Below are 71,667 nucleotides of genomic sequence, written 5' to 3'. Positions count from 1 at the left end.
AGGCCTGCCTGGTCTACAGAGTAAATTCCAGGATGGCCAGGGCTACCCAGAGTAACAGTCTCGAAAAACCAGAAAACAAATTCCCTTTCGATTCTTCTTTTGGCTAGACTAGCAGTTTTAAAATAATTGGCTTAGGAAGGACAATTGCTCAGACTCTAAAATTTATTTTTTTTTACATTTACCTTGATTATGTGATAAAGTTTTATCTATTGCTTTTTTCTTTGACTTGTAATAGTGAATTATTGTGGTCCTAAGCCTTCTTAAAACATGCCTAAAGGTTTAGAAGCCTTAATTTTTGAGATAATGTGAGATTTTGTTGCAGGAAGGAGATACGGGGTTTTGGCAAAGCCCAGTGTAAATTTTATGTACATGGAATATGAATGGAAGGTGGTATTGTATTTAATTTTTATCACAGCTTTCTTTTTAGTAATGGTTTTCCAGTCAAACATTTAATGAATTCTGAATTAATATTAAGCAGTTTACATATTTTCATACCATCTCATCCTGAAAATGTTAGTAATTTTTCCTTTTGCTGTGACATTTGGGAATAGTTCCAACTTGTTTTAAAAATACTCACTGCTCATGAGTGCTGGCTGACTGTAAGGGGCTGGAACTCAGTCCTGGTGTAGTGCAGTTTTCAGGTGAGCCCCATCTGAAAGCTTATATTGAGTTATGTACTCCTGATACTGAGATGAGGTCAGAGAGGGTTTTGGTTTTGGGGACAGGGTTTTGTTAATGTAATCTAGGTTGGCCTTTAACTTACTTTGTAGTTTAGATTGCTTTGAATTTGAGGTTCTGCTGCCTTAGACTCCCCAAGTGCTGAGCTTGTAGGTGTGTTTGTAGGTGTGTGTCCCCCTGCTGGCCTCTGGGTCTACTTCTTAATGGAGAGGAAGATGATTGGGGGGGGGGGGTGTTGCCATTGCTTTAGTTACATCTGTGTGTGTGTTTAAAGTGAGCGTTCCATTAGCTAACTTACTCTGCTCCTGGGGTATATAAAATTTTCTTTGAGGGTTATTAGGAGTTCTCCATGGCCTGTTTTCTAACTTTAGTTTTTTGGATTTGGCTTTTTCGAGATAGGGTTTTTCTGTATATCCCTGGCTGTCCTAGAACTCACTCTGTAGACCAGGCTGGCCTTGAACTCAGAAATCCTCCTGCCTGTGCCTCCCAGAGTGCTGGGATTACAGGTGTGCATCACCACGCCTGGCCTGTTTTCTAACTTTAAATTGTTGATTTTCTATCATAATTTTCAACACAGAATGCCTTTTTATGATTGGCTGGAAATAGTTCTGAGGAGGTTCATAATTGGCTGAAAGAGTCTGTTAACACCTCCAGCCTTTTCTTGTGGCTCAGGGACATGGTAAAGGAGTCAGATCAGTATTTCTATAGGTATTCTGTCAGGCAGTATTGCTTTGTGCACTCCTGACACCAAGTGTAGCATATTTATATGATCATAATGGAGATTTCAGAACATTAAAAATAACTCACTTTAGGAAAAGTTAGTTGTTGCCAAGATGTCTTTGTTTTGTTTGGGGTGCTGGGGCTACACTCACAGTGCTGTCTATGCCAGGCGTTTGCTTTATCCACGAGGTTTAACATTTGAGTGGGCCTCTTATTATCAAATGGATAAAATCACAACTTTAACTGATTCGTTCATTGAGAAGTCTCTCATGATTTATTACTTGCTGATAAATTTTGAGCATCCCTTTTGAAGAATACCAAAAAATCTGTCTCATAGATGCTTGTGACTTATTTCTGTCCTTCTTTCCTCCCTCTACCCCTTCTCCTTTTCTTTTTCTGTGCAGCTCCAGCCAGAGGTTTAAGTTTGACATCAGCTATATACTGGGGCAGGACTCTGAATATTTATACTTGATTCACTTCTTACTCATTAAGACAGACAAGCACTATATTTTCCTTGTAGTTTCTTTAGTAGGTCACACAGAGTGGTTGGTACCTGGGATATATAAATGAGACAAAAATTCAGTGGATTATATAAGCTCAGGCAAAAGGAAAAAAGATCCTCCCCCTGAAAAGTGTCATGGAAGTATCAAAAAGACCTGTTTTGTTTGTGTAGGTTTTTTGGAATGTAATTAAGTATGATTTGATTTTTTTCATCAGGTAGCCAACATCTCTATATTTTGCTACCTAGCAAGTGAAGCCAGTATGTTTTTTGTCAGGAATGAGACCATAGCAAGCCTCATTTAGCAAAGTGCAAAGTAGTCTTGCCTCATGTGGCCTGTTGTAGTGGCTACAGTTGTTTTTTCCAGGAGTTGTATTGTAGCTCCATCTTCGACACTGGTTCTCATCTGCCTTTTCATGCTTTAGACTAATTTGTAGGGTGTATTAAAAGAAAACGAGACTCTGCTTTGTAGCTAGGGATTGCTACAAAGGTTTTGTGCTGTGGCCCTGGATCATCATTATAAACATCAACAGGTGGTGGGTGGGTGGGGTGGGGATGAATGCTGGAGAATGAACTGATCACTAAACGGGAGTGCCTGGACAGGAAGTGCTCTTCATCATTTCTAGCAGCTTTCCCTGAGCTCTGCCATCAGCTCTGCTCCCCCCAGAGTTTGCTATGTTTAGACCCATCAGGGTATCCTAATTCAGACGATTGTCCAAGCTTTTAAAAGCTGTCATGGTGCCTTCTCTTAATGCCTGCCCTTGCACACTTAACAGGTAATTGGATTTTTTTTTTTTTTTTAATTTTTGATAGTGCCCTCACTCTGAAAAAGCCCCATTGGGCACTGTGACTTGAATTTCTACATCTTTTGTTGTTTTGTTTTAAGAAAGGATCTCAGTATGTAACCTTGTCTATTCTGGAACTCACTATATATATAGACCAGGCTGGCCTTAAGCTCACAGAGATCAACTTGTCTCTGAATCCTGAAATCTTTTACACACAGAAAACCCTAACATATTAATACCTAATGAACAAAAAGGATGGGATCATAACTATGAAAGTCATCACCTATGTACTCCATAACAGGAAGCAGAAAGCTTTCTTAAGGGAAAGAATTTCATGTGCCAGAACTGAAGTGTAATGTTCTGACAAAGGGAAGGTCACATTGGTGCCCAAACCAATGTGTTCAAAGTTCAGGTGATCAAATTGTTATGAATGTAAGCCTTACAAGAGTTAAATCTTAAACATATACAGTTTTCAATTTTATTTTAAAAATGATTTGTTATACTTTTTGCTAGGTCATTCATTGCCTTTGAATGGCTTTAAAACTATAATTTTCTTTAAAGCACAATGGGAATCAATGATGCTGTTCCTGTTTCACTTTCGGGTTGTACATTTTAATGGATTAAAGATCACACCACCATATCACCTGTGTTTGCTGTTATTGTTCTTTCTTGTGGAAGGACCTATAGAACAGAGCGTATTGGCCAGGGGAGTTGGTGTCCTGATCAGAGGTGGAACAGTGGCAAGGCAGCTCACTTTGCCCTCCACGTGACACTGAGCCTGGTTAGCAGTGAGCTGGTAAGGCTGTTCTCCAACTGCTTGAAAGCAGTGAGTAGTCAGGAGAGTTGTATCTTCCAGCTGTAGTCTCTCACAGTGGGGAGGATAGGGAGAACTCTACTGAAATATTTCCTTTCCACGGGTGACCCGGGAGGCAGTGGAGAAGTGGTACTGACTTTCTCCAGTCCTGGGAAAGGTTTGCGGGTTTTATTTTATTTTGTTAAGAGTCTCACTATGCAGCCTTGTCATTCACTATTGGCTGGTCTCAGAATGGAGTTCAGCCTGGCTTTGAACTCATAGCAATCACCAGCCTCTGCCTTAAGAGAACTGGGGTTGGAGGAGTTTGCTACTATACTGGAGGTCTCTCTCTCTCTCTCTCTCTCTCTCTCTCTCTCTGTCTCTCTCTCTCTGTCTCTCTTTCTCTCTCCCCCCTTTTTACCTTGTTAGAACATGGTCATGGTGCATGGGGAACTGTGAAAGAGTCTCCAGTAAAACAGGCAGAACAACAGGTCAATTTTGTTCCCCTTGATTGTTTACAAATATGATTTCGTGCCTTTGTGACAAAAATTTGCAATCAACTTTTAAGTCATGTTTCTTTTTTGGATGTTGGAAGATAGCTGTAGAGCCCAATTTGGTGAAAGGACATGCTGAGTGCTCTCCTCAGTGTGCCCTGAATCTGGATATGGTCTTCTGTCTTGCTTTTGTGCTTTCCCAGATATAATCTATAGTATTCTCCAGGCAATGTGTTATAACTGTTTTGTCCTGAGAAAAGTTTTTAAATTGATCTGTTCTGGGAAAGGGCTGCTCTGTTAATATTTAGTATGTGCTTACTGGCATTTTATTACATTTTTTTCTGAACTCAACCTTTGGATCATTGCTTTCATTGTTACATTTGTGTATAAAATGCACTGAAACTAAAGTAAAGTTGTCTGCAGCATTAGATTGTAGTCCTCATTCTTTAAAGTCCTCAAATCCCAGGTCTCAGACATCTACATGGATTGACGAAGGTCAACAATTGCTCAGATTGTCCTCACACTAACTTTATCTGATGATACACTTGATTCTGCTTCCACCTGTCTTTTCTGGGATTATAGGACTAAGTTGTGCTATATCCAGTTTGTGTGGTATTGGAAATGTGAACAAATAGAAGAGTACTTGTAACAGGGTAAAACAGGTAGAGGTTCCTCCATCTTATATTATTGCTGAGACTATTTTGTAGGTTTAGCTAGATTTTGATCTTGGTGGAGAATCGGTGGGAAATAACTCAACTCTGTTCTAGGAACCAGAGGTCAAGATACCCTAACTAACTTAGCTTCTGTTAAACTGACTGCTTCTGTACTGTCCACCAGCTAACTTCTTATCTTAGCCTCTGTTATAGTGTCTGCTTGTGCAAAACATCCCTGTGTAGCTGTTGAGGGACACACCTGGATGTGCGTTTTGCCTTTAAAAACCCCTTGCTCTAAATGGTTGGGGCTACACTTGGGTCCCAAATATGTGAGTAGTCCCTACTGTCTGGAATAACAATTTCCAATTGTATAAGTGTTACAATTTAGATGGGAAAGGTCTCCTGGCAGTTTGGAGCTGAGGATTACAGCAAAGTCACTATATAACAAACCTCACAGAGATTTACTGGGAGAAGGGGGGGTGCAGGCAAGAGGGTGGCTGCCTCTGCTCTGGAGAAGCAGCAGACAACTGGGTAGAACACAGGGTTTATTTAGGGTTCTTGTGTGCCGGATGCAGAGCTTCCCAGGGTGGAGTGGAGGAGTCAGGTGGCCTGATCTTGGGGCAAACTCTGATAGGATTTTTTATTTCCTAGGCTGTGCCATTCTGCCTTGGGGCTAGGAACTGCATTTAGGGCCATCTGAGGATGGGGCCTGGCCACTTACACCTCAAGGGGCTGGGAACAGATGTAGGGCCTTTAGAGAAGTCTGGGAGGGTAGGCCTTAGTCTTTGGAGTTCTCAGCCAACCAGATGGGGGCTTGTGGGGGTTGTGGGGGAGGGTGTATGCTGAAGTTCGAAGGCCTGAAGGGGTTAGGCCCAGCCATCTGAGTAATCTAGGAACCTGGTGGCCAGAGGTCTCCAGGCATTCAGGCCTTGCTTACAAAGAGTCTGTGAGCATGGCAGGAACAGTCCTCCTGCTACCTGACTTGGCTTGAGTAGCCAACAAATGGCTATAAACTTTGTATGAGTGGTTTTCTGTGGTGGGCTTCTCATACATTTTGGAGAGCCCCAGCAAGATCTCCAGAGACTGAATCCTGGCTTTGGGACCTCAGGATCCCAAGAGCAGTGAAGAATGTGGCAGCTGCAGAGGACTCCAGCAGGAGTACAACCTATGCTGAGTGCTCTGGAGGCATCCTGACGTTGCTACCCAAGAGAAAATAAGGTAGCTAGAGCATCATCTGGTCTGACCATCTCCGGGGTGAGTGTGGTTTGTAGATGTCATTTGGTTAGTACACAAGAGGGGAGATCAGAGGCCATCATAGATGCTGTCTGGTACCCAAGTGAGATGTAAGGTATCACCTAGGAATGTGTAGTGGCCCCTCCTGTTTGTGTTTACTATTTGCCTCTGTGTTACCTGTGTCTCCTCGTGTTTGTCAGTTCTTATGGGTAGAGAAACATCTAAAATTGAAGCTCAAGAAGGAGGACTTAAGTGAGGGTGCTTTGGTTCCTCTAAGAAAGGGAACAAAATACTCACAGGAGCAATAATGGAGACAAAGTGTAGAGCAGAGACTGAAGTAAAGGCCACCCAGAGACTGCCCTACCTGGGGATTCATCCTATAAACAGTCACCAAACCCCGACACTATTATGGATGGCAAGAAGTGTATATACCAAAAGGAGCATGCCATGGTTGTCTCCGGAGGGGCCCTACCAGAGCCTTATAAATACAGAGGCAGATGCTAGCAACCAACTATTGGACTGGGCATGGGGTCCCCAATGGGAGAGCTGGAGGGTGGTTCAGAGGAGCTGAAGGGGTTTACAGCCCCATGGGAAGAACAATGATTTTGGCCACCCACATGCCCCAAGACTCCCAGGGACTGAACCATCAACCAAGGGGCACACATGGTTCCAGCCAAAAATGTGGCAGAAGGCCTTGTTGGGCATCAGTGGGAGGAATGGTCCTTGGTCAGGTAGAGGGGCCAACAAAGGCCCCAACAAAGGCCCCAACAACGGGAAATGGGGTGGGGTTTGGGGGGCATATACATGGAGGCAGGGGGAGGGAGGAGGGATTGGGGGTCTTAGGGGAGGGGGAAATCTGGAAACAAGGTAAATGATGATATTCAATAAAATAAGTAAAATTGAAGTGGGAATGAGCTATGGGAATGAGCTATCCTGAGACTGCAGCTACTGCTATTCTCAAGGTAGTACACAATTTTCTGCAGATGCATGGTGGGGGGGCAGTGCACACCCACCTGCACTGTGTTGCCCCCATCCTTGGGGGGACTGTGGTGACTGTTGGCTGCTGCTTATTACTATGGCAACGCTTGCAGCTCCTGAGTAGTAGTGACAACTGCCGGTTTCCCTGTAATAACAAATGACTTTCTCTGGTACAATACCCCACTCCTGCCAGGCAGTGGGGCGAATGCCTTTAATCCCAGCACTTGGGAGGCAGAGGCAGGCGGATTTCTGAGTTCGAGGCCAGCCTGGTCTACAGAGTGAGTTTCAGGACAGCCAGGACTACACAGAGAAACACTGTCTCAAAAAAACAAACAAACAAAAAAACCCAACAACAACAACAAAACAAAAAACAAAAACAAAAACAAAAAAAAACCCTAAAAAAACCCAACAAAAACCAAAAAAATCCCCTGCTTTGCTGGGCAGTGGTGGCGCACTGCCACGGACTGACCCAGCCGGGGGAGTCACGACCGAGGGAGAATCAGGGCTTTGGTACTCAGGAAAGCCACAGGTTCGGCGAATGACAAACAGAAACTAACACAGAGGCAGTTTGAATCTGAATGTATTTTGCTGTTCTCAAGCAAGGATTTTTATACATAAAATATTGGCATTACAATTCTAAAAAAATGTATCCAGTGAAGCAATTACAAAGAACAATTATAAGCATCTGGCACAAGAAGATACAAAATCAATCAGGTATGAATCTAGAAGATCACGTATGAAGCATCACATTTTTTGATCAGAATAAATTTATATAAAAATCACCTGTAGTTAATGACAAACTTTCAAGAGTTCAAAAGTTCTCAAGAACACTTAGCTATGGCCCCAAGGTCCTGATCACTTTAAGGAATTTTCATGAGTAATCCTATGTAACATCTAGTTTCTATCTCTTTAACACTCCTCAGAATTCACTTTAAAACTATACTTAAACAATGCTTTCCATACCGCAATGTCAGAGCCAACCTCATCTACACACATAGCCATACAAATTCATATGTTGTTGGGAGGTTATTTTAACAACGCATTATGATATAGTTATGTGACTGATAATGAAGCAAAGCATTGAATATCTAAGGAAGTCATAGCCAGTGACTATATTTCAAAGAGTGGACTTTCATTCAACTTTCTCGCTTGGATACTCTCCGCCCAGGCTATCAGGAACATGTCGTGAATATAGAGATAGAATAGGGGGAAACCAAAGCAGGCAAGCTGCTATGAGAACTTCGGCTCAAGATTATCCTCTGGCTAGAGAGTTCTACAACCGGTTCTAGGAGACCTCCTCCCGTAGGAGTCAACGCCTCAGCCTGTGGAACTTGTCACACAGAATCTACTGGAGTTGGTGTGGCAGTGCATGCCTTTAATCCCAGCACTTGGGAGGCAGAGGCAGGCAGATTTCTGAGTTCGAGGCCAGCCTGGTCTACAAAGTGAGTTCCAGGACAGCCAGGGCTACACAGAGAAACCCTGTCTTGAGAAAGCTAAAACAAAACAAAACAAAACAAAAACAAGACCCCACTCCTTGGCTTAAGAGCTATGCCATCTTATTGGCCCCCTATCCTTTTGGCTCAGCAGGTTGTCAAGAGAAACCCAAAACTGCTTGGTTCTCTCAGCTCTGCCCAAGGAAATTGGCCTTCCCCCATCTCTCACTCCAGAGCTCTTCCTTCTGGCTTGTTTAGTTGATGAACTGCTTGCAGTCCAGGGAACCTGGCCTTACTGTGTGGAAGTGGGGAGAAGCCTGGCCTCTCATTGTGGCAGGGGTTGTGGGGAGCCTTGCCATCTAAGCAGAGTGCACACAGAGAGGAGGAAATAGTTTCCTTCCTACTCCAAGCAGCTGGTTGTGCCAGAGGAAAGGGGAAGCAGTCCCCCCAGTTGCAGGTATTTGTGGGGGGGGGGTCATGAAAGTCCAACTTCCCCCTTGGTCATGCTTTATGTCCCCTTCTTTATTTTTTGTATAATTGGAAGATTGCAAACTCCCCCTTTCCTTCAGAGAAGCCTTTATCAATCTTTTCTAAGGTAAGAAGGCATTGGATACTTTTTCTCCAAATAATACAGGGAAGATTAAAATCAGCAGCTAATACCAACACTCCTCAAACTATTGCAAAAAATAGAATCATAAGGAACACTACCTAATTCATTGTATGAAGTCACAGCTACTCTATACATAAACCACACAAAGACCCAACAAAAAAAGAGAACTTCAGACCAATTTTGTTTATGAATATTGATGCAAAAATAATAAAATTCTAGCAAACCAAATCCAAGAGCACATCAAAACCATCATTCACTATGATGGGCTTCATCCCAGGGATGCAAGGTTGGTTCAATATACGAAAATCTATTAACATAATCCACTATATAAACTCAAAGGGAAAAATCACATGATCATCTCATTAGATGCTGAAACCGCATTTGGCAAAATACAAATCCCTTCATGTTGAAAGTATTAGAGAGATCAGGAATTTAAGGCCATACCTAAATATAATAAAAGCAATATACAACAAATCAGCAGCCAATATAAAGTTAAATGGAGAGATACTTGAAGCAATCCCACTAAAATGAGGGACAAGACAAGGATGCCCACTCTCCCTGTATCTATTCAATACAGTACTTGAAGTTCTAGCAAGGGCAACAAGACAACAAAAGGAGATCAGGGGAATACAAATTGGCAAAGAAGTCAAGGTATCACTATTTGCAGATGATATGATAGTTTACATAAGCAACCCCAGAAAGTTTACCAGAGAACAGCTGATAAACAATTTCAGCATAGTGGCTGGATATAAAATTAACTCAAACAAATCAGTAGCCTTTCTTTATACAAATGATAAACGGGCTGAGAAAGAAAACAGGGAAATAACACCCTTCACAATAGTCACAAATAATATAAAATATCTTGGGTTAACTAACCAAACAAGTGAAAGATCTGTATGACAAGAACTTCATGTCTCTCAAGAGAGAAATAGAAGACCTCAGAAAATGGAGAGATCTCTCACGCTCATGGATTGGTAGGATTAACCTAGTAAAAATGACCATCCTACCAAAAGTAATCTACAGATTCAATATAATCCCCATCAAAATTCCAATACAATTCTTCAAAGATATGGAAAGAGCAATTCTCAATTTCATATGACAAAACACCTCAGGATAGCATAAAAAATTCTTAACAATCAAAGAACTTTTGGGTGAATCACCATCCCCGACCTTAAGCTCTACTACAGAGCAATAGTGATAAACCCTGCATGGTATTGATACAGAGACAAACACATTGATCAATGGAATGGAATTAAAGACCCAGAAATAAACACTTATGGACACTTGATCTTTGATAAAGAAGCCAAAAATATTCAATGGAATTAAGAAAGCATCTTCAATAAATGGTGCTGGTCTAACTGGCAGTATGTAGAAAAATGAAAATAGGTTCATATTGTCACCTTGCACAAAGCTCAAATCCAAGTGGATCAAGGACCTCAACATAAAATCAGAAACACTGAATCTAATAGAAGAGAAAGTGGGAAAGAGCCTTGAATTTATTGGTATGGGAGCTGAGGGATTTCCTAAACAACTCCAGTGGCTTAGGCTCTAAGATCAAGAATTGATTATTAGGACCTCATGAAATTGAAAAACTTCTATAAGGTAAAGGACATAATCAATAGGACAAATTGGCAACCTATAGATTGGGAAAAAAAACTTCACTAACCCCACATCTGATAGAGGGCTAATATCCAAAATATCTAAAGAACTCAAGAAGCTAACCTCCAAAAAATGAAACAACCCAATAAAAAAATGGGGGTATAGAACCAAGCAGAGAATTTACAACAGAGGAATCTTGAATGGCTGAGAAGCACATAAAGAAATGTTCAAAATCCTTAGTGATCAGGGAAATGCAAATCAAAACAACCCTGAGATTCCATCTTACACCAATCAGAATGTCTAAGATCAAAAACTCAGGTGACAGCACATTGATGAGAATGTGAAGAGGAACACTCCTCCACTGCTGGTGGGATTGCAAGCTGTACAACCACTCTGGAAATCAATCTGGAGGTTCCTCAGAAAATTGAAAATAGATCTACCAGAAGACCCAACTATACCATTCTTGGGCATATTCCCCAAAGATGTCCCAGCATGACATACAACATGCTCCACTATGTTCATAGTGACATTATTTGTGATAGCCAGAAGCTGGAAACAACCCAAATGTCCCACAATGGAAGAATGGATATAGAAAATGTGGCTCATTTACACAATGGAATACGATTCAGCTATTAAGAATGAGGACATCATGAATTTTTCAGGCAAATGGGTGGGACTAGAAAATATCCTGAGTGAGGTAACTCTGACCTAAAAGGACATGCCTGGCCTGTACTCACTAATAAATGGATATTAGCCAAAATTTACAAAACACTCAGGATAACAGTCCACAGAACTCAAGATTAACCAGCTAAAGGGCCCAAGTGAAGATGCTTCAATCCTACTTAGGAGGGAGAAGAAGGTAATCATGGGGCGGGGAAGAGGGAGGGAGGAACCTGGGTGGGAGACAGGATGGGCAGGGGAAAGGGAGAACATGATCAGGTATTGGGGGAGGGGCAGGATTGAAGCCCTGAGGATCAGTAGAACAAATAGAAACAGGCAACCTTTGGAGGTGGGAGGTGGAGGAACCCTCCAGAATATTCCAGTGACCTGGGAGGTGAGGGACTCTCAGGACTCTCAGTTGGGTATCTAAGAGGGACCTTAGATACCCAACAGTGGAGAGAGGGAACTTGTAGAGCCCACCACCAGAAGAAAGACAGGGCATCAAGTGGGGGAATGGGTTGCCCTCCCACAGTTAAAAACTCTGACCCAGACTTGTTCCTGCCTAAAAGAACTGCAGAGCCAAAAATGGAGAAGAGACTGAAGGAAAGGAGGTCCAGTGACTTGTCCAACTTGGGATCCATCTCAAAGAGAGGCTCCAAGGCCTGACACTATTGCTGATACTGTGATGTGCTTACAGACAGGAGCCTAACATGGCTGCCCTCTGAGAGGCTCAACAAGCAGCTGACTGAGACAAAGATACTTACACTCAACTAATGGACTGAATTTGGTGATTTCTGTGGTTGAATTAGGGAAAGGCTGGAAGAAGTTGAAGAGGGTGACCCCATAGGAAGACCAGCAGTCTCAACTAACCTAGACCCCTGAGATCTCTCAGTCACTGAGCCAACAACCAGTCAGCACACATGAGCTGGTCTGAGCCCCCATCCCACCCCACCCCCACCTCTGACATATACAGCAGAGGACTGCCTGGTTTGCTCTCAATGAGAGAAGATGTACCTAACCCTCAAGAGACTTGAGACCTCAGAGTGGGGAGGCCTGATGGGATAGGTGTGGGTGGTGCGGACATCCTTTTGAAGATAGGAGAGGAGAAATGAGATGAGGAAATATCTGAGGGTGGACTAGGAGAGTGATAACTAGTGGATGTAAGAAAAGCTTAAAAATAATTTAAACCCCCCCCCAAACAACAAAAACCTCACTAACACTGATGAAGTGTTGACATATTTGTTTAGCTATTTTATTGGGTTCTTTTATCTATCTTATATTAGTCTTCCATCCCTTATTCCACTCTAATCCCTTCCGACCTCCCAACAATAGGTAGAAGAGAAAGAAGTTTGGAAGTTCTGTTGATAGGGCCGTTGGGTTTTGTCTTAGGGTTTCCATTGCTGTGAAGAGACATTATGACCAAGGCAACTCTTATAAAGGACATTTAATTGGGGCTGGCTCACAGGTTCTGAGGTTTAGTCCACTATTATCAAGGTGGGAAGTATGGCAACATCCCGGCAGATGTGGGGTTGGAGGAGCCAAAAGTTCTATATCTTGATTCCAGGCAGCTAGGAGGAGAGTCTCAAAGCTCACTCCCACAGTGGCACACTTCCTCCAACACACCTACTCCAACAAAGCCATACCTAATAGTGGCACTCCCTGGGCCAAGCATATTCAAACCACTACAGTTTCCTACAGGCAAGTCTATTCTTGGTCATCAGAATATCAAGAAATTCAGCAGTCCAGCAAATGTAATGGCTGCAGCCAGCAGCAGTGGGGCAGGGCAGGGGCAACAGCAACTGCCATAGAGCCTCTTGGGGCTTTCCCGTTTATATTCTCTCCAGAGTGACCAGAATTAAACTATCTGCATCTGGAAAAATCATACTCCTAGAGCACAAGACAATCATAGTTTATAGCTGTGGACAAACTGAAGCAGCCCCATACCCCACACCTGGTATTAAAACAACATATTCACCTAACAGCTGTGTTTTTAAAAAAAAAAACAAAAACTCTCACTAAAATGAAACTCTGAATGCAGATGTTGGAATTAAGATAAAAATATTCACAAAGCACTCTGCTCCAGCGAATAGATCATGTCATAACTTTGACCTCTTCAGAAGAATGTGGGCTGGCAACAGAAGGCCTTTTGGAAACCCACCAAACCCTGGGGTACAGAGTCGGAGCTAAAAAAGTTTAGGTGCACATCTTGCAGGTCGTATACCTAGGGTATATGGTATAACTTAGAGGATGGTAATCAAACACTTTCCCATGATTGTATATCAGCCATCCTGCCAATCACCACTCTCACATAAAAAAAAAAAAAACCAAGCAGGAATTTCTGGGGTCGGGGGCAGTTGGATACTGCTAGCTGTGGATAGAGATAGCTACACCCCCCTTTTTTAGCTACACCCTTCTTATTTATTTATTTTTTATTTTTTTACTGTTTATTCGGTTACAACAAATGATCAGAAATAGGAATCATCCACTATCTATATCACACATAAGATCCCATACAGGTCTGCCAGGCCTGCCAAGCCCTCTGGCATAAGGTAATAGTGAAATTGACCAGCTATTGATAGGAAGTGTACTAGAGGCTTCAGAATTCCATTAAAACCACCATGCTAACGCAAAGGTTTAAAGAAAGAATTGTCCATCACTTGGCAACAATCCAAGGAAATTGAGAGGCAAGGTCCTACTTGCTCATTATATAACCAAACTCCATTACCTACAGGAAGTAACCCTACAGGGGTCCTTCTAAGACAGCACTGGGAGGACACAGACTTTGCAATGGATTAAGGCTGAGTAGAGGGCCTTTGAGGCCTTGAAAAAGGCTCTGGCCCTGGTTCTCCAAGACATTACTAAGTAATTCCATGTGTACATAGGTGAGGCCAGAGGCATTGCCTAGGATGTCCTCATACAAACCCTGGGACCCTGGAAAAGACTGGTGTCATATCTGTCCAAGAGACTTGACCTGGTCATAGTTGGATGGCCAGCATGTATAAAGGCCATAGCTGCCACTGCTCTGCTGGTAAAGGAAGCTGACAAGTTAACCTTAGGGCTCAAACTGTTTCTGATAGCCACACACTCTGTTGAGGCCCTCTTGAGGGGCGCACCTGATACAATCAATTAGGCCTAATTTAATTGACGGATGGTGACACCAGGTGAGGTATTGTTCATGAAATGCTAGTGGTTTTATCCAAGATGGAATCAGGTGTACAGGGGCCATCGGTTTTTGACCAAAGTTAAGATCATCTGGGCAGCCTGTAAGAAGGGGGAGCTCAAGGAGCTGAGCTTTTATCTTTGAATTGAGCACCACTCTGGGGGAAGGACAAGGCTATCACCATGTATGCTGATAGCCAATACGCTTTTGTCACTGCTCATGTTCATGGGGCTCTAGATAGGGAAAGAGGGTTGCTAACTGTCTTAGATTTTTATTGCTGTGAAGAGACCAAGACCAAGGCAACTCTTACAAATGCAAACATTTTTTAGTGCCACGGAAGTGTTAGTGTTCAGAAAACAGACAGGAACTGATCTGATGTAACTCACAGCAGGGTCTTTATTCTATTCAAGCTAGTTCACTGCCCCCATGCACTACTGTCACACAGGATGGCTTTGGTGGTGGTGGAGCCCCAAATGTCTATTGGGACAAGACTTTCTAGTAAGCAGCAAGTGGTGGGGTGAGTGTGCAAACATCTAACTGGAAAGCTGCTGTAGCCTTTAACATAATTGGCTGGTGCTGGGAGTCATATACATTTAATTTCTGCTCCCCTCTGCATTGGTGGTCAATAGGCAGGGGGTGGGTTTGTAACCTGGGGGTGCAGGTTTGTTGTGGGAATAACCTGGAGATGCTAGTCTTATTGAGGTTGTAACCTGGAGGTGCTGGTCTTGTTGGGGATTAGCTTAGAGACTGGAGCTAGGCTCTGGTTTTGTTGGGAGGCAACTTGGAAACTAATGCTAGGTACCAGCCTGTTAGTTTACCTGAGTTCAAACTTAGGTCAGGTAGGTTTCTCTAAAATGGAGTCTGAATGTACAAAATTTGACTTCACAATTTAATTGGGGTTGGCTTGAAATTTCAGAAGTTTAGTCCATTATCATCATGGAGGGAAGCATGGCAGACATGGTGCTGGGGGAACCAAGAGTTCAGTATCTTAATCTGAAGCAGTCAAAAGGAGACAGTCTTCCACACTGGGCAGAGCTTGAGCATAGGAAACTTCAAAACCTGCCTCCACAGTGACATTCTTCCTCCAATAAGGCCACACTCACTCCAATGAGATCATGCATCCTAATAGTGCCCCAAGGACCAAGCATTCAAACACAGGGGCCTATGGGGGCTGTTTCTGTTCAAACCACCACACCACACTAACCTCAGCAGGAAGATAAATCAAAAATAGAGAAGTAATCTATTCCAAGAGATAGCCCTCTTGGAACCTATCTGATTACCTAAGAGAATGGCCATTGTCTATTGCAAAGGACACAAAAATGGAGACTAAATAGTTTCTGTTAAACTGCTGTCTTTGCATCCTGCTTATCTGCTAACTGCTTATCTTGGCTTCTGTTAAGCTTCCCCTGAAGCTACTGAATGATATAACAGAATATGGGTTTTACCTTTAAAACCAACAAAGGGGAGGTAGAACCTGTAGAGACCATATCCAATGGATAGGCGTGGTCCACAGTTGAAGAATGGGGCCACCCACCCACCTCATAAATATTAATTCAGAATCCCTCCTGTCAAAAAGGAAATGCAGGGACAAAGAGTAGAGCAGAAACTGAAGGGAAGGCCATCCAGAGACTACCCCACCTAGGGATCCATCCCATCTGCTGACACCAAACCCAGACACTATTGCTGATGCCAAGAAGTGCTTACTGACAGGAGCCTGGTATAGCTGTACCCTGAGGGGCTCTGCCAGATCCAGACCAATACAGGTGCAGATGTACACAGCCAAACATTGGACTGAGCATGGGGACCCCAATAGGGAAGTTAGGGCAAGGACTGTAGTAGCTGAAGGGGCTTGCAGTCTCATAGGAAGAACAACAATATCAACCAACCAGAGCCCCCAGAGCTCCTAGGGACTAAACCACCAACCAGAAAGTACATGGGGGCTACTCGTGGCTCCAGCTGGATGTGTAGCAGAGGTGTGCCTTATCTGGCATCACTGGGAGGGGAGCCCCTTGGTACTGTGGAGGCTTGATGACCCAGGATAGGGGAATGCTAGGCTGCTGGGGCAGGAGTGGGTGGGTAGGTGGGGGAGCACAGTCATAGAGACGGGGAGGGAGGAGGGGATGGGGGCTTGTGGAAGGAAAGCTGGAAAGGGGGATACAATTTGGAATGTAAATAAATAAAATAACCAATAAAAACAAAACCAAAAAAACCCCAACAACTACTTACCTTAAACATGAAGTGCTACACTTGAGTCCTAAATAACTGACTATAGTCCCAGCCGTTTGCAATAAAGACGTTCACTTCGCTGTATACTCTTTCTGAATGATCATCTCTGGTGGGTTCTCTTATAACACTCTACCAACAGAGCTAGGATTCTTTTGTATTTTTAAATGTATATGGGTGCTTGGTCTGCATGTCCATCTGCACACCAGAAGAGGACATTGGATCCAATTATAGACAGTTGTGAGCTGCCACATGGGTACATGGGTACTGGGAATTGAACTCAGAACCCCTGGAAGAACAGCCAATGCTCTTAACCTCTGAACCATGGCTTCTAGCCCAGAAAGACTTGTTTTATATTTTGAAGTCCTCAGGGTGGGGACTTCATTCTTCCTGCCTTTCATCCTTGATCAAGGATTGTGTCAGGCGAGTAAAAGGGCCTCACAGGTTAGCAAAGAAGGGGCAAACTCGGGTTGAAATTGGAATGTCCATGCAATTCTAAAAGTGATAATCTTTTCTCTATCCCAGCTAACTCCCAGATAAATGAGACAGGGACTATAACATTTATTCAATAGGCTTCCTGGCACAGGAGCTGAGCAATTATTAATCCATCCTATTCTTCTAAACTAATCTGGCTACCTCCTAGGATACTTGCATTTTAGTTTTGTTCTGGCTCCCTCTGCTCCAAGTGGGTTCCCATGGTGTCTGCTGGACCCTTTCCTTGTGGCAAACTCTCTCTCTCTCTCTCTCTCTCTCTCTCTCTCTCTCTCTCTCTCGATCAGAAACCCAGTCCTTTTCTCTCTTCTGCTCAGCTATTGGTTGATCAGCTTTTATTGACAAGTCAAAGAATAAATGGGAAACAATGTTTACACAGCATTCAGGCTCTGGAGATACTTAGAATAAGCATTACAATGCCATATCTGGATTGCAACCTGATAAGGGGCAGAGAAATCAGCATTTGAATAGTACAAGGAAAATCTTTACACAGTGCACAGTAATGTTATTCCCTTAATTCCCCATTTTAGTCAAATAAAAGACTTTCTTTTACAATATTGAGCTCAAACATTTTCCAAAATTATAGAAATGATGGAGACAGTTGGCTGTCCACACAGTCCCTCCAAATTGTCTCTATAACGTTGGAGCATCCATCTTCAGCTTCTGGCCCACTATATCTGACAGCTGTTTTTGTGAAGCAGGAATGTTTATGAAGGACTGTTTACCTTGACTTGACAAAGCTCAGCAGTTGATTTCCCTTCATCCATGTTTGTCTGTTTTGGATAACATTCTGTCTGCAGATGAAGCAAGGGCAGTCTTTTGCCCAGTGGTAGCTGGCCACATTTGAAGCAAACTCCATAAGGAGTTTCTTTGATGCTCATCTTTGACGAAGAATGGGCATGCTGCCAAGAGCAGACTTGTCTCATGATCAAAAGCCTTAAAGTAATAAAATATCTTTAAATGCCTTATTCTGTAAATCTCTGAGGTTTTCGAAGCACATCTATGTACAGTGTATCTGAATTGTTAATTACTAGCTATTTACTATCTGTTCAACTTTGAAAACATCTACAAAAGACCATATAAAGCTTATTTTTGTAAATAACTAGTACCTAGAAGATCACATGTTAGACTGACTGTAAATTTGTATTTTAAATTATTTTAAATAGCTTATAATAGCAGTTTTCAAGGACTAGAACTTTATATTACATTTTAAAATGAATTCCATGGGTACAATACCTTAATATGTTGGAGGAAAATATAATCTTAAATTTGTAATCAATATACAAGGATCTATATCAATGTAATCAAATATAACCTTAATTTGTATTAATATATAAAGATCTTTATATTAATATATAAAGATTTCATTCCTTTGGGTACCTTCTGGGTTATTCCCTGCAGGTAATGAAGTTTGGTTATAATAAACAAGTAGAACATTTTTAAATAATTTCCTTGTGCCGGGCAGTGGTGGCCAGTGGTAGTGCATGTCTTTAATCCTAGCACTTGGGAGGCAGAGGAGGCAGATTTCTGAGTTTGAGGCCAGCCTGGTCTACAGAGTGAGTTCTAGGACAGCCAGGGCTATGCAGAGAAACCATGTCTCGGAAAAAAAAAATCCTTGCTTGTTATCAAGTGATAGAAAAATTCCTTTTTGAATCTTTTGAACCTTTGAACCTTTTGAACATGATAACCATTATGTTATCATGATGTTTCTTATGAATTTCTGAGGCTTCTATAACATTTCCTATTAGTAGTTGATCAATTTTATCATTACTTTTTGCTAGATCTCCTTGTACAAAGCTAAAGTCCAAGTGGATCAAGGACCTCCACATAAAACCAGATACTCTTAATCTAATAATAGAAGAGAAAGTGGGGAAAAGCCTCGAACACATGGGTACAGAGGAAAAGTTCATGAACAGAACACTAATGGCTTATGCTATAAGATCAAGAATTGACAAATGGGACCTAATAAAATTGCAAAGCTTCTGTAAGGCAAAGGACACTGGCAATAGGACAAAATGGCAACTGACAGATTTGGAAAAGATCTTTCAATACTACATCCAATAGAGGGTTAATATCTAATATACACAAACAATTCAAGAAGTTAGACTTCAGAGAACCAAATAACCCTATTAAAAATGGGAAACAAAGCTAAACAGATAATTCTCAACTGAGGAAACTTGAATGGCTGAGAAACACCTAAAAAAAATGTTCAACTTCCTTAGTCATCAGGGAAATGCAAGTCAAAACAACCCTGTGATTCTACCTCACTCCAGTCATAATGGTTAAGATAAAAACCTCAGGTGACAGCAGATGCTGGTGAATATGTGAAAAAAGAGGAACACTTCTCTCTTGCTGGTGAGATTGCAAGCTGGTACAACCACTCTGGAAATTAGTCTGGCGCCTCTTCAGAAAATTGGACATAGCTGAGGACTCAGCTGTACCACTTCTGAGCATTTGCCCTGACAATGCTCCAACATGTAATAAGGACACATGCTCTACTATGTTTAAAGCAGCCAAATTTATAATAGCCAGAAGCTGGAAACAACCCAGATGTCCTTCAACAGAGGAATGGATACAGAAAATGTGGTACATTTACACAGTGGAATACTACTCAGCTATTTAAAACAATGAATTCATGAAATTCTTAGGTAAATGGATGGAACTTGAAAATATTCTGAGTGAGGTAACTCAGTCACAAAAAAACACACACAGTATGCACTCACTGATAAATGGATATTAGCCATCCCATATACAGTCACTAAACCTGGCTGCTATTGTGGATGCTGGGAAGTGCTTGCTGAAGGGAGCCTGATACAGTTGTTTCCTGCGAGGCTCTGCCAGAGCCAGACAAATGCAGAGGCAGATGCTTGCAGCTAACCATTGGACTGAGCTCCAGGTCCCCGATGGAGGAATTGCAGAAGGGACTGAAGGAGGTGAGGGGATTTGCAGCCCAATGGAGCAGCAGTGTCAACTGGCCAGACCTCCTGGAGCTCCTGGGGACTGGACCATCAACCAAGGAGTACACATGAAGGGAACCATGGCTTCGGCCACATATGTGGCAGAGGATGGCCTTGTTGGCATCAGGGAGACAACCCTGGAGATAGAAAACTTAGGGAAGAGAACAGGAGTCATAGAAGCAAGCATCACTAACAGAATACAAGAGATAGAAGAGAGAATCTCAGGTGCTGAAGATACCATAGAAAACATTGACACAATAGTAAAAGCAAAGCAAAACAAAACAAAACAAAATGCAGAAAATTCCTAAACCAAAATATCCAGAAAATACAGGACACAATGAGAAGATCAAAACTAAGGATAATAGGTATAGAAGAGAGCAAAGATTCCCAAATAAAAGGGCCAGTAAATATCTTCAACAAAATTATAGAAGAAAATTTCCCTAACCTAAAGAAAGTAATGCCCATGAACATATAAGAAGCCTACAGAACTCCAAACAGATTGGACCAGAAAAGAAATTTCTCCCACCATATAATAGTCAAAACACCAAATGCACTAAACAAAGAATATTATTAAAAGCACTAAGGGAAAAAGGGCAAGAAACATATAAAGGCAGACATATCAGAATTACACCAGACTTCTCACCAGAGACTATGAAAGTTAGAAGATCCTGAGCAGATGTCATGCAGACCCTAACAGAACACAAATGCCAGCCCAGGCTACTATACCTAGCAAAATTCTCAATTACCATACATGGAGAAACCAAGATATTCCATGAGAAACCCAAATTTACACAATATCTTTACACAAATCCAGCCCTACAAAGGATAATAGATGGAAAACTCCAACACAAGGAGGGAAACGACACCCTAGAAAAAGCAAGAAAGTAATCTTCTTCCAACAAACCCAAAAGAAGATGGCCACAAAAACATAATTCCACCTCTAACAACAAAAATAACAGGAAGTAACAATCACTTTTCCTTAATATCTCTTAATGTCAATGGACTCAATTCCCCAATAAAAAGACATAGACTAACAGACTGACTATGTCAACAGGACCCAGCATTTTTCTGCATACAGGAAATGCACCTCAGTGACAAAGACTGACGCTACCTCAGAGTAAAAGACTGGGAAAAAAATCTTCCAAGCAAGTGGTTCCAAGAAACAAGCTTGAGTAGCCATTCTAACATCGAATAAGATCGACATTTAACCAAAAGTTATTTAAAAAAAAAGACAAGGAAGGACACTTTATACTTGTCAAAGAAAAATCTACCAAGATAAACTCAATTCTGAATATCTATGCTCCAAATGCAAGAGCACCCACATTCATAAAAGAAACTTTAATAAAGCTCAAAGCACACATTGTACCCAACACAATAATAGTGGGAGACTTCAACACCCTACTCTCACCAATGGACAGATCAGGGAAACAGAAACTAAACAGAGATGCAGTGAAACTAACAGAAGTTATAATTAAATGGATTTAACAGATATGCATAGAACATTTAATACTAACATAAAAAATTATCAGATCATTCTACAAAAGCCTATACTCAACAAAACTGGAAAATCTGGATGAAATGGACAATTTTCTAGACAGATACCAGGTACCAAAGTTAAATCAGGATCAGATAAACCATCTAAACAGTCCCATAACTCCTAAAAAATTAGCAGCAGTCATCAAAAGTCTCCCAATCCAAAAAAGCCCACGACCAGATGGGTTTAGTGTTCTATCAGACCTTCAAAGAAGACCTAACACCAATACTCTTCAAATTATTCCACAAAGTGAAAACAGAAGGAACACTATCCAATTCTTTCTATGAAGCCACAATTGTGCTTATATCTAATCCACCAGGATGCAACAAAGAAAAAGAACTTGAGACCAATTTTCCTTATGTATATCAATGCAAAAATACTCAATAAAATTCTCACAAACGGAATCCAAGAACAGATCAAAATAATCATCCACCACGGTCAAGTAGGCTTCATCCCAGAGATGCAGGGATGGTTCAATATAAGGAAATCCATCAATGTAATCCACTATATAAACAAACTCAAAGAAAAAAACCCCACATGATCATTTCATTAGATGCCGAGAAAGCATTTGACAAAATTCAGCATCCTTTCATGCTAAAAGTCTTGGAAAGATCAGGAATTCAAGGCCCATACCTAAACATAGGAAAAGCAATGTACAGCAAACAAGTAGCCAACATTAAACTAAATGCAAAGAAACTTGAAGCAATCCCACTAAAATCAGGGACTAGAGAAGGCTGCCCACTCTCTTCCTACCTATTAAAAAAAGCACTTGATATCCTAGCCAGAGCAATTAGACAACAAAAGGAGGTCAAAGGGATACAAATAGGAAAGGATGAAGTAAAAATATCACTATTTGCAGATGATATGATAGTATACTTAAGTGACTCCAAAGATTCTACCAGAGAACTCCTAAACATGATAAACAACTTCAGCAGAATGGCTGATATAAAATTAACTCAAACAAATCAGTAGCCTTCCTATACTCAAAGGTTAAACAGGCTGAGAAAGAAATTAGAGAATTGACACCCTTCACTATAGTCATAAATAATATAAAATGCCTTGGTGTGACTCTAACTAAGCAAATGAAAGATCTGTATGACAAGGACTTCAAGTCTCTGAAGAAAGAAATTGAAGATCTCAGAAGAAGGAAAGATCTCCCATGCTCATGGATTGGTATGGTTAATATAATAAAAATGGCCATCTCACCAAAAGCAATCTACAGATTCAATGCAATCTCCATCAAAGTTCCAACTCAATTCTTTGTAGAGTTAGAAAAGGCAATCTGCAAATTCATTTGGAATAACCAAAATCTAGGATATCAAAAACTATTCTTAACAATAAAAGACCTTCTGAGGGAATCACCATCCCGGATCTCAAGCTGTATTACAGAGAAATTGTGATAAAAACTGAATGATATTGATACAGAATCAGGCAGGTAGATCAATGGAATAGAATTGAAGACCCAGAAATGAACTCACACACCTATGGCCACTTAATATTTGACAAAGGAACTAAAACCATCCAGTGGAAAAAAAAGAGCATTTTCAACAAATGGTACTGATTCAACTCAAGGTCATCATGTAGAAGAATGCACATCAATCCATTCCAAGTGGATCAAGGACCTTCACATAAAACCAGATACCTTTAAACTAATAAGAGAGAAAGTGGAGAAGAGCCTGGAGCACCTGGGCACAGGGGAAATTTTTCTGAACAGAACACCAAAGGCTTATGCTCTAAGATCAACAGTAGACAAATGGGACCTCATAAAATTGCGACGTTTCTGTAAGGCAAAGGCCACTGTCAATAGGACAAAATGGCAACCAACAGATTGGGAAAAGAGGAACACTCCTCCATTGTTGGTGGCATTACAAACTGGTACAACCACTCTGGAAATCAATCTGGAGGTTCCTCAGAAAACTGAAAATAAATTTACCCAAAAACCCAGCTATACCACTCTTCAGCATATACTAAAAGATGCCCCACCATGCCACAGGAGCACTTGCTCCACTATGTTCATAGTGGCCTTGTATGTGATAAGCAGAAGCTGGAAACAATCCAGATGTCCCACAATGGAAGAATGGATACCAAAAATGTGGCTCATTTACACAATGCAATACTATTCAGCTATTAAAAATAAGAACATCATGAGTTTTGAAGGCAAATGGATGGAACTAGAAATTATCATCCTGAGTGAGGTAACCCAGTCACAAAAGAACACACATGGTATGCACTCAGTGATATGTAGGTATTAGCCCAAAAATCCAGAATACAATTCACACACCATATGAAGCTCAAGAAGAAGGAAGACCAAAGTGTGGATGCTTCAGTCCTTCTTAGAAGTGGGAACAAAATACTCAAAGAGGTAGATGATGGGAGAAACTGGGGAGGAATGGAGGAAGGGGTGCTGGGGGGGGGAGAGGATCAGGATCAGGTATGGGAGGAAATGGTGATGATATACAGAGGGCCAGGAACTTGAACAGAGGTGTGTAGTGATGGGGCATGCAGAACTGGAGGTAATCACCAGCAAGTCCCAGATGCCAGGAAAACAAGAGGCTCCCAGGACCCAGTGGGGATGGGATTAGCTGAAATGCCAAGCAAAGGGCAGGGAGAACTTATAGAGACCATATCCAGAGCTTAGGCAAGGCCCCACCCATCTCCAAATTTTAACCCAGAATTGCTCCTGTCTAAAGGAACCCAATCGATGCTCTCAGCCAACCATTGAACTGAGCACAGGGTCCCCAATGGAGGAGCTAGAGAAAGGGCTCAATGAGCTGAAGGGGTTTGCAGCCCCGTAGGAGGAGCAACGATATGAACCAACCAGTACCCCTCCCCACCCCCCAGAGCTCCCAGGAACTAAACCACCAATCAAAGAGTACACATGGAGGGACCCATGGCTCCAACTGCATATGTAGCAGAGGATGGCCTTGTTGGACATCATAGGAAAGAGAGGCCCTTGGTTCTGAGAAGGCTTGATTTTCCAGTATAGGGGAATGCCAGGACAGGGAAGCAGGCATGGGTGGGTTAGTGAGTAGAGGGAGAGGGGATAGGTTAGGGGGTTTTCAGCAGGGAAACCAGGAAAGGGGATAACATTTGAAATGCAAATAAAGAAAATACCAAATAAAAAAAAATAAAGGAACCTAATCACAAAAGAATACCCATACTTACTGATAAGCGGATATTAGCCCATAAGCTCAAAAATACCCAAGATACAATTCACAGACCACATGAAGCTCAAGAAGAAGGAAGACCAAAGTGTGGCTGCTTCAGTCCTTCTTAGAAAGGGGAAACAAAACACTCACAGGAGTATGGAGACAAAGTGTGGAGTAGAGACTCAAGGAAAGGCCATCCAGAGACTGCCCCACCTGGGGATCCATCCCATATACAGACACCAAACCCAGACACTATTGTGGATGCCAAGAAGTGCTTGCTAACAGGAGCCTGATATAGCTGTCTTCTGAAAGGCTCTGCCAGAGCCTGACAAATATAGAGGCAGATGCTCGCAGCCAACCATTGGACTGAGCATAGCGTCTCCAGTGGAGGAAAGGACTGAAGGAGCTGAAGGGGTTTGCAGTTCCATAGGAAGAACAACAATATCAGCCAACCAGACTCCCCCGAAAGCTCCCAGGGACTAAACCACCAACCAAAGAGTACACATGGTAGGGCCCATAGCTCCAGCTAGATATGTATCAGAGGATGGCCTTATTGGACATCATAGGGAAGAGAGGCCCTTGGTCCTGTGGAGGATTAATGACCCAGGGTAGGGGAATGCTGGGGCGCTGGGGCAGGAGTGGGTTGGCGGGTGGAAGTACCCTCATAGAGGCAGGGGGGAGTGGAGAGAGGATGGGGGTTTGTGGGAGGGAAACTGGGAAGGAGGATAACATTTGAAATGTAAATAAGTAAACCAATAAAAATGAAAAAAAGCCATTATGATTATTAAGACTAGGATAATATATTACAGCATAATAATAATCACAATTGGTAATGTGTCAATTTTACTTTTTTTTATTGATAAAGGAAGTAAAAACATTTTATGATAAAATTGAAGATTTCCATGGAAAATATTTCTGATAAAATAGAAGAGATATATAGAAAAACACATTAAAATAGACAATTTTCATGGAAAATTTAAGAGTAAAGTGGTAGTCATAAGAACATTGCTAAATTAATTGAAAAAGGAAGTAGAAACATTTTATGATAGAATTGAAGATTTATGTGGAAATATTTTTGATAAAAATTATAGAAAATGTAGAAAAACATGTTAAAATTGAAGATTATCATGGAAAGTTTTATATAGCTATAATAATGGTAGGCATAAAGGTATTCCTAAGTTGATTGAAAGTGGAATTATAAACATTTTCTGATAAAGTTGAAGATTTACATGGAAAATATTTCTGATAAAATTGAAGAAATATATAGAAAAACATGTTAAAATTGAAGATTATTATGGAAAATTATGCAGAAAAAGTGGTAGGCATAAAAATAATTCTAAGTTGATTGAAAGTGAAATTATAAACATTTTCAGGTAAAACTGAAGATTTACATGAAAAATATTTCTGATTCAAGAAATATAAAAAAATATATAAAATTCAAGAAATATAAAGAAAAACATTAAAATTGACTATTTCATGGAAAATTATACAGATAAAATGGTAGATATAAAAAACCTTTCTAAATTAATTGAAGGTAGAATTAAAACCATTTTGATAAAATCAGAGATTTACATGGAAAACATTTCTGATAAAATAGAATATATAGAAAAACATGTTAAAATTGAAGATATCATGAAAAATAATGCAGATGAAATGGTAGACATAAAAAATTTACTAAATTAATTGAAAGAGGAATTACAAACATTTTCTGATAAAATTGAAGCTTTACATGATAAATATTTCTGTTAGTCTATGTCTTTTTATTGGGGAATTGAGTTCATTGATGTTAAGAGATATTAAGGAAGAGTGATTGTTACTTCCTGTTATTTTTGATGTTATTTTTATGTTTGTGTGGCTATCTTCTTTGGGGTTTGTTGGAAGATTACTTTCTTGCTTTTTCTAGGGTGTAGTTTCCCTCCTTATGTTGGCAGTTTCCATCTATTATGCTTTGTAGGGCTGGATTTGTGGACAGATACTGTGTAAATTTGGGTTTCTCATGGAAAAGCTTGGTTTCTCCATCTATGGTGATTGAGAGTTTTGCTGGGTATACTACTCTGGGCTGGCATCTGTGTTCTCTAAGAGTCTGTATGAGATCTGCCCAGGATCTTCTAGCTTTCATGGTCTCTGGTGAGAAGTCTGGTGTAATTTTGATAGGTCTGCCTTTATAAGTTACTTGCCCTTTTCCCCTTATTGCTTTTAGTATTCTTTGTTTAGTGCATTTGGTGTTTTGATTATTATGTGACAGGAGGACTTTCTGGTCTGGTCCAGTCTGTTTGGAGTTCTATAGGCTTCTTGTATGTTCATGGGTATTTCTTTCTTTAGGTTAGGGAAGTTTTCTTCTATAATTTTGTTGAAGGTATTTACTGGCCCTTTAATTTGGAAATCTTTGCTCTCTTCTTCTATACCTATTATCCTTAGGTTTGGTCTTCTCATTGTGTCCTGGATTTCCTGGATGTTTTGGGTTACAAGCTTTATGCATTTTGCGTTTTCTTTCTTTCTTTCTTTCTTTCTTTCTTTCTTTCTTTCTTTCTTTCTTTCTTTCTTTCTTTCTTTCTTTCTTTCTTTAATTGAATATCTTCAATTGTATCTTCATTACATTGCCAATGGTAAAACCTTTCCCTATTTACCCTCTCCCCAAAGACCCCCAACTCCTCCTCCCACCCCCTCTTCCACATATATGCCCCTCCACCCAATACACTCCCACCTCCCCCCCTCAGTTTCCCTTTGTTGGGGCCTCTATTGAGCCTTTACCTGACCAGGGACCATTGCTCCCACTGATGCCCAACGAGGCCTTCCTCTGCCTCATTTTTTGCTGGAACCATGTGTACCCCTTGGTTGATGGTTCAGTCCCTGGAGTCTTGGGCGTTTGGGTGGCCGAAATCATTGTTCTTCCCATGGGGCTGTAAACCCCTTCAGCTCCTCTAGACCACCCTCCAGCTCTTCCATTGGGGACTCCATGCCCAGTCCAATAGTTGGTTGCTAGCTTCTGCCTCTATATTTGTAAGGCTCTGGCAGGGCCCCTCTGGAGACAACGATGGCATGCTCCTTTTGGTATATGCTTCTTGTCGTAGATCTTTACTAACCCTATATCCGATGGATCCTATTAGAGGGCTAATATCCAATGTATATAAAGAATTCAAGAAGTTGGTCTCCAGAGAGTCAAATAACCCTATTAAAAATGGGGTACAAAGCTAAACAGGGAATTCTCAACTGAGGAAACTCAAATGGCTTTAAAGCACCTAAAGAAATGTTCAGCATCCTTAGTTATCAGGGAAATGCAAATCAAAACAACACTGAGATTCCACCTTACACCAGTCAGAATGGCTAAGATGAAAAACTCAGGCTGGGCGGTTGTGGTGCACGCCTGTAATCCCAGCACTCTGGGAGGCAGAGGCAGGTGGATTTCTGAGTTTGAGGCCAGCCTGGTCTACAGAGTGAGTTCCAGGACAGCCAGGGCTACACAGAGAAACCCTGTCTCCAAAACAACCAAATCCACCCCCCCCCAAAAAAAGAAAAACTCAGGACAGCAGATGCTGGAGAGAATGTGGGGAAAAAGGAACACTTCTCCATTGATGGTGGGATTGCAAGCTGGTAAAACCACTCTGGAAATCAGTTTGGTGGCTCCTCAGAAAATTAGACATGGTACTACCTGAGGACCCAGCTATACCACTCCTGGGCATATACCCAGAGGATTCCCCCCGGCATGAAATAAGGACATATGCTCCACTATGTTCATAGCAGCCTTATTTATAATAGCCAGAAGCTGGAAAGAACCCAGATGTCCCTCAATGGAAGAATGGATACAGAAAATGTGGAGTATTACACAATGGAGTATTACTCAGCTATTAAAAACAATGAATTCATGAAATTCCTAGGCAAATGGATGGAACTAGAAAGTGTCATCCTGAGCAAGGTAACCCAATCACAAAAGAACACACATGGTATGCACTCGCTAATAAGCAGATGTTAGCCCAAAAGCTCAAAATAAACAAGTTACAATTCACCCAGTACAGGAAGCTCAAGAAGAAGGAGGACTTAAGTGAAGGTGCTTTGGTTCCTCTGAGAAAGGGAGCAAAATATTCACTGGAGCAATAAAGGAGACAAAGTGTGGAGCAGAGACTGAAGTAAAGGCCACCCAGAGACTGCCCTACCTGGGCATTCATCCTATAAACAGTCATTTTGCATTGTCTTTGACTGTTGAGTCAATGTTTTCTATGGTGTCTTCAGCACCTGAAAGTGTTGATACTTCTATCTCTTGTATTCTGTTGTTGGTGCTTGCATCTATGACTCCTGAATTCTTTCCAAGGTTTTCTGTCCCCCGAGATGTTTCACTTTGTGATTTCTTTATTGTTTCTACTTCCACTTTTAGATTCTGGATGGTTTTATTCAGTTCCTTTACATGATTGTTTGTGTTTTCCTGTAATTCAGGGATTTTTGTGTTTCCTCTTTAAGGGCTTCTGCCTGTTGACTCATGTTCTCCTGTATTTCTTTAAGGGATTTTTGTGTTTCCTCTTTAAGGCCTTTTACCTGTTGACCGATGTCTTGAAGTCCCCTATCAGCATCATAAGATATGATTTTAAATCTGACTCTTGCTTTTCCAGTGTGTTGGGGTATCCTGGATTTTGCTGTAGTGGGAGAACTGGGTTCTGATGTTCCAAGTAGCTTTGGTTTCTGTTGGTAGGATTTTTGTGCTTGCCTTTCGCCATCTGGTTATCTCTGGTGTTAGTTGGTCTTGCTGTCTCTGGCTGGAGCTTGCCCCTCCTGTGGGCCTGTAAACCTGTGTCTGTACTCCTGGGAGACCAACTCTCTTCTGGCAGGGTCTGTGCACACAAGGCTGTGGAGCTGCCTGGCTCCCTTGTGCAAATGGTGGTGGGAAGACTTCTGTCCCTGCTGCTCCACTGATCTTATGCCTGTGAACTCCTAGCTGTTCCCCTCCAGAGAGAAGTTAGAGATCTTACTTCTGCATTCAGAAGTAAAAGCGCTGCTGGGAGATCACTCTCTCCTGGTGGGCTGTGCACAGAAAGCTGTGGAGCTGCCTGGCTTCCTGGTACAAATGGTGGTGGGCATGTGTCAGTTTTAATTAGGTCAATTACCTTATTCTCTTTTGTTCTATCTTTACACTATTTAAAATGGCATTATATAAAGTCTAAAAGTTCTGTGTTATTGTACCTTTCATCTTTATATGCCTAACTTCTTTAAATTCATCTCTTTCAAATTATTTATGTATATCTATGAAATTTTACATCCAGATCCCTTTCCTCTTAAACATTAAGGCATAATTTCAAATCCTTTTTACCAGGTCAGAATTTTTGGTGTGTTTGAGTTTGTGTGTGTGTTCTTTGTCTTTTTCTGCTGTTCATCTTGGGACTTTGCAGTGGTCAATCCTGCCCCAGCTGGTCAGCTATCTCCTCATATTGGCTACTGGCTCTGCCTGCCTCTGGCCAGTCCAGCAGCTAACTTGAAAAGCCCTGGCTTCTGTGCTTTAAGATCTGTCCTTAGGTGGGTGTGGGTTTTGCCAACTGCTCTGGGTCCACGTGTCACCCTGGGCTGGACCTTTGTTTTTAGCCTGTGGGCCAGGCCTCTTCACATGCCAAACCTCTGCACAGTTGCAGGCTTTTCCTGCTGGGCTGAGTGACCTATGTGGGAAGTACTTCAGGCTTTGGTTGGTGGCTGCCAACTCTTAACTGAATCATGCTCTGAGACTTGGGCACTACAAGCCTCCTGATGAATAGTGTAAGCTGGACCTGGCCAGCACAGCTGCTCAGGGGAACCTAGGCTGAGCCTCTGGCACTCACAGGAGTGCAGGGCTGACCCGATATAGTAGTTTGGTTGATTAAGTAGACTGTGAAATACCTTTAGCTTTGGTTCCCAGTATCTATCTAGGAACCTGTCCTATTTCCAGGAAGGGGCTCGTTCATGCATTTTTCACTCTGAACTTTTCTAAACTTGGGTTCTTCACGTGCCAAATGTTAGTACAATTTTAAAAGTGATAACCTTTTCTCTATCTTGCCTAGCTCTCAAAATAAATGATAGTATAAAATTTGCTTAATAGGCTTCCTGGTACAGTAGCTGAGCAGTTATTAATCTATTCCTCTAATCTAGTCTGGCTTTCTCCCAGCCCAAATCCCTGAGATACTTGCATTTTAGTATTGTTCTGGCTTCCTCTGCTCCAAGTGTGTCTCCATGGTGTCTCTTGGAACCTTTCTCCATGGCAAAGCCTCTCCCTGTCCCTGTTCCTGTCCCTGTCCCTGTCCCTATTCCTCTCCCTGTCCCTATCCCTGTCCCTCTCCCTCTCCCTTTTTCTCTCCGCCTCCTTCTTCTTCCCCCTTGCCCTTTCTTCCCCTGGCAGGGATCAGAAGTTCAGCCCTATTCTCTCTTCTGTTCAGCCATTGGCTGATCAGCTTTTACTGACAAGTCAGAGACTAAATGGGGAGCAATGCTGATACAACATTCAGGAGATACTTAGAATGCCATGTCTAGATTGCAACCAGATGTGGGCACAGAGAAATCGGCATTTGAATAATACAAGGATAATCTTTACACAGTACACAATAACGTTATGCTTCTGCAGGAGTGGGGAGTAAACAAAGGTTTGCTAGTGTCAGGTTCAGAGTAAGGAGTGGGCCAGTTGTGGCTTCCCCTTAGTGCTGACGCTTGCTTCAGTTTACCAGGTAGCTGACAATAAGACAAGTCCACTTGAATGGGTGTCTAAGTGCAAAACTGATACCAGGCACTGGAGAAAAACCTCAGGGCTTTTATCATCGTGCAACACATTATCTTCTGTGGCAGACAGCTTCCCATATCCCTTCAGGGAGGCTGTCACAAATGTCTCTAGCCTTATGTCATCATACTAAATATCACCAGAGGACATTAAAAAAAATTAACCCCCCCACCCGGCTATTAAATACATGTTCATCTTTATCCCAGAGAAGGCTTTCAGTTGGTATGGCTTGAGTCATGCTCTTCACAGTCAACACTAGCCCCTAGGCTTAGGCTTAGGAGATCAGACCCAGGTCACAGACCCTAGCGTGCAGGTTGCTCCTACTGGGGTCATCAGAGGAAAGACTGGTGGCCAGCCCAGTATAAGACCCCATTTTACTCCCTAACTCCCTAGAATAGCCACTTAGCAAACATGAGTCTGAGGCACTTCAGCCTGGTACGAATAGATGGGGCTGCGCTTCAGGGCATCTCATTAGGGATTTGTTCTTTGGTCTCCTCAGCAATACTTTGGGGGGTCTCAGAAGGAGGGCATCTGGAAGAAACACTTCACTGTTGTCTTTCATAAAAGCCTAGCAAACTTAGAATTGGCATATTTACTGAGCATTACCACACAAATAAAACCTCTGTATTCAGTTGGCTAAAGGATCCTCCCCTTGGGAGACTGTTTGCGAAGCAATCCAGTCCCTCATGCCATGCAGGAGTCTCTGCTCTCTGGTCCTTGTCTCCCTAGGAGACATCATAAATGGCACCTGCTATCTCTACCCCGTCTCTTATTCTACAGAGGCTCCTTCTCTATCTGGTCTGACCCCTCATGGGCTCTGTGAATCCTGCTCAAAGCTGGTACCATTTCCTCAGAAGGCAGAATGAAAAGACAGCAAATCCTTAAAAAGTCCTATTGCTCTCCACCTAGTCAGAAGCTGAATGGGTTTGCAGAAGGCCTGGAAACTTCAGTCAAGGTACAGGTTGGAACTTGTCTACCTTGCCAGGTGCTTACGGTTTAAATGTTCCCTAGAGTTCATGTGCTGGAAACTGAATCCCTAGTGCTAGATGCTGAGAGCATTTAAAAGGTAGGGCTGTTGGGGGGTGACTGAGTAGAGCCCACACTAATGGATCAATCCCTTTATGATTAGTAGGTAGCGGAAGGAGAGGCTCTATCAGGAAAGCTCTGTCTACTGGGGTCAGAGGGGTGTTCAAGAAGCAATGGGGGTGACATTAGATGTGACCCACAACATTGGGCATATGGAACCTGAAGAGATCACCTCCTGTAGCCAGGCAGGAACCCCAGTGGAGTGATAGAGACACCAACCCACCCACAAAACATTCAACCCAAAATTTATGCTGCCTCCAAGAAATGCAGGCATGGGGGATGGAGCAGAGACTGAGGGGATAGCCAAGCAATAACAGGCTTAACTTGAGACCCATCCCATGGGCAAGCACCAATTCTTAACACTATTAATGACACTCTGTTATGCCTGCAGACAAGAGCAAGCTGTCCTCTGTGAGGCTCCACCCAGCAGCTGACTCAGACAGATACAGACACCTACGGTCACACAGTGGATGGAGCTTGGGGACTCATAGGAGGAAGGATTGTAGGCTCTCTGGATCCCTGGGGCTCTCAGAGTCTGAACCACCAACTGAAGAACATCTGCGGGCTGGACCTAGTACCCCTACCCTTATGTAGCAGATGTGCATCTCGATCTTCATGTGGGTCCTGAACAACTGGAGAGGGGGCTGTCCCAAAAGCTGTTGCTTGTCTGTTGGATATGTTCTTCTATCTGGGCTGCCTTGTCTGGTGGGAGAGGAGGCATATAGCCTCGCAGAGACTTGAAGTGTTGGGGTGACAGGATATCCAGGGGGACCCATACCCTCTCAGAAGAGGGGAGGAGGGGATGAAGGAAGGATTGTGGGAGGGGGTGAATGAGAAGGGAGCCCAGTGAGCGGGATGTAAAGTGAATAGGTAAAAATAAATAAAATTAAATTAAAAAAAAGGAAAGCTCTGTCTAGCATCCTGGATCCGTGTTGCTATGCAACACTACTGCCATGTTATGGTGCAGCTCAAGCACCTTACCAGATGTTGGACAGTTTCCAGAGCTATGAACCAAATACAGCTTTCCTGTGTTAGCTGCCCAATCTTTAGCATGTTAAGGGCAGTCTAGTGATAATTCTGGCATTAAATAGGAGGTCCGTACTGAATACCACAGAATGGCATGGAAGGTAAAAATTTGAAGCTCTCTGACTAGGCTAGACTGTTCCCACACAATTTGCTTTGTTTGTGTCTGGCACAGTATTAGGAATGATGGGTAAGGGGTGGGGGTAACATCTGGGTCCATCTTAAAGCAGAGGATGAGGAGAAGCAGAAGCCAATATGGGCTCCCTAGAATATTCTTGGGATGGGGATACAGGGAACTCGGTGTTAGAGCACTTGCCTAACCCTGGATTCTACCTCCAGGATCACTACTACACAAAATATCCTCTATCTTTGGTTTGTTTTATTTATCTTATTGAGAGAGAGAGAGAGAGAGAGGAGGAGGAGATGGAGAGAGAGAGAGAGAGAGCACATGCATTTATGCAGGTGTGCAGGTCAGAGGGCAGCTTGCAGGAGGCAGTTCTCCCTCACCATGTGGGGAGCTAACTCAGTGAGGCTGGTGGCACATGTTTTTACCCGCTGACATTCATTTCATCCTGGGTTTAGGTGGCCTGTCAGTCACTGGCCCAGCGTGCTCAGCAGTGGATTGGTTGAGCGACTGAGCACGTGAGGTAATGGCATTTATTAATGCTGACTCTCCTCATCGAGCAGCAGGTGAGTGCCCTGTGATGTGGGTGGTCATGAGCCTCTCGTGTTAATAACACCTAACACATCCTGACCAGGGCTTTACCGTGTGGCAGACAGTGCTCAACAGGCGAATGAGCTCTTCCTTTGGGAAGTGTATTCTTGTACATTGTCTAAGAGAATGAGCAACCCATTTTATAGATGCGTAGAATGAGGCTCAGAGACACTGACAGAATTTCTGTTCCCTGGCTGTCCTGGAACTCACTCTGTTGACCAGACTGGCCTCAAACTCACAGAGATCCACCCACTTCTGCCACCCGAGTGCATCTGGCCTGCACTGTAGACTTTTAAACTGGCAAGGGCAAGATATGAACAGTAGCCACGTAGATTTAATATGCTTCTTTTCCTTTTTTCCTTTGCTCTGTGGTAATATTCTGTTTTAAACACCTACGCTTTTATGCTCATGCATTTGATTACAGAAACTAATAAAGTGTTCTCTGAATATCAAAAAGGAAATCAAAAGCGGTTACATATTTCATGTTCCTCAATCAAAATGCCAGGGAGGGTATTTTTTAACATTTAACATTTTTCAATTACAAAATGCTTTGAGATTTATTTTGAGTGTAACAGGACCCCAGACTTAGTAGGTAGGTCCCAAGACTTTAGCACAACTGACTCCATGATGGAAGTATCATTCGGGCTGTAAAACTAAGCACACAGACAGCACCACCTGGCAAAGCAGAAACAGAGGCCAGGTGTACTAATGTTACTTTTGCTTCTGTGAGCCTGCTTTTGGCTAACCGTTCTTGTTAACTGAAGTATGTCAACACGGAACATTTTTTTTTTGTTTGTGTGTGTGTGTGTGTGTTTAAAAGCTCACCCTGAGAAAAGCTAAGTGCTACACTGGCACCCTGAACACCCGCTGTAGTTGACAGCCAGCCCAATAAGACTTCCTATTGGCTTAAATCTCTGTACGAACTGTCTTCTCCATGAATATCCCACAACGACAAATACGTGTGTTTCGTCAGCATGTATGCATATGTACCAGGTGTGTGCCTCATTCCCAACGATGTCAAAAGAAGGTATCAGATCCCCTGGAACTGAGTTACTGATGGTTGTGAGCCACCATGTGGATACTGGGAACCACCCCAGCCCTGTGCAAGAGTAACAAGTGCTCTTAACCCCTGAGCCATCTCCTCACCCCCATATTACTATTGTTGTTCTTATTTATTATTATATTCTGGATTTTTGAGGCGAGGTCTCTCTACATAGTTCTGGCACCTTTGGAATCCACTATGCAGAACTGGCCTCACAGAGCTGGGCCTGCCTCTGCCTCCTGAGTGCAGGAAACAAGGCATAAACAACTACACCTGGCTATTATTACTATTACTATTATTATTATTATTATTGAGAGAAGATTTCAAATGATAGCTCAGGCTAACTTTTAACTTTAAACTCATGGCAATCCTCCTGCTTCAGTTTCTCAAATGCTAGGATTTCAGGCATGTGCCACTCTGGAAGAATAGCCTTTTAGTATCATTCATGTACAAAGATTAAATGTAATGCGACAGGACATGTTCTTACACGTTACAGACTGACAGAGGGGTGTGTATAGGCTGTCAAGGGCCGGAATCTGGGGCAGAGAGGAGCCGAGAGGCCAGGAATGCAGCGGGAGGGAGACATCTAAGTGACAACGGAGTAGTGGCAGGCCCTTGGCGAAGCTCTCATTAGCCAGTTACAGGAGGAGGGGCGGGGTGACCCGGCGCGGCCTGGACTCGCGGCCATTAAGCCGGTCCCCATTGTGCTGGCCTCCACTTGCCTACTTGGGGCCGTGAGGAGGTTGGAAAGCTGCTTTTTGGGATCTAAGCAAAGGTAAGAAGCCCGGATGCCTCTGCGGGTCCCTGGGGCTGTCTGGGAGGCGGAGAGCGGTTCGTCAGGCGTAAACAAGTCAGGTGAGTAGCTGCCACCCGCCTGGCATCCGCCGCCGTGCGCGGAGAAAAGGAGCCAGGGGCGCGCGAATGCCTGGCCGGGGCCCCTGTTGTCGCCCCGGGATCCCGTGAGCGGTTCTGCCCTACAGCGAGGGATTTGTCTATTCAAGGGCAAGCGCAGAGCAGGAGAGCGAGAAAGTTGGGGGAGTTTGGTAGGAGTTTCTGGAGGGTCCTGCTCAAAGCCCTCCTGCTCCTGGAGACTTGGGGACCCTGCTTCTTGTTAGAGAGACATCATGAGCTCTGCTCCCTCTGTGTCTTAGGTGTCCACGTTGCTGCTAAGCTGAGGTTGAGCCTCACACATCCTGGAAAATGCTAGTAAGTACGGGGTGAGAAGCAAGGGTGGGTCAGGGATGGGGGCGGTGTTTTAATGGTGACTCTTGGCTTCTCCGGTCTGACTTGCTGTTTTGAAGAGAGGGGCTTTGTAGTGGGGGGAGCTACACTGTGAACCCTTGGGGGATCAGGTGTGGGCTGTGGGTCAGCTGCCACCTGTTGAGCGTCAGCACTTGTGGAAGTGGGCAGGTTGGAAGCCACCCTGCTTGAAACAGGCTCAATAGCAGGCGGCAGAGGGGTGAGCTGGGGGCCCTGGGTGGTTCCTGGGCCGAAGTTGAATCTGCTTGTTTTGGTCTTGTCAGCTGACTTATGGGCATCCCTGCTGCCAGCAAATACTCAGCTCTGGCTTTTCCTTCATTTCTTCCCTCCGCCCCTCTTCTCTTTTCTTTCTGGTTTTTGTTTTGTTTTTGTTTTTGAGACAAGGCTTCAGATAGCCCAGGCTGACCTCACACTTGCTATTTAGCAAGGACAGGTTTTGACATCTGGTTTTCCTGCCTCCACCTCTTAGTGCTGGAATTATAGGTGTGAGGCCCCATACCCAATTTTGCGAAGGAAGCCCTCCTGTCCACCAGGCAAGCACTCTCCCGACTGAGCCACACTCCAGCCCTGGCCTCCTGTTAAGCCATGGTGTCTTGAGATCAGAACCTGGTAAATGCCTTCTTCACTTTAACAGCACTCTGTTGACTTGGTTCAGGGTTTTGCAGACAACCCGCTTGGGATTGTGCTCCAGCTGTTGTGGGATTATAATCAAGTTCAAATTTATTCTGTTCCCAAGTAAGAACACCACTTAAAACCCAACAGTTCTCATAACAGCCTGAGAGTCCCTCCAGGTTGCACTTTCTGTTCCTGGTACTGTGAGGCCAGGCTGGTTTTTCTTTTTGTTTGTTTGTTTGTTTGAACTCAGGAAGCCCCAAGACCACAGAAGTTAGCACTGTGAGCTGCGTGCAAAGCTTGGGCTCTGTTGAGCCATGGGGAACTGACTGAGGAATACACGCTGTCTCAGTTGTGGGTTTGACTGTAAACGTGTGTTCTTTGATTTTATTTTCTTGTAGTAGACAATTTAAAAAGCATATTTGTGTATATGCATGCGTGCGTGCGTGCGTGCGTGCGTGTGTGTGTGTGTGTGTTTTGGGGGGCCTGCATAGGTCATGGCAAGCACATGGAAGTCACAGAGCTGTTTGCAGGAATTAGTTCTCTTCTTCGCTATTTGGACTGGAATTTGAACTCAGGTCCTCAGGCTTGGCAAAGTCCCCTTTACTTGATAAGCTACCTCACTTGTTGCCCCCACATTTTTTTTTTAATTAAAAGAGTAAGAAATAAATATACACCAGTTGCAGGCTTATATGGAAGTCATGGAATCTCACTGACGAATCCTCTCTTCTCAGGCAGAGACTGTTCACTTTCTCTTGCGCTCAGCTCACAGTGTATAACCACCTCATCTACAGGGCTGTGGATGAAGGTGTGGTGGGGATGCAGAGCCGGAGGCTGTCCTCCGCTCTGTAGAGAGACCTTGTCTCAAACAAAATAAAACAGGACTGCCCGGTGGTTGGTGGCGCACGCCTGTAATTCCAGCACTAGGAAGGCAGAGGCAAGTGGATCTCTGAGTTTGAGACCAGCCTGGTCTACAGAGTGAGTTTCAGGGCAACCAAGGCTTTGCAGAGACACCCTGTCTCACACAAACCCAAAAACAAGCAAACAAACAAACAAAACAAAACAAAACAAAAACCAGTGCTTAAGAGATGGTTCAGTGGATAGGAGCACCATGCTTTTCCAGAGGATGCGGATTCAGTTCCCAGCACGCACATGTTAGCCCAGATAACAACGGCTGTAATTCACATCCCAAGTGATCTGACACCACTTTCTAGCATTCAAGGGTGCTGTACACACGTGATCCACAGACATATGCAGTCAAAAAAAAAAAAAGCATACACATAAAGGAAAAAAGGAAAAAGCAAACAAAACAAAACCACTAACTCAAATTGAAAATGCAGGGCTCGGGGTGGTGGGCAAGTGGCCAGTAGCCAGCTGGGCAGGGCTCGGGGGAGGAGGCAGCAGGGAACGCCAGCCCAGCCCGGATCTCTCCTTGCCCTCAACTTCCTAACCGGATAGGAGGTTTGGATGAAAGTTTCTTTCACCTCTACCCACTGTAATTCTGAACTTTGAATGTGTTTCCTGGAAATGAGAACTAAAAGTAAAACCTCAGGCCTGAAAGGCCAGTGTGCCTTTCTGTCCTGAGCTCAGACTGCAAAGGTTGCTTTCTTTTTTCATTGTTATCGCGTGTATTTATTTATTTATTGGAGACAGCGTCCCTACATAGTCCTGGCTGCCTCAGAATCTACTACATAGACCGAACTGGTCTCAAACTCAAAGAGATCCTTCTGCCTCTTCCCCCCAAGTATAGGAATTAAAGGCGTGCACCACCAAGCCAGGTCTTACTGCTTTTTAATCTGAGCTTGACCTCTGGGACTCTCTGTGGAGCTAGTTAGGGTACAAAGAAAGGAGAGAGAAGAGGATGCTTCTCAAGCAGAAGATGCTTCTGGTCCTGCAGGCTGCATCTTCAGTCCCGGAGCTGAGAGGGGATGGAGGGGTAGGCAGTGTCCCTCTCCCAGACCATCAGTCTCTGAGGAGGCCAGCCCCAGGCTGGATGCTGGTGGAGCTGCTCCACTCCTGGCCATCAGCATGCCGGGCCAGTCTAGATCAGGGTAGATGTGGACACTGGTCACTTTTACTTATTTATTACAGTCATTCTGTCTATGAGAGCTGTAGAGCTAGGTATGGTCAAATATAATTCTTCTACTGGGGAGGTGACCGGTGGAGCTGGAGCTGGGCTAAAGCAGGACCCTCATCTCAAAAATAAATGAGTGAAGTCCACTACCACCAGCACTATCAACAATGACAAAACAAAAATAAACCGTCACCAACAATGAGAAACGAAATCAAATCCAAAACCCAAGCAACAGCTGGGCCGTGACCCTAGAAACAGGAACAGCTTGCTCTGCAGAGTGTGAGGGAGGAGGCCCTCAAGCTCTTTCTCTTTTACTTACCTTATCTATTACTAGACTTTGAAGCTGGCTACGGTTTAGAAAAGAGCTGGTACCAAAGCTGAAGCTGGCCTCTGCAGTGTGAGACGGGCAGGCTTTCTCTGTGCACTCGACAGAAAGCTCTTTCAGGGTTTCATACCACACTGTCTGCTTTACCACCGGGTCCGTAGATCCAGGCAGGTCTGTGGTAGAATACAGCCATGGCTGCCGGACCACCGCTGAGGCCTTGGGTAAGTTCACTCCCGCCTTGGAACTCATTTTTCTCATCTATAAAAAGATGCTGTTATAAGGATTCCAGGTTAACTGGTGAATGCTCCCGTAAGGCTTGTTGGTGGTGTGTGAGCTGGGGGCGGTGGGGCTGTTCTCAAACAAAGGGGCAGGTTTACCCTGGAGGAGACTAGGCCTGAGGTTTGGTGCTGGTGAGCCTAGGCAGACAAGTGGTCCTTCTTTCTCCAGAATGTTTGGGGCATTAGTGCTTCTGAGATGGGTGCACGCTGGAATTGTTGCTAGCCCTCTCTGACTGACTAGGCAGCCTGGGTAGGGCATAAGAAAAGCTAATGTGTCACACCAGGTAAGTCTACATTTCTCTGGCCCAGAGGCTGGGAAGTCAGGGCTGTCAGACTCTTCCTTATCCTTTGTACCCTTCCTGGTGCCCACCTAGCCTACAGCATAGGCTAGCATTTACTTATAGGTCTAAGTGGTTCTCTAGTGCTCTGCCATTATCACACTTATTTCTTACAGAAACTGTACTTGGAGTCCCGATTAATCAGAAACTTCCCAGAGATCGATTCCAGATGTTTTCCCTGGGTTTCCCTGGGTGACTGGTGTGTTTCTGGGGGAACTTCTAGTTCCTTGGATTTTCTTTTCTCAAACCTTGGTATAGAAACTTTCCGATCTTGGCAAGGCCCAGACTTCTTTTGTTTTTCACAAGTTCCCAGACATTTTTCTCAGTATCAAAAGTGAAAGGCCTGCTCAAGAATTTTTCATATTTCTTGGGGCAGGTGGTTTCCAGGATCAGGGAAGAGAATTCTCTAAGGCTGGGTTTCATAATTACCACAGTGTCCTTGCTGTTTCTACATGAGGCAAACGGACAGCTTCCGGCCTTGGCAGGGACAAAGCTGCTGATTCCTAAGCATGTCATCTGTGCGGGTCACGTTTGTAAAACAGTGCGCATATGCACGTTCATGCAGTGTGCAGTCATGCAGTGTGCATCATGCAGTGTGTAGTCAGTCATGCAGTGTGCATCAGGAGACTGGGAGGCAAGAGGACAGTTTTGGGTGCTGTCCCTTTCATTTTGATTTGATTTTATTTGTGTGGATGTTCTGACTGCATATATGTCTGTATAATATGTGCAGGCAGTGCACACAGAACCAGAAGAGAGCTTCAGATTCCCTGGGACTTGAGTTACAAATGGTTGTGAGCTGTCATGTGGGTGCTAGGCATCAAACCCACGTCCTCCTAAGAGCAGCCAGTGCTCTTAACCACAGAGGCATTTCTCCATTCACTATTTTGGAGGCGAGAAGGGACTGGGATTTTTGTTTGTCTGGGAAACCCCAGTTAGGCATCCCTGGCTGGCCATGCGCTGTAATGCACAGGTGGAGGCCAGAGAGCTGCTCTTAGGAGTTACCTCCCACCTGCTACCTTGCTGAGGCAAGCTCTCTCTTGCTTCCTCCACTATGCAGAGTGCTCCAGGGTAGCTGGCCTGTTCTGGCACCTTCTCCCTCTCGGCCTCCTTCTCGCTTCAGAGTGCTGGACTTAGATTTATGGCATCTCAGCTGGCTTTTTGCACAGGCTAGACTGAGGTGGACTTGGTTCATTTACATAGCAGGTGCTTTACTCACTCCAGTTTGCTTTTCTGTTCTGTGTAGCTCTGGCTGGCCTGGAACTCACAGAGATCCACTGTCTCTAGAGCGTGTCTCTAGAGTGTCAGGATCAAAGGCAAGTATTGCCACCACACCATACCACACTACACCACAACACTCTGGCTTTTTTTTTTTTTTTAAACTTGAGATCAAATTCAGACCTTTGTGCTTGGGTGGCAAACACTTTATCTATTGAGCTATTTCCTCCTCCACCCAGTGTTTTATAGTTTTGACTTAATCCTCAGAATCACACTTTGAATCAGGTTCTATATATAACTGTCCTCATTTCAAGGTTGATGAGAGTGAGGCCTAGGGACAATTTGGATAAACTTGTCCAGGGCTCTGTGGTAAGTAATTGAGCCTTGGCTTGAACACAGATCCTTAAGCATAACCACTACACTGTTTCTAAAATTAAATCCAGCTTGAGTTAAACAGAGCCATCAGTAGCCAGGCCTAGCAGCTCAGCCTGTAACCTAGCCCTCAGGGAGCTGAGGCATGGAAGTGCCTTGCACATTTAAAAGACCATTACTGAATAAAAAAAAACTGATGGTTGGTTGAGTGGAGGAAGATAAATAGACATAAATAAATCATAAAAAAAAATAAATGAACCGTTGACTAAAACAATCCCTCCTGACAAGTTAAACATGATTCTCAGAGATCCTGGAGCTTTTTCTGCCTTTGACATTTCTAGAAAATGCAAACCGATTGGTTTACTTTATATTGGTTTAGAGCCATCAGTGTCTCTCCTGCTTTCTCCAGTGCCCTGTGTAGGACCACTTCCTAGTCAGGGTGCCCGTTTAGAAACCTGCCCTACGACAAGCAGCGCCTCATGCATCCCAGGCCTTACTCTTGGCGGCTGTCAGTCAACACAAGAGTCAAAGGCTTTCTGTTGTGTGCAGGTGATAATTGACTTCCTCCCCACCCCCCTCATGGCAGCTTTGACCCTCCAACCTACCATGGCCTCCTCTCGTGTGCTCCAAGCTACCACACACCAGCTTTCTTTAAAAAAATATTTAAAATGTTACCTTTATTTTATGTATTTATTTTATCCTCCATCCCCCACCTCTCTCTGGGCCTGTGTGCTATGGTGCACGTGTGGAAATCAAACAGTCTTTGGGAGTTGATTCCTTTCCTTCTATAAAGGGGTCTGGGGATTGAACTCAGGTCAGCAGGTTTGCAGGACAAGTGTTTTTAGCCATTAAGTCATCTTTCCAGAATGTCAAGTCTCAAGGTGTTTTCTCCCTTCTTCTGATTCTAAGTTGAATATTGTTTACCCTCCTCTCATTCAAACAAAACCAAAATCAAAACATTTACTTAAATATATTTTTGAGTATGGTTACTTTGTGTATCTCTGGCTGTCCTGGAACTAGTTCTATAGACCAGGCTGGCCTTGAACTCAGAGATCCACCTATCTCTGCCTCCCAAGTGGTAGGAGGTGTGTGCTACCACTGCCCAGCTATTTAAACAATTTTGAATGCTAGAAAATCAACAAAAAATGAATAATCCTAATTGAGAGTTTCATGAGGGGTTGGTAACAGATGGTATCTACATTTTTCAGTTTAAAAACCCAAGCATTCAATAAGTGAGCATTTTCTTCTCACTTATTATTATTATTTTTTTTAATAATGGGATTGGAAAGATGGCACAGTCAGCAAAGCTCTTGCTGTATAAGCTGAAGGCCTGAGTTCAGATCCCCAGAACCCATAAAAAAATGTTTGCAATGGCAGGTGCCTGCAGTCCCAGCACTGGGGAGGTGGGGCGAGCAGAGCCCCGGAGCTCCTGGGCCCGCAGCTGGATCAGTGAGCTCCAGGTTCAGTGACAGCCTCTGTCTCAAAAGATAAGGCGAGGACCTCATCTGATGGTGACCTCTGGGCTCTGTACGCACATGACCACACACACACACACACACACACACACACACACACACGAACATACACACATACACAAACATACACACATACACACACATGAACACACACATAGACATACAGACATACATATGAACATACACACATGAACACAAACTCAGACATACACAAACACATATATACATGAACACACACAGACACAGACATACATATGAACACAACCATAACACACGACACACAAACACATGAATGCATACATACATGAACACACACAGACACATGCCTATGAACACACATGAAGACACACATGAACATTCATAGAGACACACATGAACACTCAGACAGACACAGATACATAATACATATGTGGGCTCACATACACACAGATCTTTAAAATTTTTATTTTCAAAGTAATTTACAGTAAAAATAAAAATCTAAGAATCAAATAATAAAACATACAAGTTCCCGCAATTCTATCAGTCACTGTAGGGACTAGCCCATAGTTTGGTGTATTTTTTTTAGATTGTGCATAATATATAATTCATTTTTATTACAAGTGTGTAAAAGTGTACATTAAGCAGAAATTAGGGGCGATGGTGATTCTGGCGCTTAAACCCAGGCCCTTAGGCCTGCTCAGCAAGCGCCTACCACTGAATTACAGCCCAGCCTCATCATGTCTCAACTCACTTTTGTGGTGAGAGAGGCATTTTTTGAGATTGGGTCTCATGGAGCCCGAGCTGGCCTCCAAGGTACCGCCGATGACCTTGAACTTCTACGCCCCCCTCCCCGCCTTCATCTCTCAGATGCTGGGATTACAGGTGTGCACCTCCACCCCCCTTCATCTCTTGGATGCTGGGATTACAGGCGTGCACCACCACGTGGTTTTATGCAGTGCAGAGGACTGAACCTATGGCCTTTGTACATGCCTCACAGGTGCTCTGCCAACTGAGCTACATCTCCAGTGCTTCAATCCCCCCTTCTTTTTTGAGACAGTGTTTCTCTGTGTAACTCTGGCTGTCCTGGACTTGCTTTGCTGACCAGGCTGGCCTTGAACACACAGAGATCCACCTGCCTTTGCCTCCCAGAATGCTGGGACCAAAAACATGCACCACTCACTTCTACTTGCTTTTTAAAAATGTAGCCCTGGCTGTCCTGGAACTCATTCTGTAGACCAGACTGGCCTCAGAGTCATAGAGCTCCACCTGCTTCTGTCTCCTGTGTGCTGGGATTAAACACCACTTCTGGCTTCAGTTTGCTTTTTTGAAAGTATTTTTTTTTGTTGTTTTTGTTTTTGTTTTTTTTTTGTTTCTGTGCTTAGTCACATACATTCACATTGTTCTCTTTAAAGATCCAATGTACATGTATATATAGGATATATTTAATCTGTTTCTACCAATGAGATAGTTGGAGTTGTTTTTCAAAATGAATTTCAGAGGCCAGAAATTCCTCAACTTGCTTGCTAAGGAAAATAGCTGCTTTGCAGCCCTCTTTTGTGGGAAATAAAAGTGCTTTGTTCTGAAATCCCGTGGGCACATAGTATCAGCTTTGTCACTGTTCCTGTCTGTGCTGCGCAGGGTACTGTGATGGCTAGGGGTTTCCTGAGCACCATTCTGGAAAGGGCAGCCCTGCTTGCGCATCTGAGTGGTCTCTGCTAATCCAGTCCATGTCCCCTCCGCTGGGCTCCTGGGATCGCTGTGTCCTTTTATAACAGAAATTTGTTGATCTCATCAAACAGGACCAAAAAACCACAATCTCTTTTGTGATCCAACTATATTTTTTAATTTCCCTTATAGCCCCCTGTACTTCTATTGTTCTTTTATTAAGGGCTTCCAGAGACTTCTGTAACACGGAATAATGCTCCCATGTCTACCAGGAAGTTTATAGGTTGGCCTCCAATTGAGAAGGTTACCATCTGCTCCCAGAGGCCTAGTTTGAAGGAGCCAGGCCCCTCCTATTTTTTCAGAGACAGGATGGGAATTGACTGAGGGACTACCTGTTTCTGCTGGGGGCATTCATGTTTCTGGTCTCAATCCCTTGCAGTAAGCACATCGGTCCATGTGTAGGGGCTTTTTCTTTTACTTGAGGGCGGCTTGTCCAGGGCTGAGAGTGCCAGGAGCATCCAGTGCTGCCGCAGTGGCCCGATTTATTTACTTTTATTAGCAAGTCTTCCTTGTCTCTCTTGACAAACACTTTTTGGGATATTTCTAATAATTTTGATCTATTTTTTTCCCTGAAAATCTGCCTATCTTTTGGATTTTCTTACACACAGCTGTGGTCACCTGAGTTACAAAGGCCAAGTTAGTCACCTTGAGGTTTTCTGGGTCCTCTGGATCTATAGGGTTATATGGTATAGAAGTGTATAAGTTTGCCTCCAGGAGGGGCTCAAGAAACGCCGAAGGCAGTTCATCTGAGCCCTGTTTTACATCAGCTGCTTTGTGCAGGTGTAAGCTGCCCGCCTGTCACTGAGAGCCTGGTGGTAGCCACAGAGTGACCTCCTACCTTCCTCTGCCCCATAGCCCCAGTACAGCCTCCTGGGTAAAGTCGTGTCAATTGTTGCCATCTCTGGTCGTTGTCAAGAGTGTCTAATCCAGGCAGCACCATAGTTGCTTCTGCTAGGACTTTTTCCTTCTCTTCCATTGTGAAGAGAGTACAGAGAATTTGTGGGCAGTCAGCCCAGGTTGGGAGGCGGTTAAAGAAAACAGAATCAATCAGGGAAATCGAAGAACTAGGGTCTGTGTCGAAAGTGGGATTCTAGTTCCCAGTGGTAAAGATCTGCAGTAGTAAATGGAACGAACATACAGGTATTGTGTTTCAGGGGCCTGCAGAGAAGGACCGGGGTTGGAGTCCTTCTGTGTCAGGGATCAAATGGAAACAAGCTGCGGTTTGACCGGGGCACGGGGAGGCTGAAGGTGGACTTGCTTCTGCTTGGGGATAGGAGTGGAAACAGAAGCTGCAGGCTGTAGGAAGGAGGATGCAGAGCTTCCTCCCCGAGCTGCCTGGGGGAGGAAACCAAATCTGCCTGTCCACTGCGACCGCCCTGATGGCCCCCAGCCTGGAGTCTCTGCGGAGTCCTCTTTGCTATGACCAGGGTCTGGACCATACAAACCTTTATCCACGGGGCAAACTGAATGTTGCTTCTGTCCAGGGTAGAATATATCCATTGTGGTCTTGGTGGCCAGAAAAACCAAGTGTTGGCCACTTCCCAGGCTACCTGGGAGTCAAAGATGCCCTTTGGGGGCCATTTAACCCTGAATATAATAAGTCACTCCAGCTCACAGGAGAGTTGGAGGCCAATCTTGGCAATCAGATATTCATAATTCTGAAGTTTGAAGTTTGTCAAAGTTCCTTAAAACACAACTCAAAGGAGAGTCAGGCTTTTTAGTCTTGCTGCCTATACTGTGTGCCCAGTTGCCCCAGGCTCAGACAGTGGAAGACTTATGATAAAGAAACAGAAGAGACAAGCGAAAAAGCAGAGCGAGATATAAGGGACTAAGGACCAGGTGGCAAAATCCTTCATGGCAAAGCAATGTCTTGCTTGTGCCCTGAACAGGAAATTCAACATATACCTTGCTAGGCACCTTGCAGTCTCTGGAAGGGATCCCACCAGAACCGGGAGACGTTATAGAAGGGGTGCTTTTCTATGACTCATCAACGGAGGCCTCCTCAGACCCTCACCTTGGTAGTCTGTGGAACCGAAAGCCCATCCCTGGGCTTGTAACTTCACCAGGGTGTGCGCCCCAAGGGGAATCAGTCCCAGAGGACTGGAGGGAGGGGTCTTTGGATTGAGTTTGGAGGCCTAAACTCGCTGGGTCCTCCAAGAATGTTGATCCCACCGAGTGAGAATAAAACCCTCCCCCCAAATTAAAGCCGATAAAGGGAGGATAAAGGGAGCTTTATTCTCTACGCACAGGACTGACTTGAAATAGAGGTGTGGGTTAAGTTTTCAAGCCTTTTATAGTTTACACTTTTTACCTATAAAAGAGTAAACTGGAGATTTTCAAAGGAATTTGGTGACAAAAGGATGTGGCAAGCAAGTTTTACAGAAGCAGACAGCAGATTAGATTATTTGACAGATTAGCTTGCAGGTTTTTTTGTTGTTGTTGTTGTTTGTTTGTTTGTTTGTTTGTTTTTTTAAGACAGGGTTTTCCTGTGTAGCCCTGGCTGTCCTGGAACTGTAGATCAGGCTGGCCTCAAAGTTGAAGAGATCCTCCTGCTTCTGCTTCCCAAGTGATGGGATTAAAGGTATATACCACAACCACCACCACCAGGCCATTTTATCTTTGTCTGAGATATGAGTCAAACTCCATAGGGTGGGGAGCATGTCAAATTCCAGAAAGAAATGAACTTATTTTGACCTTATAACAAAATGGCCTTTAACTTTAAGATGGAGGGAGGCTGGTCCATCAAAGCAGCAATTTTTTTCTCCACAAGGCTAGATAACAAACTTTTAGGTTATATTTTTTAATATTTATTTTATTTTTAATTGTGTGTGTGTTTGATGTGAACTACCTGGTGTGGGTGCTTGGGAACAAACTTGGGTCACCTGCAACAGTTGTATGCACTCTTAACTGCTGAGCCATCTTTTCATACTGTTTATTTATTTATTTTTTAAAATTACTGTTGGTGTGTGTTTGTGTATACAGTTTCCAGGCCAGAAGATAATATAATGTTTAAAAACTAGCTCCATTTGAAACTGGGTTTCAAACTAAGTTACTATTCAAAAAGAAAAACCTAGGAGTTAGTAGGACCTGACAGATTGTTAACCACAGGATGCCCAGACCATGGCCCATCTGAATCTTGACAGCAATCTAAGAGGAAACTGATCTCAGAGACACCTGATTCATAAATATTAATGGACAACTCATTCTGTGTCTATAATCTTGCTTAACTGCTGCTTCCTCAAACAATCAATCCATCAAACAAACAAACCCAAACAACAGCAATAGCAACAACAACAACAACAACACCATGATACAACCTCATGTAGCAAAAGAAATCCCTAGAGTCGAGACAATTGTGGTTTGTAGCCTTTAAAAACTCCACAGAACTTCATAATAACTGGATATTGTTTCTTTGGTGTCAGAATTTTTTGAGACAGCATCTTTCTGGCCTAGAGTGGGCTGACAATGATGTTCTGTTGCTTAGACAGCAAACTCAAGATTCGCCTGTCTCCATCTTCCTCCCAGAGCTGTGTGTGGCAAGCACACATCACCCTGTCTGACTGTTTCATGTGGATGCTGTCAAGCAAAGCAAGCACTTTGCTTACTGGGATATCGCCCAGGCCCGACACTTTAGGGTTTGCAGGCTGTACAGTCTCTGTTGCAGCTCCTCAATTCTGTTGTATCAGAGAGAGAACAATTGTTGACCAAGTAGGCAAAACCTGTTAACTTGAAGATTAGAGCCTGTGGAATCGAGACCACTCAGCTCCCTGAGACTGTAGTTAAGGCAGCTGTGAGCTGCCTGATGTGGGTACTGGGAACCAGAATTGGGTTATCTGCAGAAGCAGTAGGTGCCTTTAACCACGGCGTCAGTTCTCTGGTTCCTTGGTTCTCTTTTCGTGTCTCGCTTTCTCTGTCTTCTGTTACCTGTTTATTCCTCGTACACCTTGATCTCAGCCCCCTCCTCTCCTCCCTGTTCCACTCCTCTGCCCATTCTGCCCTGCCCTTTTCTTCAGAGAAGAGGAAGCTCCTCATGGGCTTCCTCATGGGCACTATGCTGCCTTGGCGCATTGTTGGACTAAGCGCATTCTCTCCCAGAGGCCAGACAAACAGCCCAGCAAGGGGAAGGGGATCCAAATGCAGGAGATAGAGTCAGAGACTGCTCCTGCTCCAATTGTTAGGGGACCCACATGAAGGCCAAGCTGCACATCTTCTACAAATGTGTAGGGGTCCAGCCCATGCTTGCTTTTTTATTGGTGTTTCGTCTCTGTGAGCCCCATGGGCTCAGGTTAGTTGACTCTGTAGGTGTTCATGTGGTGTTCTTGATCCCTCCAGATCCCTCAGTCCTTCCTACCACACTTCCACAAGGCTCCCAGAGCTCTGCCTAATGTTTGGCTCTGGGTCTCTGCATCTGTTTCCATCAGCTGCTGGGTGAGGCCTCTCAGAAGACAGTTATGCTAGGCTCCTGTCTGCAAGCGCAGTAGAGTATCATGAATAGTGTCAGGGGTTAGCTCTCTCCCATGGGGTGGGAGTCTCGTTGAGGTTCAGGAATCGCCGTACAAACCATATGAACATCGATCTCAGTTAAGCAAGAATAGTTTATTGAACTCATATTCCAAAACTGATCGATCAGAACCACAAAAAAACGACTCAGAGCCTAAATGTGGCACCAGTGTGTACACAGAGCAGGCTTTTAATATGAAAAGCCAGGTTCAAAAGTTTAAAGGCAAGCAGTGAGGTGCAAAGTGGTACAACGTTTTTGGCTAACTGGTGGTCCTAGGTGAAGTAAAAGGGGAGGCATAGGTAGTGAACCGGGAGTTCCAGGCACTGAGACAACAGCATAAGTAATTCCACCATGACTTTTTGGCTTATTAATAACATTCTTCAGTGTCTGTTAAAGTAATAACTCCTAAAAAGTGGATGAACTTAATTTCACCTTGTAAGTAATATGGAAACTAAATACAAAATGGCTACAGTTATGTTAAGAAAAGCAAGTCTCAACAGGTCTCAAGTTGAGCAGTCATTGGTTGGACATTCCCTCAATCTCTGCCCCATTTTTATTCCTGCACATCTTGTATGCAGGACAAATTTTGGGTTGAAGGTTTTGTGGGTGGGTTGATGTCCTCCTGCCTCCTCTAGAGGAGGAGGCCACTTCAGTCTCCGTATCCCCAGCTGCTAGAAGTCTCAGCTAGGGTCACTCCCATAGAATTCTGGGAGCCTCTCCACTCTCAGGTCTCCCGGCTCATGCTAGAGATGATTCGCCTCAGATTTCTCCTCTCTCACCCAGCCCTCTCCAGCTTCCCTCCCTACACCTGATTTCCACCCCTCCCCCTTGCCGCCCCCTTTCCTCCCTAGTTCCCTTCCTTCATCTCCAATCTATTTTATTTCCCCTTCTGAGTGAGTTTCAAGCATCCGCCCTTGGGCCTTCCTTGTTACTTAGCTTCGTTGGCTCTGTGGACTGTAGCATGGGTATCATTATGTTGTCCTGGCTGACCTAGAACTCAACCAGGCTGTCCCTGAACTCACAGAGATCTACCTGCCTTTGCTGAGTTCTGGGATTAAAGGTGTGTAGCATTACACTCACTTTTAAAGTATGTAGTTCCATTTTGATAAATGCATACAAGTCAACTATTGTCCCAGTCAAGGTACAGGATATTCACAGCCTTAAGTCACTGGGTGTCAAGCAAAGCAGAGATTCAGACCTGGTCAAAGTGCTGAGGATAAGGGACTACTGAGTCCTCAGTCCATCACCTGCATTACTCACTCCAAAGACCAGGGGGCACTGAGGAAGATGGAGTGGGGAGGCTGTACAAGCCAGAGGATGGGGAGCTCTGTGAATCACTGTCCTTTGGACACGCCATGATCACTACATCAAGAACACAGAGCAGCTGAGGGAGGCCTGCACAAAATGAAGACATGAAGATAGGAAGGGACTAGCTAGGAGGGAAGGAGGTCATCGGGGAAGGGGGAGCAAGAGACATTGGTGGGCCTGAGGAATGTGATTACATTACATTGTACATAAGGAAGAAACTAAAAGTCAGACAACCTACAGAACCGTTTAATGCCCTTAGCATCCCCTGTGCTCCTTCCTCGTGGTGCCTTTCCGCACCCCAGGGCCCCAGAAGTGCTGATCAGTTTTCTGTCCTATAATATTTATACTAACTTAGGGATGCCACATAAAGAAAATTATACGGTGTGGAGCTTTGGGGGTATGATCTTTTACTTATTATTTTGTAAATAACTAAATATTTTGCAGGCAGGACTGTTATATTTATATGACCTTTTTGTCATTGTAGTAAGGTTTTTTTTGGGGGGGCAGGTGGGTGGGGTGAGGGTGAGGAAGGAGGTTTGAGACAGAGTCTCATTATTTGGTCAGGCTAGCATAGGAAACATTTAAAATTATTTACTTATGTGTATGAGTATTTTGATTGTATGTTTATCTGTATATCATATGGCTGCCTGCTGCTTGGGGAGATCAGAAAAGGGCATCAGGTCTCCTTGGACTGGGGTTACACAGTTGTAAACATCTTTGTGGGTGCTGGGAATTGAACCTGGGTCTTCTGGAAGAGCAGTCAGTGTTCTTAACTGCTGAGCTATTTTTCTTTCTTTTCCTTCCTTTCTTTTTTTTTTTTTTGTTTGTTTTTTTGTGGGGGGTGGTCATAAGGTTTCTCTCTCTGTGTGTTTTTCCTGGTTTCTCTCTCTGTGTGTTTTTCCTGGCTTAGAATTGGCTCTGTAGACCAAACTCCACAAATGCTAGCCTCAAACTCCACCCGCTTCTCCCTCCAGAATGCTGGGATTAAAGGTGTGCGCCACCGTTTCTTTAACCCTAATCTGGAATTCTTGATCTTTCTGCTTCAGCACCTTGAGCAAGAATTCAGTAAGTAATGTTTGTAGCAAGGGCACTAAATAGACAAAGCTAACTAAGAGACCTTTTAGGTTTGCAGTTTTTAAAGAACATCTTTAATAATTTCATACCAGTGTATCTCGACCATATCCACCTCCCCTGGACATTCCCCACAACATGACATCTTCTCACATTCATGTTCCTTCTCTCTGCCTCTTCTGCTTTTGGTAACCCACTAAATCCAGTTAGTGCTGCCTGCTGGAGTACTGACTGGCCTCATCTGCTTGCTCTGGTCAGTATTATCCAGGTGACCATAGCTGTGGCCATGGCACGTCCAGAAGACATCTCATAGCGTTCTTCTCCATCCTCTGAGCCTTGGGTGGGTGGGTTGGTGGTGACATGGATGTCCCATTAGGGCTGGGCACTCATAGGGACTTATCCTCGGCACTTTGTTAACCTGGAAGTGTCTCCGTTAACTTTTGTTCACTGCAGAACAAGCTTCTATCTATGTGCATAAACACAAATATTTGGAATGAAGTTTGACAACGTATCCATTTATTGAAACAGTAAGTCCCCTGCTAGAGCCAGTGGCCTTCTGAGCTGTGTAATTTTGACCAGGTTTACAGTATCATGCATCTTACAGGTTTCTTTTATAGATTTATTTCATGTGCATTTATTTCATGTGTTTTGCATGTATGTATGTCTACTATCTTCATGAATTACCTGTAGAGGATAGGAGAGGGCATTGCATACCCTGGAACTAGAGTTACAGATGGTTGTGAATAACTATGTGGTTCTGGGACCCTAACCTGGATTCTCTGCAAGAGCAGTAAGCACTCTTAATTGCCGAGGTGTCTCTTCAGCCCTCATTTTGCAGTTCTTAGTCTTAGCACATGCAGGGGTTTGGGTGAAGTTGGGGTTGGGGTGGCAGCGTGTTCCCTGAAGGCCTGAATCATGGCTTTGTGAGGTGAGCCAGCATCAGACCTGCAGAGCCTGCATCCACATGGATCTGCCTATAGGAGCTGATTGGGGGGACTTCTGACTGCATCGTCGTGACCCAGCCTGCCCCAGTCTCAGGGTTTCGTGCCATCGCTAATAGTTCTGTTCTTGGTTTTGCAGCCAGAACCCAAACCTGGAGACCTGATTGAGATTTTCCGCCCTATGTACAGACACTGGGCCATCTATGTTGGTGATGGATATGTGATCCACCTGGCTCCCCCAAGTAAGAACACCAGGGTATTCACTGTGCTGGGCCTAGGGACTGGGAAAGGATGTGGGGAGCTGTGGGCAACAAGGTGCCCGTGTTCTCCATGCTTTTCAATCAACCGTTTGTTTCTACGCTTGTGTGAAGGCAGTCTGATGTGTCCTGATGCTTTCTGAGCTTTGCGCCTTAGAGCCCAGTGTGTAAGCCCCTCAAGATGTGGGAGCGTCCACACCCTGCCCCTAGGGACCTTCACCTTCCAGGCTTCACCCAGAGAACAGTCTGATGGCTGGATCGAGCCCCTTTAGATGCAAATGGCCAAGCTCTGCCCCTCAGAGTAAGAAGTCCAAGCTCAGAACCTGCAATCCTACGAATCCCCAACCTGGAAATCTCCACCTTAGGAAGGTACTCCTCACAAGAAACCCTGTCTAAAGCCTGCCTTCTCCTCAGTTCCCTGCTGCTTCTGGCCTGAGTTTTTCCCTCCCCCAAAATCTCTTGTGTGAGTTTTGATGTGCAGTGTGACTTTGTAGTATTCCTTGGCTCCCGATGCCAGGATATCTTTCCCTGCAGAGGTGTAACACTTTATAGCAGCCTTTCTCTCGGAGCTGTAACACTTACATTTTGTGCCCTAACTCGGATAGCCTCTCCTGGTGTCTGTGCTCCCCAGTGGGGTCTGAGCTGTACTGGGACCCTATCCCTCATCTCCAGTCAACCAACCCAGCTCGCCAATCACTCAGCACCCCATCCACCAGCAACAGTTAGGTAGGTTTCCTCTTTGGTCACTGCAAATGTTTTTCTGAGTCCAAGGAAGTGATCGGCACCTCTTTGGTACTTTTGGAAGGTACCCCAGAAATGGAGGTCTTTAAGGCTACATCTGGCCCTCTTCTCCTGACCTCATCCTTGGACATTTTCAGCCATGGTCCACCCTGATCAAATCTCCCTGGCACTCACTTTCAGCCCGTTAGCCCTTAGTCCTCCCAGAACACATGTCTCCTCGACTATAGGACTCCCCCCTGCCTCCTCAGGGTTCATGTCCCTTTCTTACTAAGTGATCTCTGTCAGATAGAAGAGAGGCTGGCGTCTCACTCACATCATGAATTCCTCTGTTTTTATTAAAGAGTTCCAAAATCACCTAATCTTAACCTCACCTTCCATGACATTCACACAGTTCTCACCAGCAGCCTTCTCTGTGAGGAGTGCAGACAATTCTGACACTGAGCTAGAGCACATGCAGATGAAATCTACCAAACTAACGCTGCCCACCCAGGGCAGGTGGTGGGCCGAGGTGGTCCCTGACTGGGATCTTGAATAGAACTACAATACTCTGGGGGGCATTCTGACTAGAGACCAACTTATAACTCACCTCCTGTCCTGTGCAAGGCTGCCCTCAAAGTGGTAAAGTATTAAAAAATTTAAGAGGTTATCCAGGACAACCATGAAAACCCATCTCAGTTCCTAGCCTGCCTTACCAATCGGGATTCCAAGACCCCAGATGGAAAATAACTTATGACCTACTTCTTTTTCCAGAGTTTTCTTGATATTAGGGCCAAACTTAAATGTCCTAGAGAAAGGATCCCTGGCTCCACAGGCAGCAGTCTTAGTGGTGGCCTTTAAGGTCTACAGTGGGAGAGATGAAAAACCCTGGAAATGAAAATATCTGATGCTAGCAAAGGCCTTTTGTCTGGCCACACTAGCAGCCTCCTAGGCCTCCCACAGCCTGAGAACCTCTGGGTCCCTGTTTCAAATGTGGTCAGGAGAGTCACTGGGCCCATGGCCTGTCCAAACCCTTGTAAACCACCCAGATCATGCCCAAGGCACCATCAAGAAAGGCAATGTAGTTTTGACCCCCATTGTCCCTCATAGCATGAGGGACATGGAGTCCAAATCATCCTTTAGCAGATTTCCTGGGTCTGGCCATGGACAACCAAAGGGGCCCTGGGCTCCTTGTCCTGACCACTGCATCTCTTACAGGGAGCCTCAGTAGATGTCACAGGGTGACATCTGGGTGATCTATCTCCTTCTCTCTGGACACCAGAACTATCTACTTAGTCCTGAGGGAGTTTTAGGGACCCACATCTCCTTGCTCCCTACTGTCAGGGTGGTGGGGCAACCTCACCAGCCTCTTAGCCCTGGCCTTGCTCACTCCTTCCTAGTTGTACCCTGTCCCATCCCTTCTAGCCAAAATGGAAGCCTCTATTTCTTTTGCACTCCCCTATAGCCTGACTTGTCAGTGGTATAAATAATGGTACAGGCTTCTTATAGAGTTTAAAGCTTAGGCCTTTGCGTGGGCAGTCTCCCGTCTAATCTAAACTTAACCTGACTAACTAGCCTATGACCCGCCATGTGACTAGCTCTATACCTTTCTCTGCTCTGCTGCAGTAACTGTCTGCTTCCTCAGTGTCTGCTCTTGAGTTTCCTGCTTCTTCTCTCTTCCCTTGCATCATTCTCTCAGTGATTGGCTGTCAGATCTTTTTAAAAAACCAATCAGCAGTGAGATAATCTCTGATACAATTCTAGACTGCCTCTAAGCATAAAAGGCTCTCTGACCTTCAAGTGTCTGATCAGGTGTGGAAGGACAAATATTTACAGATATAAGGCTGATGATGAGTCATGGGGATGACAGTGCTGATATCCTGCCAGTGCTTAGCACGTGACAAGTGGAAATACAGAGACACACACCATCATACCATGTAAAAGAGGCTACCCCAGTACTCCTCATTCACTTGATCCCAGGTTCGCTGACCATTCCCCTCCTCCAAATCACACAATCTGACACACCTTTCCCCTTGCTGGCCTCCCAGGCACATCACAGAGTGTAGGCCAAAGTCTTTCTCCTGTCATGTGGGCCACCTGACTGTGATAGAGAGAGCAGAGCAAAACAAAAGGATTGAAAGGAGCTTGCTTTGCAGTGACTGCTCTCAGTGATAACTACTCAAGTCTTAGGTAAATGGTTAGGTGGAGGATGTGAAAGTTTCAGAGAGAAGCTAAAGGCAGAAGAAAGGATGTAAGGCGATGAAAAATGTTCCTGATTCCTTTCTCCCTAGATGTTATTGTTAATTAAGATTTCAAAGGTTTAGGAAAACTATTTAATGCTTAAACCAGACTACTCTCATGGTGGGACCGCTCACCAGCTGGTTGCCAAAAGGAGATACTTATTCCTGTAACGCCTAAATAGACTTCTAAAACACCTGTCCTCTATTATTGCTTTCTCTATGATCAAACTAGAGATTACTGTTGATGTTGGCCAGAACCTTAATGGTTCTATAGGAGACATGATGGATATTCAGGAGGGTGTTCTACCTTTTATGTTGAATGGGGGTCTTTTATCCTAATTAAGGACCCATGGCACTTCAGATGGGAGATGGGGTCATTGATAAACTTTACTATAGTGTTCACCACAGCCACCCATCAAGCATGATCAAATGAGAGGGCACACATCCCACGTTCTCAACCTTAGCTATAGACATAATAGAAGAAGTGGTCCCTGAATCTCTAATGTCACCCTTCTAAGATGATATTGATCCCACCTCCCTGTCAAAACATCTCATGCATCAGATGCCTCTGTGTATCAGTTATTGACTAATGTTCTCCCTGATTGCTTTAGAGAATGCTGGTTGTGTGTCCCTCCTGGGTCAAACTCAAGACAGCATTTGTGGCCTTGCCCATTGTCTTATTAAATTCTTTTACTTCATCGCATATTGATTTTGCTAAGCCAAACATCACACCACCCCTTATCTCCCTCACATCTCTCTTCAGTACCAGAGACTGCTTTAATTCCTCAGAAACATGTTTTGTGGGTACACTGGATTCTGAAAACTGCAGCAATACCTTAATCCTTAGTACTACCACCCATCCCCTATACTCACACATTTACAGTGCCTCCATTTTCTGCAGCACTCAAGTTTACCACTGCCTACCTACTGGATGGTCTAGGACTTAGGCCCTGGCGTTCCTTTTTCCAAAACTAGGGGTGGATCTTGGTAAAAAAATATCCCTTGCCAATTCCCAGCAGAGGGTTTATAGTGACATGACAAGCACACAGTTCAGATCATATCCTTCTAGCAGTTCTGGGCATAACTTCTGGTGTCACCACTGAAGTGGTGGGACTGACTCCTTCCCTAGCTATTTACCATTGGTTTTCCTCTTAGATCACCCAGGATCTCTAAGAGGTGGCTCAGACCATTCTTACTCTACAGGGCCACTGGTACTGTAGTGTTACAAAATCAACAAGGATTATATTTACTAACAGCAGAGAGAGGTGGCCTTTGTCTATTCCTCAGGAAGGAATGTTGCTTCTATGTTAACCAATTGGGTATAGCAAGTGACAAGATCTGACAACTCCAGACAGCTCCAAAAATGGAAGAAACAGCTCCATGGCTTTGGCCAGTAGATCAGTGACTGTCTAGTATGGAACTGGATACTCTTTTTAAACCTCTACTTCCTTCCTTCCTTCTTTCCTTCCTTCCTTCCTTCCTTCCTCCTTTCCTCCCTCCTTCCCTCCCTCTCTCTTTCTTTTTAAATGGGAAACAAGCTCACGTTTAATTGTGATATTTTAAAATTGTAAAAGTTTTTTTTTTTTTTTTACATCTACCCTACCACCCCATGTGTTCACGTTTAAAATGACAGGAAAACATCACCAATCACAGGTTGAATGGTTTAGTAAGTTTACCCCTTCAGTTCCTATATGGAGCACCCAGTATTGCTTAAAACACCAGTCTGGCCTGGCAGTGGCCATCAGTCTGGCCTGGCAGTGGCCATCAGTCTGGCCGGGCAGTGGCCGACAGTAAGTTTCATCTTCAGAGTTAAGAAGCTCAGGCTCTCTGAGCACACAATGACACAGTGGCACTTGTCCAGAACTGGGGCCTTCTGGTAAATGTTCCAGTGAAAAAAACTGTTCCCCCTTCAAGAGGAAGAAGGAACATGACTCCTCACAACCCAACCAGTGTGGCTGAGGTCTATCTGTCCCAACTCTCCAGGCTCCATTTCTCCCACTCCCTTCTTTCCTTTTCTGCAGCGGAGCAATAGAGACCAAAACCTAACCTGAGTTACAAGAAAACACGGCAGCGATGGCTATAGAGGGAGTGACTTGGAGCAACTGGAATGATCCTTTACCTCCCACATACAAGGCATGTGCTTCACAGAAAAACAGTAACAGCAAGTACACAAAACATAAGTTAAAACTGCAAAGTCCATTCATCCAGGGGTGCTGGAAGGCAGGAGGAAGTGGGAGGGTAAATGACACAAGGAAAGGGGAAAGAGTACTCAGATCAGTCCAGGCACAGGAGCTGGCAAATGCTAAAAAAACAAAAACAAAAAGCAAACAAAAAACAGATGGAAAACTCTGGTCCTTTCAGACCTAGGATGGTGGTAAAAATCCACATACTGGAGTCAGGAAGATTCCAATTCAAAGACAAGGGATTGCGCAGAGGGCCCTTGGCAAGTGGGTCCTGCCTTCCAAGGCTGCAGGAGGAAAACAGAGAAAGAGCTGCCACATCCTCCCCAGTCCCACCCGCCCCTTTGACAGCAGGGCTCAGTGGCCTGCTCCGTGGCCTGCTCAGTGGCCTGCAGCAGTTTTCAGTTTGTCAGGAGAAGGATGTGGTGAAGGGAGTTTCTCTGCAGCGGATGAGCTACACAGAGCTGACTGCAGATAGACGGTCTTGTAGAAAAATCTGTTGCTTAAAAAGACCACCAAGGAGAAGAGGCGCAACTGGAGAAGATATGCTTTTCCAGGAGTCTTTGCTTCATTGGCACTGATGATGAATAAAGGAAACAGGATAGAAAAGAGGCAGCCACTGATCATGTAGGAGGATGGCATTGCTGCGAGGAAAGCCAAGGGCAAGCCAAACCCAAACCCAAAGTAGTAAGGCCAATCCTCTCTATGTTTGACAGTCGCTGGCGCATTTCAATTCCTTTGTTGAGCCAACGGTACTCAAAGCAGTACAGTGAGGAGGGAAGAGACACATGCAGCTGACTAACCAGCTGACCCACAAGATGGACAAGCCACAAGTGCCTTGCTGACACTGGGGAATGGATGAGGTTTCCTCCCTGATACCTCAGACGCCTAGTCACCTATATCTTGGAACCAAATGGCATTCACAACTTTGCTAAGCACAAACAGGGGGAGCACCCAAAAAACACTGAAAATTGATTTGAGGAAGATTCCAGCCATGGCCAAACATCTCCATGTAGGGTTGAACCACCAATAACCCGGGCTGTTACTGACTGAAGCACAGGAATAAACACTCGGTAAAACAAGAGACCGAACCAGGCATGCCACCGTTCCAAGCACAACACTGGAAAATTCTACTAACAATATGAGTCTCACTCTCTTGCTTTTCTGCTCTACACTCTGGGGTCTCCTCTGGGCCAAGAGGCTACTTGCCCTTCTTCAACACTGTTCCCCTCTCTTCTGCTGGATCCGAGCGTCTAGCTTTGAGATGATACAGATGCCCCAGATGGAGTCTTTGATTCCCTTGCCAAGGTCCTGCAGAAAGGTTTTGACACTGTCAGCCATCTCTTCACTGCCCAGGCTAACAATTAAACAGAGAGGGAAGTGCCTCCAAATCACTCATCATGAGGGCCTGTGAATGGAAGGGCCAGAGTTCAGCAGTTGTTCACTCCACAAGGCTGGACATCAAAGCTGGTCTTCAGTACACCCTGTAGTCCCAAAGAAGTAGGTTCTAATGCCAGTGGAGGAACGGACTTGCCAGTGAGAGCGAGAGCGAGAGCAAGAAAGCCCCTCCTTTTTCTTAATCCTACTAAGTATACCCTCCCTCATAAATTTCTTGTCTGGTATTTTTTCAACCACAGATCCAAAAGACTTCTGATCAGACTTTTAATCAATTGTACAGGAGTACTAGCTATTGAGCCAGAGCCCAAAGCAAAAGACAGCAAAGACCAAACTTGTTCCAAGGGCCTCAATGCCCCCAATCAGCAGAAAGTAGTCTAATAATAACACTCCCTCCTTTCCTGACCCCTGATTGGTTATTAATAATATAAAAAAGAAGGATTGTAGGGTAACAGGGCCAAGGGAAAACACCCTGACCCTGACCTGACCCTGAGACCAGGGCCAAAGGAAAAAATTACTCCAAGGCTAAGACCAAGGCCAAGAAACAGAATCCTACCAATCCCTGAGCTCCCCTCAAGATCAGGCAGCAGAATTTCGTTAATCCCTCCAGAATGAAATTCCACAAACCCCTGAGCTTGCCTCAGAGTCTGACCACACAATCCCACCAATCCCTAAGCTTGCCTTAGAGTCTGACCACACAATCCCACCAATCCCTAAGCTTTCCTGAGTCTGACCACACAGTCCTACCAATCCCTAAGCTTTCCTCAGAGTCTGGCCACAGAATCCCACCAATCCCTAAGCTTGCCCTAAGATCAGATCACAAAAATTCCACCAATCCCAGGCTACCTTGGAAAGCTCTGCCCCACCCCCAAACCCCGTCTAAAGCCTGCCTTCTCCTGAGTTCCCTGCTGCTTCTATCCCGAGCAGAGACAGCCCAGCTGCCGTTCTTGGTGTTACCTTCCCAATTCTCTTGTATGAGGTTTGTTGTATGGTGTGATTTTATGGTATTCTTTGGTTCCGGATTGCCAGGATACCTTTCCCAGTAGAGTTATAATACATGCACTGGAAAATCTTCCCCTTGCCAGAACATAACACAATATTTCTCTCTCTCTCTCTCTCTCTCTCTCTCTCTCTCTCTCTCTCTCCTCCTTCCTCTCCCTCTGTCCCTCATTCCCTTCCTCCCCTCTCTTTGAGACCCATTGAATTAACCAGGGTCCTCTGTGTGACCCTGGGTTTGTACCTGTCTGTTGAAACATGGTGGGGTCATCAGTAGGTACACAACACAACACAATACAACAGAAGACAATGACTGTCTTGCCCCTAGAGTCCATCAGTAGCCAATAGCCAATAAATAGTTCAGGAGGAAAGGGTAGAGACTTGTGAGTCCCTCCCCAATCCAAGAGTGACTGTTGATAGGCCATGTCTTATACATAGCAGTTTTCAATTTTTTTATATTTTTAAGACAGTGTCTCATGGCTGGCTGGGTGTAGTGGTGCATTCCTCTAATACCAGTACTCAGGAGGAGAGGCAGAGGCAGGTAGATCTCTGTGCTGTGAGTTCAAGGCCTAGTCTACCTAGAGTGTCCTAGGACAGGCAGGGCTGCATGGATCTTGTCTCAAAACAGAACAAGAACAAAAGACTGGGTCTCACTGTATCATTCTAGATGGTCTAGAATTCCTTATGTTAATCCCATTGAATGAGAGCAAAGACCATCACTCAAAATTCCTTGGTCAAATAAAGCAAGCCTTATTTTCTGTCAGGTAGGGCTATCTCCATAAAGTGAAGAGAAAATATCAAGATATCATGGAACACAGGAGAAGGTGGGGTTTAGGTAGCCACAAAACTGCAATGCGGGGGCGGGGGACATATTACAAGGTTTGGGAGATTTCCAGAGGCATTTTGGTTACATAGGAACTTGGTTGAACATTTTAACATTATGTGGCAGAACATTCTATCATATCATGGTGGAGGTATGGAACATGTTGATTCCAGAAAATGGCCCAACACTTGGTCAAATCCAAGTTTTGCAGAAAGCAGAAATGAACTTAATTTTGAGCTTATAACAAGATGGCTTTTAATCTTATAATGGAGTCAGGCTGGTCCATCACTTATGTATACCAGGGTGGCCTTGAACTCACAGAGATCTTTCTGCCTGTCTCATGAATTCTAGGGTCAAGGGAGTATACCACTATGCTGGGTTCAAACATTTTTATGTTCTGGAAGAGTTAAGCTTGTTCTAAAACTTCATGGAAGAGGGGTCACATGGCCTCTGCTCTTTTCCTTCCTGCTATTGTTGCTGTGTTAATGGCTTTATTTAAAGATTGGTCCTGTCCTGGTTACTGGGGTGCTGTTGCTGCTCCTGGCAGGGAACCAATCTGGTGATGCTCCCTGGGTTCCTGCGTCTACTTCTTGGGTTCATAGCTCCTTTCCTGCTGTCATACCTAGTACATGCTTATTCCCTGTGATGGGGGTGGTTGGGTTAGGATGCCGTGGCTCTATGCTATGCCAGCTGACACTGCCCTAGCCTAGTCCTATAGGACCCAAGTTCCTTCTCTTCTAGTCACTTCATTGTTGCCTCTTCTTACCTGTGGATCTTGGCCAGGGCTGCCACTGCATCCCTTGGGTCTCCTTAGCATCATCTCTAGGGGAACAGCTGAAGAGGGTTGGCCTCCTCTTTTTTTTTTTTTTTTTTTCCTGGAAGAAAGACCAGCCTTTCTCCTGAGGTCATCAGCCAGGTGAGGTCAAGGAATTGCCTGGACGAAATCAATAGTTATATGCTCTTTCCTCAGAAAGATGAGAGAGCTCCTTGCACACATTTGCAGAGTTAAGAAATAGTTACAGTACAGAAGACTAGCTTCTTTTGGTTAAAGAAACACTCCAATAGCCAGTGGTGGTGGTGGTGCATGCCCATTATCCCGGTAGCCAGGGGTGGTGATGTGTCTCCTTCACCCAGTGGTCGAGGGGGGGGTGTATCCCTGTCACCCAGTAGCCAGAGATGGGGGTGCATGCTTGCCATCCCAGTAGCCGGGGTGGTAGTGTGTGCCCATCATCCAAGCATCTGGACTGCAGAAGCAGGAACTGTTGATAGTTTGACATCAGGCTGGACTACATAGTAATTTCCAGATGAGATCATCCTGGATTACAGAGTGAGGTCCTGTCCCATCCCTCAACTGACTACCACCCTCGCCACCACTGCTACGACTAAAATATCACAGTAAATCGTGTCACTTGACTAGTCTTCATCTTGATAAGGATTCAAGGACCACAAGAACCTCTCCCAAAGCCGCACTGTGTGTGTGCATCTCACCCGTTTCTGTCTTGCTCATCCCTTGTGGATGGTGCTAAGCCTGGATGTCCAGCTGAGGGCTAGCACTGAATCCCTGCGGCCCTTCCCAGGATCAACTCCTCTGTTCTTTGTGGCTCCACAGGTGAAATCGCAGGAGCTGGAGCCGCCAGCATCATGTCTGCTTTGACCGACAAGGCCATAGTGAAGAAAGAACTGCTGTGTGATGTGGCCGGGAGGGACAAGTACCAGGTCAATAACAAACATGACAAGGAGTACACCCCACTGCCTCTAAACAAGATCATCCAGCGGGCTGAGAGGCTGGTGGGGCAGGAGGTGCTCTATAGGCTGACCAGCGAGAACTGTGAGCACTTTGTGAATGAGCTACGCTATGGAGTCCCTCGGAGTGATCAGGTGCGTCCTTAGTCCCTGTACCTGACCTTAGGTGTCAGGTCATTTTCCCAACTGCCCGGGGCTGGACCCGAGTGTGACTGGAGACAGAATTATAAACAGGATGATGATGGCCTGAGTATACGCTTCTTATCTCCAAGAGTGACACGCCCAGAGGCAGGTGGGGGTGGGGTTGGGGAGACAGGCAGGTGAGACAGCAGGCCAGAATCCCTTCTTTTTCAGTGCTAGGGATCGAACCCAGCACAGGTCATGATCATTCCACCACCGTGATGACGCTCTCAGAGCCTTGGAGGCACGCTCTGTGAACCCCACTCTGTAGATGAGGAGCCATAAGCGTCTAGAACTCAAGCCATCTATGGCCATTCATTTCCGCCAGCAAATCCTTTCGGGCCTTCAGAGCTGTGCCATGTTGTTCTGGCTGCCAGATGTAGCTGTGCTGGTGAGAGGCAGGGGGGAGGTTTGATGTGCAGGGTTAGTTAACCAACTTCCCTTAGCAGGCTACAGAGAGCACTGTCCTCAGCCTAGAGGTGGTCCTGCCGGTTTCCCATTTTCTTTCTGAGGTAGGGTCTCTGGGTAGCTCAGGCTGGTCTTTTTTGCTTTAGCTTGCCCAGTGCTGGGATCCCAGGCAAGTGCTAACACACTCAGCTTTGCACGGGTGAGAGGTAAAGATGTGTGCTTTGAAATCCTTTCTCTTTCTCCTTGGCTCGTGGTGATGGACAACAGGGACTCCCTTCTTTTTTAGTGCTAGGGATTAAACCCAGGGTCTTGCTTATCATAGGCAGTTGCTCTACCACTGAGCTAACCACTCTGCTTCCAGCCCTTTAGGCCCTGTCTTTACCAGCTATGTGATCTCTGAGGATGTATTTAGTCAAGACCCCTCTACTTGGTATAGTACCTATGAGAACCGATCTTTATTGTGAACTAGAGAGGAATATTCTTAATTAATTAATTTATTTATACATCCCATTTGCTGCCCTCCTACTCCCCTCACAGAATCTCTCCCCTCCCCTCCTTTTCTGAGAAGGTAGGACCCTCCCTGGATATCCCATTACCCTGACACATCAAGTCTCTGCAGGGCTGGGCGTGTAAGAGGAGTATTCTAAGGATCCTCACAGGGCTGACGCAGAAACTGAAGCTGATAGATTACAGTGGCACAGACAGTCGTCCAAGGCTTGCTCCTCTTCCTCAGTTCACCCAGGGCTTTGGCTGCTGGCCTCTCTGGGCCACAGTGACTTAGACGGGGAGGCATTTGCTGACAGGGACAGTCTCAACTTCCTCTTACATTGCTTGCGTTGACTGCTGTTTGGTTGTTTGGTCACTCTTGCCTACAGTGAGACATTAGGTATCTTCCAATGAGCAGCATCTGGTTTCTGCCTCCATTAGTTGAATACTGCTCATCAGCTGTGTAGTAGATCCTGGTCAAGGGTAATGGACACAGAGGAGCAGCAGCGCATTTCTAACTAAGCAGGCGAGGAAGGCAATGTTGCTACTGTTTGCTGAGCCTCCTGCAGGTCTGAGCCACAGTCTGGCTTCAGTGAGCTAGAACAGCTGCTCTGAGGAAGGAAGCAGGCAGGGGTATGGATGGCATTAGTTCCTGGTTCCCGGGTGATTGCAATGACGGTGGTGGCCTACCTGTAATCTCAGCACTCTGGAGAGAGTTCAAGCTGGTCTATAGAGAGTTCCAGGACAGCTGGGGCTACACAGAGAAACCTTGTCTTGAAATGAATACTCAGAACGTCTATTTGTATAAGGCTCAAGGCCCTGGAGTCAATGACCAGCAACCCTATGATAGTTGTATTAGCTGCTTTTCTTATCATTGTGACCAAATACCCAGCAAGCTGCAAGGTAAGTTTGCTTTGGTTGATGGTTGGTGGCACCATTCATCACAGTGGGAGGAGGTGTGGTGGTGGGAGGTACTTGCTGGGAGAGTGGAAGGTCAGGAAGTGGAGGAATGGAAATGCTGATGCACCGCTTCTTTTCTCTGGGACTCCAGCTAATACAATAGAGTTGTTCACATTCAGAGCATTCCCCCCATGTTAACCCTCCCTGGACAGCCCTCACAGCCACAGCCAGAGGTGTGCCTCATGCTTTAGGCCTCTCTTAATCTGAAATCAATCATAAGAACAGTTCACTAAGAAATGTTGCCTTTAAAAAGATCTTTTATGTGTGAAATGTTATCTACACGTAGCACGGTGCACCAATAAACAGCGTTGTAACTCTTGCTTACGTGGTATCTGTTCGTGGCCTCCGGGCTTCTTAATCACTAAAGGGCATTTAGTTAGGCATGTTTACAGGGATGGAAATTACAGGAGCAAAGAGATTTTGGACAAAAATAAGGTTCAAAAATTTGGCAGATAACAGTAAAACCAAAACCAAAACCCAACAAAACCCACAGGCTATGTAAGTAACAATAACTTTAGTCTGTGAAAGCATTCTTTTAGCAAACAGAACTAGGACCTGCGGAGTGATGTTCTACTGTGATGCCCTTCCCTTCAGGCAGTTTTGAATAAGTGTTAATTTTCCCTGACAAGAGTAAGGACTTCTAACCAGCAGGCAAAACTCAGTCTACCTAAATAAAAGTTCAATTTACTTGTCTACCTACCTGTCAGCAGGCTATCAGAACATGTTCTTAAGTACATGTAAAAAGTTGTTTGTATGTGTGTATATACGTGTGTATGTATGTATATATGTATGTATGTTATATATGTATGATCTGTACCATTTTCTTAGCACCCCCAAGACTATGTAGATACTATATTTATATCCTAACCACTCTTTGTGTACTGTGTGACCACAAACAGTGAGGTAATTGTTGTATGCCTTGACAAAGTATCTTTTGTCTGAACCAGTGGTATCAGCATTTGTTCTCACATTATGGCTTTCAGAAAAGAATGAGGGTCATGTTATTCCTCCTCCATCATCTGCATTTTACCCCTCCTGATATAGAACTCAGCAAGGAAAACACTGGATAGAAATGGCGTGTGTGTGTGTGTGTGTGTGTGTGTGTGTGTGTGTGTTCCTGTTTGTCTGGGTGTATGTACAGGCAAAAGGTCAGCTTCCAGTGTCATTCTGCGGCCATTGTCCCTATTTTTTAAATGAACAAACACATACACAAAGACAGCATCGCTCGATGGCTTGGGATTTGTCTTCTAGGCTGAGCTGTCTGACCTGCAGCCTCAGGACACGGGTTTTTCTCACCTCTCAGCGCTTGGGTTACAAATGCATGCCCCCATACCTGGCGCTTTACAGGGTTCTGGGGGATCGAGCTCAGGGTTTTGTGTTTACAAGGCAAACACTTACTCACTGTTCCATCTCCTCAGCTCTAGATGCTTATTTATCAAGGTAACCCCATAACACCATGGCTTGAGGCCAACCAGCAGTCAGACCTCTCTGGTTGATAGTACTATTCAAACTTCCGTCCAAACTAGGTTAACAATGAGGGAAGCCATGGGATACAGAAGATAGGCACTAGGTAAGGAGCCAATGAATGGGGTGAGGGCAAGGGGCTCATTAATGTTGAGTTTTGTTGTGAGATGTGTTAGGATTCTGTCTAAGCTCCACCCCACAATTACCTCGCAATAGCCAGGTATGCCCCTCCCCACAGTTGCCTGGCAACAGCCAGGTAGGCCTGGCCTATAAAAGAGGGTGCTGGACTCCCTCCTCTCTCTCTTACCTCTTGCCACTCTTTTTTTTTTTTTTTTTTTTTTTTTGGTTTTGGTTTTGGTTTTTTCCGAGACAGGGTTTCTCTGTGTAGCCCTGGCTGTCCTGGAACTCACTCTGTAGACCAGGCTGGCCTCAAACTCAGAAATCCACCTGCCTCTGCCTCCCAAGTGCTGGGATTAAAGGCGTGCGCCATCACCTCCTGGCACCTCTTGCCACTCTTACCTCTTACTCCTCTCACCCCTCTTGGGTTCTCCTTCCCTCCCCCCTCTCTCCATGTGGTCATGGCCGGCCTCCACTTCTCTACTCTCTCCCTTTCTCTGCCTTTCTCTGCCTCTACTACCCCATTAACTCCCATCCTCTGCCCTGAATAAACTCTCCTCTATAACATGTCTGGGTGTGTCTGGTCCCTTGGGGGAAGGGATGCCTGGACATGGCCCCGCCTAGGTACCCCCTTTCCCCACACCGCCACCGTATACCATTCTCACTAAACCTCTTTCTCTTCTTATGAACATAACAATGGTGCTGAAACCCAGGGAATAACAATATGAACCCAGTGGGCTGTTTGAGAGTCTCTGGTACCCATATCGTCTGTTGTTTCTACTTGGCATGGTCAGATGCTCCAGAAAAGTCTTCCAGGCTTGAGTGGAGGGTGACATTCTGGGAACAGCAGAAGGGTCTTGGGGGCTCACACTTAGTCACACTGGGTGACTCATAGTCACTCAGTGCTCCGTTTCATGGTATGATACAACCTAGAATGCATGTCTAGACTTGTAGACCCTGAGAGCTTCTGTTTTATCCTTTCCAGAGAGCATTCATGCCTCTGATGGTGTGAGGGATTTTTCCATCTTCTGAGGTCTTCTTGGATTTCTTTCTTCAAAGACTTGAAGTTCCTGTCATACAGATATTTCACTTGTTTGGTTAGAGTCACCTCAAGATACTTTATATTGTTTGTGGCTATTGTGAAGGGTGTCATTTCCCTAATTTGTTTCTCAGCCTGTTTATTCTTTGAGCATAGGAAAGTTACTGATTTGCTTGAGTTAATTTTATATCCAGCTACTTTGCTGAAGTTGTTTATCAGTCATCAGGGAAATTCAAAAACTCAGGAGAAAACAGGTGCTGGCGAGGATGTGGAGAAAGAGGAACAACACTCATCTTCTGCTGGTGGGTTTGCAAGCTGGTACAACCACTCTGGAAATCAGTCTGGTGGTTCCTCAGAAAACTGGGCATAATACTACTGGAGGACCCAGCTATACCACTTCTGGGCGTATACCCAGAGGATTCCCCGGCATGTAATGAGGATATATGCTCCACTATGTTCATAGCAGCCCTATTTATAATATCCAGAAGCTAGAAAGAACCCAGATATCCCCCCTCAACAGAGGAATGAATACAGAAAGTGTGGTATATTTACACTATGGAATACTATTCAGCCATTAAAAACAATGAATTAATGAAATTCTTAGGCAAATGGGTAGACCTCAGGAGAATGTCATCCTGAGTGAGGTGACCCAATTACAAAAGAACACACATGGTATGCACTCAATGATAAGTGGATATTAGCCCAGAAATTCGGAATACCCAAGAAACAATTCACATACCAAAAGATGCCGAAGAAGAAGGAAGGAGAGGCCCCTGGACCTGGAAAGGCTCAGTGCAGCAGCGTAGGAGAAAACCAGGACAGGGAAGCGGGAAGGGGTTGATTGGGGAACAGGAGGAGGGAAGAGGGCTTATGGGGCTTTCAGGGACGGGGAATCCTAGAAAGGGGAAATCATTTGAAATGTAAGTAAAGAATATATCTAATAAAAAAATCAAAATCAAAAACAAAAACAAAAAAGCAAGCAAGCAGGAGCAGCAAGCCGTGAGGAGCCGTGAGGAGCCGCCTGTAAGCAGCGCTCCTCCATGGCCTCTGCATAGGCTCCCCGCCCAGCCTATCCTCATGACGGAGCATCACCTGGAAGTGCAAGATAAAACAAACCCTTTCTTCTATAAGTTTTTTGTTTTGTTTTTTGGTCGCAGTGTTTTATCACAGCAATAGAAACTGTAGCTAAGACACTTGGCTGCATAGTGAACTGAAGTTTGAGGCCAGCCTGGGCTACATGCAACCTTTTCTTAAAAAAATAAAAATAAAAAGAGACCCGTGGAATAGGGGCAACCGTGCTTTGCCTCTGGTCTCTAGGTGGAAACCAGAGGCCATACAGAGAAAGAGCTGGCTGTGGTGTCAGGCCTTTAACCCTGGCACTCAGGAGGCCAAGGAGGAGGCCTTGAGTTCACGGTGCTACAGGGCAAGATCCTGACTCCCAAAGAGAAAAGCAAGCATGCAGCAAAACAAACAAACACCAATAAAACCCCGCGCCTGCAAGCCTGGCGCTGCGTGCAGTGCGGTGAGGTCTTGCTCTTGTGGTGGTCACGTTTGAGTTCTCAATTGCAATTCCATCCTGACTTTATACTTGCCTGCTGACTGGCCGTCTTGACCGTCCTGCTGTCATCTCTCTGTTCTTTCTGAAGATGCTGTACAAAGATTTGTATGCTTTAAATAGTCCGGGGCTGCGTTCAGGTTGCCATTTTGAGTCCGTGACAGTTCCAGGCCAGCCAGTTCTGTCCATGCCTTTCCTTACTCAGCCCTGTCCTTCCCACTGCCCCTGCCAGGATTTGTTGACTCTCCAGTTTGGCCTCCGGAAGTGAAGAGGGCATGTGAGGTGACAAGAGCAGAGTGACCCTGCTCGATGAACATCCTGTTCCCACACTCTTGACACAGAGCCTGACCCACCCCCTTCTCTGTTGCAGGTCAGAGACGCCATCACGGCGGTAGGCTTCGCTGGAGTGGGCTTGGCGGCCTTGGGCCTCGTTGGAGTCATGCTCTCCAGAAACAAGAAACAGAAGCAGTGAGCTGAATGACTGTCCAGCATTAGGGCTCTTTTTTTTTTTTTTGCTAGAGGGGCTGGAGTTTGATTATAGATTCTACTGCTTTATAATTAGGTTTATTTTCACAACATACAATAAACCACAAGAAGGGAATTTTCGTGGAGGATGCTGCAGTAGCTACCTGGTGTGAAGTCTCTGGAGGGAAGTTTGGGGCTCTGTTCTAGGTTAACACCCTTTCCTGGCTGGTCTTTCTGTTTGCTGTGGGACCCTTTGTATTGTAGAAAACAGAGTCCAGCACTGTTACCTCAAGTGAAGCACACTGCTGTGTGTCAGATACTGTGGTATGCCAAAGGAGACACCCTGGGTACACAGAAATGGAAATCTCAGATAGCCAGGGATCTTGGCCTAGAACTTGATCCAACTTTGAGACTTAGGAACTGTAGTTTGTGGATATTCAGTGGTGTGTGAAAGACAAATCCTGTATGGTTTGGGCTTTAGCTCACTTATAGAGTGTTTTCCTGGAGTGCATGAAGTTTTCGGTTCAATCCCTAGTATAATTCCTTTCCACAGAGAAATCAAGGTTATACTTGGGTGGTCTTCCTAAAGCCTTCCAATTTCCTTCTGCATTACAGGTCTGTTCTAGTTAGGTTTCTATTGCTATGATAAAGACCTGAAACAACTTGGAGGAGGAAATGGTTTTTTGGCTTATATATCTCTCGTCACAGTCCATTGAGAGAAGCTCAAAGAAACTCAAGGCAGGAACCGAAATAGAAACCATGAAGGGTGCTGCTTATTGGCATGCTCTCTGTGACATATATCTTGTCTGTTGGAGTCCTGGTCAGGTTGACATCTTGCTGTGTGACAGCTTTCTCCTGACTTATACACATCTTGCACAGAATACGCATGTGCTCTCTGAGTTCCAGCATTGAGAATATAGTTTTTTTTTGGCTCAGTTTCCTCAGGGTTTCACATCAGTGTTCAAGGTCCCAGAATGCAAGGGGCCTAGACCCAAGTTCAAAGGGCAGGTGTTTTGATGCTTCTACCCCCCAGTGTGGCACAAGGTGAAGGGGACAGACAATATTCACAATATTTAGAAAATATTAATTTATTACCTAAACTAATAATGAGTGGGCCAAGGAAAAGAAGGAGAAAAAGCAAATACAAGAGAACTTAACAAAAACATCACTGTCAAAAGAGGAAAAGCAATCTGGGCCACGGAGAGGGCTCAGAGAGTAGGTGTTTGTTGCCAATTCTGTTGACCCGAGTTTGGTCCATGGGATGCACACAGTGGAAGGAGCAAGACAACTCCCAAAAGTTGTCTCTTGACCTTCACTTAGGTACCACAGCATTGGTGCACATATGTCTGCATGCAATACATAAGTACACACCATAAAAAGTTTAAAAAAAATAGAAGAAAATACAGACTTTAAGGCAAAAATGATTTACTACACAGAGATTGTGTGTAGTCCATCATTGAACAAAATGATTACTACACAGAGAGAATAAAACAATCTTGATTAAAGTTTCAACTCAAGTATATACTAATTCTAAGTTCATTTGCATTTAATAGTCTCAAAGTAGATCATGAATTCTTGGCCATTAAATTGACAATTTACCATTGTAGTGGGAGATCAAAATATTATGGGGTCTGCTTATGTCTAACATGACTCAAACACCAGGTCAATGCAAATGACAAAAATTTGTTGTGATCAAGCTGCTTCTGATTGATCAGGGCTGTAGAACAGACTTGGTATCTGAACTGCGACCTGGAACCAGAATGTTAGGAGCTTTGAAGCTTGAAGACCACAAACATCTGGGCCAAGTTACAGTTACATTTTCCACCAATCAGGATTTAGAGACAGGGGATTTCCTCAGGAACATGTCTTTGTGGTACATTTATGCTGTTCTCATTGGCTGGGGTATTCAACTACGGCAGGGCAACTTACCT

At 44.5% G+C, this 71,667-nt stretch overlaps 2 protein-coding genes and 1 pseudogene across 7 annotated transcripts in view; 2 read left to right on the top strand and 1 right to left on the bottom strand.

Annotated features, from left to right (window-relative positions):
* Atl3 (atlastin GTPase 3) overlaps positions 1–4,397 on the top strand; it is a 55,677-nt gene extending 51,280 nt beyond the window's left edge. For all 3 annotated transcript variants that reach the window (XM_052190760.1, XM_052190749.1, XM_052190743.1), the window contains exon 13: positions 1–4,397. This exon is cut by the window's left edge and continues 1,547 nt beyond it. The gene's annotated coding sequence lies outside the window, so the exon portion shown is untranslated.
* A 31,482-nt stretch (positions 4,398–35,879) lies between these two features.
* Plaat3 (phospholipase A and acyltransferase 3) lies at positions 35,880–69,872 on the top strand. Of its 4 annotated transcripts, none has more exons than XM_052190715.1 (6): positions 35,880–36,012; positions 36,389–36,443; positions 39,518–39,729; positions 52,851–52,953; positions 62,929–63,197; positions 69,642–69,872. In XM_052190715.1, exons 3-6 carry the CDS (start codon positions 39,700–39,702, stop codon positions 69,741–69,743), a joined length of 504 nt encoding a protein of 167 aa, XP_052046675.1. In that variant the 5' UTR covers positions 35,880–36,012; positions 36,389–36,443; positions 39,518–39,699; the 3' UTR covers positions 69,744–69,872. The 4 variants fall into 4 exon arrangements, with proteins under 4 accessions (XP_052046675.1, XP_052046680.1, XP_052046682.1 ...); XM_052190720.1 differs by having other exon boundaries at positions 35,880–36,092; XM_052190722.1 differs by lacking the exon at positions 39,518–39,729 and having other exon boundaries at positions 35,882–36,092.
* Positions 58,487–59,461, bottom strand: LOC127691177 (etoposide-induced protein 2.4-like; annotated as a pseudogene).
* Positions 69,873–71,667: the final 1,795 nt, after the last annotated feature.

The sequence above is a fragment of the Apodemus sylvaticus genome, chromosome 1 (genome assembly GCF_947179515.1).
Source record: "Apodemus sylvaticus chromosome 1, mApoSyl1.1, whole genome shotgun sequence".
Lineage (NCBI taxonomy): Eukaryota > Metazoa > Chordata > Mammalia > Rodentia > Muridae > Apodemus > Apodemus sylvaticus.
The sequence above is the reverse complement of the archived record's forward strand: the minus strand, read 5'-3'. Positions and strand labels throughout refer to the sequence as shown.

What these genes read in the sequence shown, in the direction of transcription:
- Plaat3 (XM_052190715.1), top strand. Translation starts at nt 39,700, where the DNA reads ATGGCTGCCGGACCACCGCTGAGGCCTTGG. An exon ending in GACCACCGCTGAGGCCTTGG is followed by an intron (nt 39,730 to 52,850) that starts GTAAGTTCACTC and finishes TTGGTTTTGCAG; the next exon opens with CCAGAACCCAAACCTGGAGA. An exon ending in GAGTCCCTCGGAGTGATCAG is followed by an intron (nt 63,198 to 69,641) that starts GTGCGTCCTTAG and finishes TCTCTGTTGCAG; the next exon opens with GTCAGAGACGCCATCACGGC.